Source organism: Arachis hypogaea, chromosome 19 (genome assembly GCF_003086295.3).
Source record: "Arachis hypogaea cultivar Tifrunner chromosome 19, arahy.Tifrunner.gnm2.J5K5, whole genome shotgun sequence".
NCBI classification, from domain to species: Eukaryota; Viridiplantae; Streptophyta; class Magnoliopsida; order Fabales; family Fabaceae; genus Arachis; species Arachis hypogaea.
The window spans coordinates 138,132,384-138,204,472 of NC_092054.1; the positions used below are offsets into that span (position 1 = coordinate 138,132,384).

General features: G+C 35.6%; 3 protein-coding genes, 2 long non-coding RNA genes and 1 pseudogene across 5 annotated transcripts in view; 4 read left to right on the plus strand and 2 right to left on the minus strand.

Annotated features, from left to right (window-relative positions):
- Positions 1-487: 487 nt before the first annotated feature.
- Positions 488-4,935, minus strand: LOC112776629 (uncharacterized). Its single transcript, XM_025820841.2, has 7 exons — positions 4,057-4,935; positions 2,641-2,721; positions 2,404-2,517; positions 1,933-2,211; positions 1,702-1,815; positions 856-928; positions 488-755 (listed from the first exon to the last, which is right to left on the minus strand). Exons 2-7 carry the CDS (start codon positions 2,704-2,706, stop codon positions 718-720), a joined length of 684 nt encoding a protein of 227 aa, XP_025676626.1. The 5' UTR covers positions 2,707-2,721; positions 4,057-4,935; the 3' UTR covers positions 488-717.
- Positions 4,936-24,584: 19,649 nt separating this feature from the next.
- Positions 24,585-32,406, plus strand: LOC112776143 (uncharacterized; annotated as a pseudogene).
- A 1,269-nt stretch (positions 32,407-33,675) lies between these two features.
- On the plus strand, positions 33,676-34,569 carry LOC112777252 (uncharacterized). Its single transcript, XR_011877760.1, has 2 exons — positions 33,676-34,093; positions 34,392-34,569. It is a non-coding gene; the product is annotated as an uncharacterized lncRNA (long non-coding RNA).
- Positions 34,570-36,626: 2,057 nt separating this feature from the next.
- On the plus strand, positions 36,627-38,460 carry LOC112779261 (uncharacterized). Its single transcript, XR_003190629.2, has 2 exons — positions 36,627-36,943; positions 37,601-38,460. It is a non-coding gene; the product is annotated as an uncharacterized lncRNA (long non-coding RNA).
- Positions 38,461-46,131: 7,671 nt separating this feature from the next.
- On the plus strand, positions 46,132-47,882 carry LOC112780123 (zinc finger protein ZAT5-like). The gene has a single exon (XM_025824463.3). The coding sequence runs from the start codon at positions 46,353-46,355 to the stop codon at positions 47,418-47,420; it is 1,068 nt and encodes a 355-aa protein (XP_025680248.1). The 5' UTR covers positions 46,132-46,352; the 3' UTR covers positions 47,421-47,882.
- A 20,411-nt stretch (positions 47,883-68,293) lies between these two features.
- LOC112778451 (monocopper oxidase-like protein SKU5) overlaps positions 68,294-72,089 on the minus strand; it is a 5,357-nt gene continuing 1,561 nt past the window's right edge. The window contains exons 3-7 of the mRNA XM_072228550.1: positions 70,965-71,240; positions 70,757-70,877; positions 70,299-70,665; positions 69,659-70,033; positions 68,294-68,555 (exon numbers count right to left, since the gene is read on the minus strand). Of these exons, the coding sequence (XP_072084651.1) occupies positions 68,294-68,555; positions 69,659-70,033; positions 70,299-70,665; positions 70,757-70,877; positions 70,965-71,240 (1,401 nt within the window). The remainder of the gene's footprint in view (positions 68,556-69,658; positions 70,034-70,298; positions 70,666-70,756; positions 70,878-70,964; positions 71,241-72,089) is intronic.

The window sequence follows — 72,089 nt, forward strand, 5'->3', positions numbered from 1 at the left end:
AACTAGTATGAGTTAAGCTATTAGGACAAAATTGTAATTTTAGAAGAGTTTGAGGTCTTTGATGTAAAATACAAAAGTTGGCTTATTTGAAATGATCTAAAACTCAAATAAGTCCGTAGAGGGTAATTCTAGTCAAATGGAGGTTGAGATTAATAATGTAAATTTTAATAAGTATAAAGATAAAATGATCATTTTAGAGAACAAGGGCTAAGTTGCAAAAGATGATAAATTGTAAGATCTTAAACAAGAGGTGAGCCAAATCATTTTTCACATCTAGATGTGTAACACCAAAACAGTGTGGAAAGAAGAATACGTATACACAATCAGTGCACACAAAATACTTCATATCAGTGTAGAACTGTAGCTAGTTCGCCACATGATCAAACGATGCTCACAAGTTTCTTTAAATCAGTCAGTACCATTCTTAAAATGGTTTGGACTTTTTAGTTGGGTGTGTTTAGGCATTCAAGCGGATGGCAACTAAAAGTACAATGTAACTTTGAATTTCTATTCCAAACAACGTGGATATGTTCATAGTGAAGATGGAAAATGTTACAGAGATAATATAATAATGATACCATTTCTGAGCCTTCACCTAATAACTTACACTTCTAGTCTAATACATTATGTTCAGAAGAGAATTACATTAGTAACATTCATTACATTGCTAAAACATATTTTTTTTACTGCAGCAAGGAAACTATTATTGGAAAAGAATCATCCAACCATGGTCTTCTTTCGCCCTCTTTGTCGCACTACAATAAAATTGTTAAGTGTGAATATAAGTAACATTTCTTGAAAAGAAAGAGGAAAGGGGGGAAAAATCTAAATTTCAAACAAGAGGGAAGTTGATACCTTGAGCAAGTTTATTCAATGTGGATGACCACTGCTTTGATGACTTGCGGTATGCAGCAAGTATTCGATCCATCTGTCAAGGAAGATTATGGTATCGTACTAAGTGAGAAATCAATATTGTTTGTTGCCTCTGTTTGATGAAGCAGAAAGCATTTTTTTTTTTCAATAAAAGAAACCAAGCACAGAGAATATTAGATCAGCATAAAACAAGCTATATATTAGAACAGAATAACAATCTATAGTCCCTCATTGGAAATCTTGACTCAGCTAGCATGAGCATCTTGGGAATGTCTCACCATCTCCGCATGTTTGAACTCGGTTAATTATCATGCTAATCATAAATTAGGCTTTAGTTTTAATTGCCAAGTCAGGGTTACACACTCTTGTGCAAGTAATCGATGAGAGGCAGTCATTCTAGAAGGAGATTAAGCAGTACTTGGACTAATGCATTGACCTAGCTGCCCAGGCATTATTATTTTTTCTTGGTTTCAGTTCATATCTCACATTCGGAGCTACAACCCAACTAGTAATATATATTATCAATATATGTCACAGACTCTTTAGAAGCCAAATACAATTTAAGAATTTAAAAATAAATAAATAAATAAAAACCCCAAGGTTGAAACTAGTGATGACTCATTAGAAATTCTAATAGACATTGTTGTGTGGGCACTCTTATAGTTCTCATAAAGCTATATAATAAGCCTGCAATCACAATTCACAACTGGAAATATTTCTAACAGCACCATTTTGTTTGAAGCACATCAAACACAAACAATGGCACTTCTAATCTGCAGCATATGCGCATACAAGTTAGGATTATTGAAAAAGGGCATAATGAATTACCACATTCCCACATGATGAATGCATTGAAAGAAGAGCTCTTTCCAGAACATACAAATCAACAGCTTTATCTTCTGGTAGAGTTGAAGTGAAGCTCAATCCAAAGTCAATTAGGACCTGCATAAAAACACAGTTGAGTTATGTTTTATCAGTTTTATGATATTTTCCATAATTACATAATTTGAGTCTACAAATAACAATAGTCCTAATGAGATGACAGTTAAAACAACTCACCAATTGATTGGTACCACTCTTCAGCAACATATTTGATGTTGTTAAGTCACCATGAATAAGGCCACCATCATGCAATTTACCAATTGCATCACCAACTTGGGAAGCAATATCATCAAGCCACTCTTCAACAACACCTTTCAACCCAAATTCAAGAAGTACTTCTTTGAGGGAAGGGCCCTCAACATACTCAAAAGTTAAAGTGTTCAAGACAGTATCCACGGCATAGAGTGCAGGAGTGCAAACCCCAAGCTTTCTCGCTTTGGTCATGCACCTAGCCTCCTGTTCAAACAAATTGATTTGATTGGTAAAAGGATAGCATGTCAAAATAATTCAAAAAGCACAGAAAATAGTAATACAACTAAACCTTTTCTCACCATATGGCATCAGTTACATGAATTAAACCAAGTCATTGAATTCCGGGGCATCATAATAAACATAAACAGAAAATAATGAAACTATTGTGATACTCACAGCATTTAAGCGCCTAAGGGTAAGCTTAGTATCCAAAGTTGGATGCCTATACTTCTTTGAGAAGCGTTCCTTGATAACAGACCTCCTCCCCACAAAATTGGACTCAAAAACCCTCTACAAAGAATGATTAAAATCAACAGAACAAAAAGCAAGTCAACTATATCAGACATGGATGGGTTTTTGAAAATTCATATAAAGGAAGTTGACAATATGACATTGACGTATATTAGCACTTACAGCTTCAGCACCTTGCTTTAACAGAACGAGCGGGCTGTGGTTTGCACAAGCTTCAGTCTCCTCCATTATGGTAGAAAATTCCTTCAATTTGACAAAATGGAAAATCGGGTATAGAAATGATAAAGTTACGATATTGATTTGAATGCGATGATATTCAAGTGAAAATAGTTAAGAGACAATGACATAACCAAGCAATTTGAAGAACTAACTGACAGTGTTTGGAAAGTTGAATACGTGAGAAAATTAAATTCTGATGTTAGGAACTAGTATACTAATGGAATCGATTCAATTATATAATTTGGAATGACTATTTAAATGAAATAAAACATTATATTTTAATAGTTACACACACAATTATTTTTTAAACAGCATGATATAATCAAAATCAAATCAATAACCAATGTATAAATCAGTTTTTTTTTCATCATTGTGCGGACTGTATAATTGATACAAAATCATATTACATAAAAAATTTATACAATATTAATAGCATGACAATCCATGATTACAAATTGAATACCACAGCTTCCAAATTGATCCTATCAAATTATTTGACAAACTGCATCAGCATCTCTAGTCTCTACTGCACCACAAACAATTCAATACAAAATTTCATATTCTAAATGATAGCATTTCACATTTAGGGTTTAAGGTTGACAAAAGTCCGAAGGGGGCAAAAATTGATGGTAGAGACCAACTCTCTTATCTTTTATCCCTTAACATACAGCAACAAAAGATTTAGCATTTTTTAAGCAACACAACAACAAGGTTCAGTAACAAATTCAACTCAACTCAGTTATCCAGCAACAAATTCTACTTTCAGCAACAACCATATTTATGATATGTTCAGCATCAAATTCAACTTACAGCTGACAACAAATTCTACTTTTAGAGTTCTAGCAACAAAATCAGCTATGATAACTATGAAAACTTTTAGGCAGCAACAGAAACATAAACTATGATAACTTTCAGGGAGCAACAAAAAAACTCCAATTCTCCAAATATGATTTACAGCAAATTAACATTAGCTAATCCTAATTTCAGCAACAAACTCAACTTTCAACAATAAATTCAAGATGTACTAATAATTTACAGCAATGAAATTGAAAGAGGAATAACAAGGCCAAAGATGAAACTCACCTGGGCAAAGAGATGAAGCAAAACTTAACAAAGTGATTATTCAGCAAAACAGCACCAAATTCAAGGTTCAATAAACTCAGTAATGATTTTCGGCAACCGGCAAACTTAAGCTAAGTGATTATTTTGGCAAGTCAACAACAAATTCAAGGTTCATGATAATCAGTAACAAATTTCAGCAACACATTCAACTTTCAGCAACAAATTACTCACAGCAACAAAATCAAAGTGCAGTGATGCAGCACCAAAATTGAAACAGAAAGACCAGGGGAAACTCACCAAATCGGGTTGCACGAAGGAAGTTGACGGCGATGGAGAAGCAGATGGCAACGAAGATCAGCCCACCGGGATCTGTTGCCTCTACTACCGGTGACGAAGAGCGCAGGGAAGGGAGAGATCGAGACCAGGTGCGAGACAGAGACCTTGAGAAGCAAGAAGACGACGACCACCACCACCCGAGGGACCAGATGCGGTTTCGTCTGCTTCTGCCGCCGGCGAAGCGAGCGCAGGTGCACGGGACCGCGACGACGACCGAGGTGAGGGGACGAGGGGAGAGACCGAGAGCGCGACGAGGTAAGGCCGTGAGAGACTAAGAGTGACGACCGACGAGTTGAGGGGAGCGAGGAGTGAGTAACGAAGGGAAGGTGACGCCGTGAGCCGCCGTGAGCCGCCGTGAGCCGCCGTGAGCCGCCGTGAGTGATGGACTGTCGAGCTCGAGAGAGAAGAGACACAAGGCTGGCTGGGGGTTAGGGGGGTTCCAATTCCATTCAGATTAGGGACATTAGCCATTACGGTTCATGCAAATCAACAGGGGTGGAGGACAGGAGGAGTTAAACGACGCCCCATTTCAGGCATTTATATAATTAAAAAAAAAAAGCATGACCCGGATCGGATTAAATTAATCGGTCAGGTCACCGATTTTAATAAAAACCGGTCATCAGACCAATTTTTACCGAGTTCATTACTTGTCCAATTTAAGGAGGGACTCGATTCAATTAAGTAACCGGATTTTAGATCGAATCGACCAGATCGAACCGAGTTTGATAACTATGGGCGGGAGAAGAGCGGGGACGCTCACTTGGCAGTTGGTGGCTGTGGAACAAACAAGCGGGAAACAGAGAGAGAATGGTTTTAGACTTTAGTTTTTTTATTTTAGATAAGCTAGGGACATTTTTGGTATATTAACTTTTATGTAAGGTATTTTTGGTATCTCATAAATCTAACTTGATCTTGCCTGGAAAATAGATCGGCTTTTACTCCTTGAAATCAACCGAGCTATATGCTACAAGGTTGGACGTCTGTCCCTTCAGGGTCCGAGCTTTTGGTGTTCATTGTAAGGTATAAGAACGTGAGCAATGCAGAGGAGGTGGAGTGTACCTACAAAGGCACTCCGATACTTAAGTCAGTAATGGTGTCAAGTTCGGAATAGAATCAAAAAGATACTTTACCTTCTCTTTTATAGATATTTTCTCGTCCGTTGTATCTTTAGATGATTGTTTTGTCCGTTTCTGATGATTGGTTTGGTAACCGATTTTATCCTTACCGTTTGGGACGTCGGTTATAATAATATTGATTTTGCCGAGTTATAGCTCATAAGGGCCGAATAATAACGGAAAATGACGAGCTATGATGATGGCTGGTTATGAGGCTGAGTTATGATTTGTATTAATGGTGACCATATCACAGCCCCCAAGCTTAGCCTGAGGAGGATTTTAATGAAGCAGGTTGAGCTTTGTTTTTGATGAGTTATAACTCGGCTTGCGTGGGTTAGTGGATGAGCCCCCAGATCAACTTACTTCATTAAAAGATGGTTAAGCGTTTTGAATTTTGGGTACGTGGAGAGTCATGTCCGTTATTTTCTGATGAAAGAGAAACAATGATGGTTGCATTTAAGTTTGCTGATTCCCAATGTTGGGTTCACTGTTTGATGTGGCTTTGGGAGTGGGGGGTTATTATTTGGAACTTTCTGTCCCTTTAATTACTTGAATCCCTTCAGATTTTTCGTTGGTTTTTGTTGGCTGTTTGTTATATGCTTGCTTCTTTGAAGAATGAGTAAGAGAGGTATGAGTCTCCTTTCCTGTTTCTGATCCATTTCTGCATTTTCTTCTCTCTTTCTTCTTCTTTCTGTTATTCTGATACTGTCTGTGACGCTAATGGGTTTTGAGAAAGAGAAAAAGGATAAGGTGGATTGGTCTTATGATTGGGTGGGGGAAGATGTTAAATCACGAGTTTCACTGTTTTCTGATGATGCGGCGGTGAAGGAGGTGGATGTGAATAGAATAGTGAGGGCGGGCTCTGGGGTGAAGGTGGAATTGTTACCATGTAGTGTTAATGATAGGATTTATCACCGAGAGTCGGGGTTTGGGTTCTTCTACATGCACAGTTGTGTGCTTGAAGAGTTGCGGGTTAGGCTTCCGTTTACTGAGTTTGAGTGTCAGATTCTTAAGCAGCTCAACTGTGCTCCTTCACAGCTTCATCCTAATGGGTGGGCTTTCCTGAGATCCTTTGAAGTTTTGATGGAATATCTAGAGGAAGTGCCGTCTGTGGATTTATTCTTTTCTTTATTTCAAGCTAAAGGGGTTTGGAAGGGGGGTGGGTGAACTTCAATAGTACTTCGGGATTTGGGATTTTCAAACTTTACAAGTCTTCTTTTAAAGACTTCAAAGAGATGTATTTTAAGGTCAGGAGTTCAGAGGAGGATTTCCCGTTTTTTATTGATGAAAATCTTGCTGAGAAATTTCCTCTCTTTTGGTGCTCGGAGCCGCAAAATATACTCGGCCCAGAGGTGATATCGCCGAGGAATGAGTGTCTGATAGAGTTTTTGGTGGAGAATGTTGATCGGAAAAATTTGATATTGATGTATGAGTTGCTGAAGTGGGAGGATGATAAAGTTGCTGTTGTAGAGTATTTAGGTGAGTTTCTAGGGTTTACATTAATGTTCGCCCCCCTTTTTTTTTTCTAAGAAATCTAACATGAATTGGTTGTTGTAGGTGGAAAGTATCCGGGCGTTTCTGCTGCATCTCTGAGGATGCGGTTCAAGAATAAGAATCTTGAGAAGGAGGTATCGTCATCAAATGCCGAGAAGGTTGTTGGGACTGGCGAGGTTTTGCAGCCTCGTCAAGGGCGGAGGAAGGTGATTGTGAAGAAGAGAAAGAAATCCGACCTTGTGGAGCTATCAGATGATTCTGATGAAAAAGAGTTAGCTGTCCCTCTGGAAGAGATACAGGCCTTTATGGGAAATCAAAAAAGGCTTCACGAAGTTTCTGAAGAGAGCGAGGCATTTTCGGTGTGGGGAAAAGAGTATCCTTACATGGCTGTTGTGGACGAGTATTGTCAATCGTCTGCGGATGTGACTCTTGCAAAGGAGGTCGGGGATATGGCCATTGGTCAATATATGCAGGTAATAAGTTACTGATTTTACCTTATTTTTCCTTTGGTAGTCTTATGAGTTTATTTTGCTTTCTAGGTTGTTGGGCTGTGCCTTGCAAGTCTTGGGCGAAGTCAGGAGTTGAAATATAAGGGGGTTGCTTCTAAAAAGGGGGAGGTTTCTGTTTTGAAGGAGGAGTTGGTTAAGTGTAAGAGTCTTGCTGCTGAGCTTCAAGCTCGTCTGACTGAGACCGAGAAGATGCTGAAAGAGACTAAGGAGAGTTATTCTAAGGATGTTGAGGATTTGAAGAAAAAGGAAAGCGATTTGGTGAATGTGCAAAGTCGTCTGATTGAAGTGACTGCTCAGTTTAAGGATATGGAGAAGAAAAAGGCGGATGGGATTTTGGATTCGTTTGTTGAAGGTTTTGAAAGGGCAAGGTTGCAGGTCAAGTTTTTGGTTCCGGATGCCGATATTTCTGGCATGGATCCAAGGAAGATAGTTCGAGATGGTCAGCTTATTGAAGATGATGGGGATGCAGAGGATGGGGCTGACAACGTTTAGAAAAATTTCTTTTGAACTTGTTTTGTATATGTTTAATTTGAATGTGTATTGTAAGTTGATAACAGTATGGCTCTTGTTTTTTGAACTTTTGTTAGATTGACTTGTTTGAATGTTTAATTTGGTGCTCTTTATAAAAGTTGTTTGTGATTTTCGGATGTTTTTCCGAGTTTATTGGTTTTTCTGGTTTGAGTATGTTATTTGATTTGTAGCTTAGACGAGTAGTGGTATTTGTCCGAGCTGTATGGATAGATTGATAAGATCAATTTGATAGAGTAGCAAAGATGAGACATTGTTCGTCTCATTTATATTTGAACCTTTTACATACAAAGGTGCAGGTAGGCTAGCTTCGTTAAAACCTCTCCAAGCAAAACCCTTTGGGATAAAATCTTGGTAGTAGAAAAAAGAGTACAAGCATGTCCCTGTCTTTTTAACTATAATATTTCTTTAAGGAAGACACGTTCCATGTGTTAGGCAAGATTTTTCCATCTAGTGACTCTAGTTTGTATGCTCCTTGGCCGAGTGCTTTGGATACTCGGTATGGGCCATCCCAATTGGCTGCGAGCTTTCCATGTGTTGGTGGTTTCCGAGCAGTTTCTGTTTTGCGGAGGACTAAATCTCCTGCGACGAAGGATCTGTTTCTGACCGTCTTGTTGTATTGTCGAGCTATTGCTTGCTGCGCTGCGCGTTGCCTCAATGTGGCAATTTCTCTGACTTCTTCGATGACGTCGAGCTCGGATCTCCGAGCTTCGTCTTGATTGGTGATATAAGTTCGGATAGAGTTCTGGGAGATCTCCAGTGGTATCATGGCCTCTGAGCCATATACCAATCGGAACGGCGTCTCCTTTGTTGATGTTTGTGGGGTGGTGTTGTATCCCCAAAGGACTTCGGGTATTAGCTCGGCCCAGAGTCCTTTGGCGTCATCTAGTTTCTTCTTTAGTGCATGTAAGATGACCTTGTTTGCAGCCTCAGCTAGTCCGTTCGTTTGAGGATGTTCGACAGAGGCGAAATGTTGCTTTATTTTTAGATTCTGCAAAAAAGTTTGGAATTTCTGATCGGCGAACTGGCGACCATTGTCAGTTGTAATATGCTTAGGTATGCCAAAACGGCAAATAATGTTTTTCCAAACAAATGTAATAATTTGTTGTGATGTTATTTTCGCTAAAGGTTGGGCCTCCACCCATTTGGAGAAATAATCAATGCCGACAATAAGAAATTTTACCTGGCCCGGTGCCGTAGGGAATGGCCCGAGTATATCTAGACCCCATTGGTTAAATGGCCAACTAATGTCCGAGTGATGTAACTGTTTGGCAGGTATGTGTATCAGTGGTGCATGTATTTGGCAATTGTTGCATGACCTGATTTTCTGTTGGCTGTCCTGGTGCAAAGTCGGCCAGAAAACCCCAGCTCGAAGGATCTTTGATGCTAAGCTCCGAGCTCCTGTATGGGTGCCGCAGATTCCTTCATGTGCCTTGGCTAAAGCTATGTCGGATTCGGATTTGTTGAGACACTTGAGTAGGGGCCGAGTATAACCTCTTCGATACAGTTCTCCATTGAGGATTGTGAAGGAGGATGCTTGCCGTCGAAACTTTTTATTGTTTTCGACCCCTTCTCGTACAACACCTGTTTCTAGATAGTGTATGAAGTCGTTCCTCCAATCTGTTACCTGTGAAACACTTAACACGTTTATCAGAGTAACAGTGGGTGATGTTATTGTGAACTGTTGTAGTGTAGATAGTTTGGACTGAGTACTGCCGAGCTTAGATAAGAGATCTGCTCTCTGATTTTGTTCACGTGGTATATGTTCTATTTCAAATTTGACAAATTTCTGTGATAATTTCTTTACTAATAGCAAGTATTTAGAGAGTAGAGGATCTTTTACCTGAAAGAGGTCATTTACCTGCTGTACGACTAACAAGGAATCACAATATACCTTGATCGTTGATATTTGAAGATCTAAGCAGAGTCTGAGTCCGGCGAGTAATGCCTCATACTCGGATTGGTTGTTGCTTGCTTTGAAAGCTAAGTGTATTGAGTGTTCCAAGATGAATCCATCTTCGGCTTCGAGACGAATTCCTGCACCACAGCCTCCGTGATTCGAAGAGCCGTCCACGTATAAAATCCATTGTTTTGCATGATCTTCCTCGGATGGTATTGTAAGCTCGGCAATGAAATCCGCCAGGAATTGTGACTTGATAGGTCCTCTGGAGTGGTATCTTATGTCGAACTCGAATAGTTCGACTGCCCATTTTATTAGTCGTCCTGCAATTTCTGGTTTGTGTAGCACTTGTCTTAATGGGTGATCGGTTCTGACATGGATAACGTGGCTCTGGAAGTAAGGTCGGAGACGTCGCGCCGAAAATATAAATGCTAACGCGAGCTTCTCGATCCTTGGATAATTGAGTTCGGCCTGCTGGAGAGTTTTGCTAATAAAGTACACTGGATGCTGAACTTTGTTTCTCTCTGTAACAAGGGCTGAACTTATCGCCCAATCAGTAACTGACAGATATAGAAATAAATCTTCCCCTTGTAGGGGTTTTTGTAGAATCGGCGGTTGTGAGAGTGTTGTTTTTAATTTTGAAAAGGCCTTCTCACAATCGTCGTTCCACTCGAATTTATTTTTCTTTTTAATTGTTTGGAAAAAAGGAACAGAAGTTGAAGCAAGGCAAGGAACAAATCTGGAAAGTGCAGCGAGTCGTCCTGTTAGGCATTGAACTTCCTTGACTGTTTTAAGGCTGGCCATTTCCAGCACTGCTCGGCATTTGTCTGGATTTGCCTCTATTCCCCTGCATGTTAGTAAAAAACCTAAAAACTTACCCCCTTAAACGGCGAAGGCACATTTCTCGGGGTTGAGGCGCATGTTGTACTGGCGGATCTGGCCGAATATTTCTGTAAGGTCGCTGATGTGATTATGTCCAGTTTTCGTTTTGGCGACCATATCATCGACATAAACTTCGATATTTCTGCCGATTTGTTTGGCGAACACTTTATCCATAAGGCGTTGGTAAGTTGCACCTGCGTTCTTTAATCCAAATGGCATAACTTTATAACAATAGTTACCGAAATCAGTGATAAAAGCTGTTTTATCTTGATCGGAGGGGTGCATTAATATTTGATTATACCCTGAATACGCATCCATAAAACTTAAAGTAGCATAGCCTGATGCATTGTCTACTAAAGAGTCTATGGATGGTAGGGGGTAAGAATCCTTTGGGCATGCTTTGTTTAGATCGGTGAAATCGACGCACATGCGCCACTTACCGTTTTGTTTTCTTACCATTACGACATTGGCTAGCCATGTAGTGAATCTGATCTCCTTGATAAATTCGGCGTTGATGAGCTTTTGTGTTTCTTCTAATGATGCTCTCCTCTTTTCCTCGTCGAGTTTTCGTTTCTTCTGTTGTACTGGTCGGACTGCCGAGTTTATTGCTAGTTTATGACTGATAATGTGTGGATCGATTCCGGGCATGTCTGATGGTGTCCATGCGAAAAGGTCGGCATGTTCTTGCAGGAAGGTTGTTATTGCTTGCAACTCAAATGCATTGGTGAGGTACCTACATACGTGAATTTATTAGGGTTATTGTTGAAATACACTTTTTGTAGTTCATCAGAGGGTTTTGGGCGATCGAGGAAATCAGCTCTTGGGTCCAGTTCGGCTAGCGTGTGCTCCTTTTGGTTCAGGCCGACGTTGTTGACTTGTTGCGTGGAGCGATTTTGGAATTTCATGCTGATGTTGTAACATTGCCGTGCCTCTTTATGGTTGCCATGAATTGTTCCAACCTGGTTTTCCTGCAGAGGAAACTTTACACAGAGATAAACTGTAGATACAATGGCGCCGAACTTATTTAAAAAAGGTCGGCCGAGAATAATGTTATATGGACTGAAACAATCGACTACTAAATATTGAATATCATTAGTTTTTGAAAGAGGTTGCTCACCCAGTGTGGTTTGTAACCACACTGATCCGAGTATTGGAACTCGTTCTCCTGAGAAGCCGACCAGGTCTCCTCCTGTTGACTGTAACACGTTGTCGCTGAGCTTCATCTTTTGAAATGTGGAATAAAACAGAACATCGGCACTGCTCCCGGGATCCAAGAGTACTTTTTTCACTAATAGATCCCCTATCTGGAGGGTGATTACCACAGGGTCGTCCAGATTTGTATATTGGAGTTAAAGTCGGCCTGTGTGAAAGTGACTTCTGGTTGTGGGTTAGTGATTGCTTCATCTTGTTTCGGTCCTTCTACCGAGCATATTGCTCTGAACGACCTTTTTCTTGCCGAGTTTGTGTATCCCCCACCTGCATATCCTCCTAAAATACAATTTATTATACCTCGTGGTCTTTCGTATTGGCCTGAAGATGCCTTCTCTTTTCCTCGGTGTTGTTCAGAGAGGTCGTTTGTTGTGGAACTAGGGCCGCATTTTTGGATGTGACCACCGATGTATTTGTCTAGGTGACCTTGTCTTGCTAGTCGTTCTAAGAGATCTTTGGCGACCACACAATCATCGGTATTGTGGCCGTATTTCTGGTGGAAAGCGCAGTACTTTGACTTGTCCACGTTCTTTGCATCCTGGTATGTGCCGGCCTTTCTTGGAGGCTTAATTAGTTTGGAGTTCAAGATCTCCTTGATTATGTCTTCCCTCTTAGTGTTAAACTGCGTATAAGAATCAAATCGAGGTGTTAGTTTAAAACTTTTCTTAACGGTTGAGTTCTTATCTTCTTCACGGAAGTGTGACTTGTCAGACTTCCGAGCTTGTCTGAGCTCCTCGATGTCAATTTGTCCTTTTGCTTTCTCTCGAAATTCTGCTAGGGTCTTTGGTTTTGCTACTGCGATCGTTTCCTGGAACTTCCCGGGTCGGAGGCCGCTTTTAATTGCGTGCAGATGGACCTTGGGGTGGAGATCTGGTATGCTGATTGCGACCTTGGTAAAGCGAGTCATATATTCCTTTAAGCTTTCGTTTGGTCCTTGCTTGATAGTGTTCAGGTAATCGGAATCGTGCAAGTATATTGCAGATCCTGCGAAATGTTCTTCAAATAACTTCGCCAACTGATGAAAGCGCGAAATGGAACCTGCAGGCAAAGCACACAACCAATCAAGTGCAGGACCGTCTAAATAATTCGGAAAACAACGACATAAAACTGTATCTGATGCACCATTGACGATCATTATTGATCGGAATTTCTTTAGGAACTTCCTCGGATCTCCGAGTCCATCATAAGGCGTGAGAGTCAACGGCAGAGTGAACCTCTTCGGCAGTTCGAAGTTTGTTACTTCTTCTGTGAAGGGGCCTACAGGGTCCTCGGACTCTTCTTTCTCGTCTTCGGGCTGCTGCCCTTCGTGTCGAGCAGTTTCTAAAACATGAGTCGGTTGGGACTGATGTTCCTCGTCTTCCGCCTGTTGGCGATGAGTCGTTGTGCTCAATCCGAGCATGATTTAGCTCAGCAATTTGAGCAGCCATTATTTGGTTCTCGTCAGCCATTCGCTAATTAGCTTGTTGTAGCTCAGCTACCATTCGCATAAGTTCGGACAGTGAAGGAGGCGGTACGTCAGCCATGGATGTAGATGGAAATGATGGGACCAAAAGAAAAAATATGATTTCCTCGGCCCCACGGTGGGCGCCAATTGATCTTACCTGGAAAATAGATCGGCTTTTACTCCTTGAAATCAGCCGAGCTATATGCTACAAGGTTGGACGTCTGTCCCTTCAGGGTCCGAGCTTTTGGTGTTCGTTGTAAGGTATAAGAACGTGAGCAATGCAGAGGAGGTGGAGTGTACCTGCAAAGGCACTCCGATGCTTAAGTCAGTAATGGTGTCAAGTTCGGAATAGAATCAAAAAGATACTTTACCTTCTCTTTTATAGATATTTTCTCGTCCGTTATATCTTTAGATGATTGTTTTGTCCGTTTCTGATGATTGGTTTGGTAACTGATTTTATCCTTACCGTTTGGGACGTCGGTTATAATAATATTGATTTTGCCGAGTTATAGCTCATAAGGCCCGAATAATAACGAAAAATGACGAGTTACGATGATGGCTGGTTATGAGGCTGAGTTATGATTTGTATTAATGGTGACCATATCATAACTATTATTTTTTTTATTATAAAAAAAGCAATTACAAATTTAACATTTTAACTAGCATAAATGGATAATAAGTTAATCTATCAAATCTTCGTTTTTTTCTTTTTTTTTTTTAATTAGGAGTGCGTTCAAAGGATAAAGTAGTTATTGATATATTAGTAAATTACTTTTTATAGAGATCATTTATTTTAATTGTTTGATTGTTGAGGGTTGGTTTAACCAATTATTTAAATGATTAGTAATTAATTAAGAATGATTAAATAATGAAAAATCTCCAATCCCAAAAAAAAAGAGATAAAAAATCGCTTTATCCAAACAAATAATAAAAAATCAAAAAAATATTTATTCTAAAAATAAAAACTAAATTATTTAACACTTTTATTTATATTTTAATATTTAACACTAAATACAAGATTAAAATATTTTAAAAATATTATAATTAGTGTTACAGTGGGTAATCGGAGATTATTGGGCTGGACTCGCTGGGTTGGCCCAATCGTCTATGGAGGGAAGCCTTCGGACGGATTCGCGTCTTCAGGGCCTCCGTCCGACTTGTGAATACGAATGAATGGGGGTGGTACCTACAAAGACACTCCGATGCCTAAGTCAGCAAGGGCATAAGCAGGTCTAGAGAGTATTGGGACTTAGAGATACCTGAGGGGTGTATAGTGGTGAGCCAATAACCACCGCTGAAGTAGTTCCACCTTTTAAGGTGGATAACCGTCCATTTATCTTAGGGAAGTTGGGATATGGTTCTTGGAAGTGGGTTGAGAGATCTTAGGGGCAGTTACTCATTTGAGTGAGTGTTTATCTGCCAGCTAATCTTCATCCACGACTTCTTTAGAGCAAGTCGTGGTGAGAACCGACTTCTTTAGGGGAAGGTCGGTGTGGGGTGAGGCTCAATCCTTTGGACTGGGTCTTTTCGTTTGGACCTGGGCCTTAGTGTTGGGCCAGGGTATGAACAGTTCCCCTACTCGAGCCCAATTTCTTTTTAAGACTTGGGTTCGAGTATTCTACTCGGGATCGTAGCCGACTTGTGAGGGAACCGACGTGATTATTCGGAGCCGACGTGACTTTTGTGACTTTTGATTTTCACAGTCGCGTCTAATCAAACGTCGCGTCCGTTAGAGGTTCGTGTAGGGATTAATTACCTTGGTAATGGTGCGCTCATTAATGACCGCTTTCCGTTTTTACCATTATGCCCCTAACGTGTCTATAAATACTTTCCCTCTCTTTCGTTGTTTCGTTTCTGCGATTTTTCAAAATTTCCTTCTCATCTGTTCGTGGGAAATTCTTCATTTGAAGGCTTTCATCTTCCTCTACCTTTTTCTCAGGTAAGGGTTAGTTTTTTCTCCTCTTTTATACAGTACTTCTATTTGCATGCTTTTACTTTTTTGGAGAGAGGAGTTGGTTTGTAGGTTTCTGTTTGATTCCATGCCCCCTTAGGGACCCTGTTCTTGTTCTTTTTCTTTTCCCTTTGTAGGTTTTCGTCAACCTTTAGGAAACAATGTCTTCTGTAGAAATTCTTGCCCAGTGGGTTGACGTCACGGTCCTAGGGGAGGAACCTATGGTCGACACCGATTTTATCACCAACCTCCATACTCATCATAGACTTTGTACCTCTGATGAGGATGAGCCGAAGTATGAATTGGTGGTCTCGAGTCCGAAAGATCGGGTTTGTTTCGGGAGGGCTTCTGAAGTAGCCCCTCATTTCTTTTATATGTATGAGAGTATGATCACCCGCCTGGGCATTTTTCTCCCCTTTTCTGATTTTGAGGTTGCCGTTCTACGCCACTGCCGAGTTGCTCCTACCCAACTTCACCCCAACTCCTGGGGTTTTCTGAAAATCTACCAGTTTATTAGCCATAATTTAGACTTTCCGACGTCCCTGAGGATTTTTTTTTTCTCTTTCACATGACCAAGCTCTTCAGTGGGCAAAATAATAAGCAGCAATGGGTGTCTTTCCGAGCTATACAAGGTCGGAGAATCTTCACTCTTTTTGATGAATCCTTCCATGACTTCAAAAATTATTTTTTCAAAGTTCAAGCTGTAGAGGGTCATCATCCCTTCTTTTTAGACGAGAGTTCTTCCCCTCGCTTTCCTCTGTACTGGCTGGAGGCCTCCCCCTGTGAGAAATATGGTTTGGATGATCTGAATGAGGTGGAGGCTGCCATTGTGGGGTTCCTCCGAGAAGTGTGGGGGAGGGCCCCATATCTGGATACCAAAAAATTTCTCCAATGGTCGCTGACCTTTGTCCAGACACAACTAGGTAGCTTTTATTTATCCACTTTGTTTCCAACTTGTTTTTACTGACTTGTTTTCCTGACTCTTTGGCTACTGATTGTTTTTTACAGAGATGGCGAAGAAGAATTTCAGGGAGTCTTACCAGAGAGTCCAGGAGGCCAAGGCAAGGTCCCGTGCCAGGGTTAGTGGCGCCAGGGTAACTAACGCTCCTCTTCCTTCTCCTCCCCCTCTTGCTCACAATTTGGGGACCCCGAACCGACCTATTGTCATTTCTTCTTCAACCTCCTCTCAGCCGTCCCCTCCTCCCCGATCCTCCCCTGAGCCAGAAAAGAAGAAGCGCAAGACCTTGGAGTCTAGCTCTTCTTTTGAAGGTGAGGCTAAGGTGGATGCACCTCAATTTGTCCGGAAATACATCTATCCCCATACCCGCATAGGTATGAATGATGTTTCTATTCGGAACCACCTCACTATTCTGGCTCAGGAGAGTATCAGGGCGGCGGGAGTATGCACAAAGTTCCTTGATATGTTTGAGAAGACTCCTCTTAGCTCTCTGGGTTCAACCTCGAGGGTTGAAGAGTTGGAGGGGAGGCTTCTCATATATAAGGAGCATGAGAGGGCGCTGAAGGAGGAGGTCGCCAAATTGAAGGAGGAAATGGATGGCCTTCAGGAGAGTGAGCGGAAGTTGCAAGCTCGGTGCAACATGGAGGAGGGCCTGAGGCTGAAGGCGTAGGAGAGTTATGCGAGCTTGTTTGAGGACCTCGTGGTGGTGAAGAAGGATTTGCTGAAAGCTCGGAGTGACTATACCGAGTTGGAGGACTCTATTGCTGACAGGGCCGAGGAAGCATGGAGGATCTTTAAGGAACAGGTCGGAGTCCTTGCTCCCGACCTGGATCTCTCACCTTTGGATCCGGACAAGGTCGTCATTGACAGGGCTATAGTCTCTCCTCCCTCTCCCCAATATGTCACCGAGTCAGATTTGAAGACTCGGAGGCAGAGGGTAATGGAGTCCCCTCCTCGTTCCAAGGATGCTCCGAGTTCCTCGAAGGCTCACAGAACCTCATCTCCGGCTCCTATGGATACTTCTCTCCTGGGACCTGATGGCGCTCCGACTACTCTCCCTGACTCTGGTGGTGATCCGACTACTCCCTTCGGCTCTGGTGGTGATACTCTTTAAGAATATTTGTGGCTATATGGGGCCCGGCCTGTGGGTCCCCTCTTTTTTAAACTCTTTATGTTGTGGTGGTTTGCTGACATTTCTTGGCATTTTAAGGCCGTAAACAAAATATTTGTAGAAATACCCTTTTTTTTTGGATAAGGGTTTAGGTTGACAAAAAATACCCCTTTTTTGGATAAGGGTTTAGGTTACCTTTCTTTGTCTTGTTGTGTGCATGCTTTTCTGATTTTGGTTTTTGAAAAATCCCCTTGATCTTTTTGAAAACCTTTTTCTTGGCTGTTTGTCTTTTTGAGCCTTTTAACTTTAAGGACTCAGGACAGTCTTTTGGCTCTTTGATAGGTTTTTCGATCTCTTTTTAGTATTCCTTATACTCAATTTTTTGATTCATTGAGTTCCTATGACTTAGGTTATTTTTGCGATGCGTTTTCTTTGCTTCTCGGGTTTTCATTTCGACTTATGAGTCGGAGTGTTTCCGAGTTTTTCACGATCAACTTTTATAACCTCTTTATACCGACTTGTACCTCGTCGTTTTATCCTGACGACCATCTAGGTCGGTTCATGGGATTTTCACGCTTTGTCGAGCTTAAGTCGGCGCGTTTCGTAGAAAGAAAAACAAACGAGAAGGAATTTATAAGAGATATTGTAAAAGATCTTTATTTATTTGGGAAGGTACTTTCGCTGCTACTAAGGGTTTTTGATAGTCCGTTCTCCCTTTGTCTCTACTGTGATGCTTCGTTAAAAACCCTTCTTCAAAAAAAACCCTTTGATTTTTGGGGAAAAATCGTGAAGTTGGGAAAAGAGTACATCAGGGAGTAGAGTTCGCATTTAACTATAGTACCTTTTCATGTTACAAGCATGCCACGACCTTGGTAACTCGGTGCCGTTTAGGTCGGTCACCTTATAATACCCTTTTCCTAAGACCTCGCTAACTTTGTATGGTCCTTTCCAATTAGCAGCGAGCTTTCCTTCCCCCGATTTGTTGACTCAAATGTCATTTCTGATCAAGATCAAATCGTTTGGGGTGAAACTCCTTCGAATGACTTTTTTGTTGTACCTGGTAGTCATCCTTTGTTTCAATGCTGCTTCTCTTATCTGGGCTTGTTCTCGGACTTCGGGGAGCAATTCAAGCTCCTCTTTATGCCCCTGTACATTTTTGACCTCATTATGGAGGATCACCCTTGGGCTTTGTTCATTGATTTCTACTGGTATCATGGCTTCTACGCTATAGATAAGTCGGAAGGGTGTTTCTCCTGTGGCGGATTGTGGCATCGTCCGGTAGGCCCATAGCACTTGCGGGAGCTCATCAGCCCAAGCTCCTTTTGCATCTTGTAATCTTTTCTTTAGCCCTGCCAGTATGATTTTGTTAGCTGCCTCCGCTTGTCCATTTGCTTGTGGATGCTCCACCAAGGTGAACTGGTGTTTTATTTTCATACTGGCTACTAGGCTTCTGAAGGTAGAGTCGGTGAACTGGGTTCCATTATCTGTGGTAATGGAATGAGGTATCCCATACCTTGTGATGATATTTTTGTAGAGGAACCTCCGACTTCTCTGGGCAGTGATGGTGGCCAATGGTTCTGCTTCTATCCACTTTGTGAAGTAGTCTATTCCCACAATTAAGTATTTGACTTGTCCTGGAGCCTGGGGAAAAGGTCCTAACAGGTCCATCTCCCATTTTGCAAAGGGCCATGGAGAAGTTATACTGATTAGCTCCTCGGGGGGAGCCACGTGGAAATTTGCGTGCATCTGGCATGGTTGGCATCTTTTCACAAATTCTGTGTCATCCTTCTGCAAAGTTGGCCAATAGAACCCAGCTCGAATTACTTTTCTTGCTAGCGACCTGGCTCCGAGGTGGTTTCCGCAGATCCCATTATGAACCTCTTCTAGTACTTCAGTTGTCCTTGAGGTCGGTACGCACTTTAGCAATGGTGTTGATATTCATCTTTTATAGAGGGCATTTTTTACCAAAGTGTAGTATTGTGCTTCCCTCCGAATTTTCTTGGCCTCTTTTTCCTCTTTGGGGAGGATGTCGAATTTTAGGTATTCGACCAAGGGGTTCATCCATCCGAGGTTTAACCCGGTTACTTCAAGGACTTCCTGCTTGTCCTCTGTTTTCATCACAGAGGGTTCTTGGAGAGTTTCCTGGATCAAGCTTCTATTATTCCCTCCTGGTTTGGTACTGGCTAACTTGGAGAGGGCGTCTGCTCTGCTATTCAGGTCCCGAGTTATGTGTCTGATCTCGGTTTCTGCAAAGCGCCCGAGATGCTCCAGAGTTTTTTCCAAGTATCTTTTCATATTCGGGTCTTTAGCCTAATACTCTCCATTTATTTGGGAGGTCACTACTTGGGAATCGCTAAATATTAGTACCTGGGTTGCACCGACCTCTTCTGCTAGCTTTAATCCTGCAATCAGGGCTTCATATTCTGCCTGATTGTTGGAAGCTGCAAATTCAAATTTGAGGAAAACTTCTATCTGTGTTCCTCCTACATTGGTTAGTATTATGCTTGCACTACTTCCTGTTTTGTTTGAGGATCCATCTACGTATAGTTCCCATGTAGTCGGCTTCTCCTCTTGATCTTCTGCATATTCCGCTATAAAGTCGGTGAGGCATTGGGCTTTTACCGCTGTCCGAGTTTCGTACTTTAAGTCGAACTCGGAGAGCTCTAACGCCCACTAAACCATTCTCCCTGCAACATCCGCCTTTTGGAGGATTTGCTTCATGGGTTGGTTCGTTCGGACTCTTATTGTATGGGCTTGGAAGTAGGGCCTTAACCTCCGCGAGGCTATTACTAAGGAGTACACAAACTTCTCTAGCTTGCGGTACCTTAGCTCGGAACCCTATAGAACTTTGCTGGTGAAATATACTGGATGCTGTCCAACCTCATCCTCTCATATTAGGGCCGATGCGACAGCTTTGTCGGCTATAGACAAATATAGGACAAGCTCTTCCCCCACTAGAGGTCGGGTGAGGATTGGAGGTTGGCTCAAGAACTTTTTGAACTCTTGGAACGCTTCTTCGCATTCTGGAGTCCACTCGAACTAGCATCCTTTTCTCAGCAGAGAGAACAGTGGAAGGGACCTTAATGCTGACTCTGCTAAGAACCTGGAAAGGGCTGCAAGTCGGCCATTTAATTGTTGGACTTCTCTCAAGCAAGTCAGGCTTTTCATTTCTAGGATAGCTTTGCACTTGTCAGGATTTGCCTCGATCCCTCTTTGGGTTAGCATAAATCCTAGGAATTTTCCAGCTTCCACCGCGAAGGTGCATTTTGCGGGATCTAGTCTCATCCCATGCGCCCTTATGGTGTTGAAAACTTGCGTGAGGTCCGTAAAAAGGTCGGCCTCTTCCCGGGTTTTTACCAGAATGTCGTCTACGTAGACCTCCATTAAGTGCCCGAGGTGGGGAGCGAACACCTTGTTCATCAGCCTTTGGTACGTGGCCCCTGCGTTTTTTAATCCAAAAGGCATGACCACGTAGCAATAATTTGCTCTAGGTGTGATGAACAATGTCTTTTCCTGGTCTGGCTTGTACATCGGGATCTGGTTGTATCCCGAGTAGGCATCCATAAACGACAAGTATTAATACCCTGAGCTGGAGTCCACTAGAGTATCAATGCTTGGGAGCGGATATGGGTCCTTGGGACATGCCTTATTCAGGTCGGTGTAGTCGACGCACATCCTCCACTTGCCGTTTTGTTTCTTGACTAGCACCACATTTGCTAGCCATGTTGGATACGTGACTTCTCTGATGAAGCCGGCCTCTAGGAGTGCTTGTACCTGCTCTTCCACCACTTGAGCTCGTTCTGGGCCGAGCTTACGCCTTCGCTGCTGTACAGGTCGAGATCCTGGGTGTACAGAGAGCCAGTGGGACATGAGCTCGGGGTCTATCCCTGGCATGTCGGAAGCTTTCCAGGCGAAGAGGTCGGAATTTTCTTTTAGGAGCTTTGTCAACTTTTGTTTTAAGCTTTCTTCCAGGTTGGCTCCTATGTTGGTATTTTTTCCTTCCTCTTCACCGACCTGTATTTCTTCAGTTTTTCCTCCTGGTTGGGGGCGTAGCTCTTCTTTGGTTCTTGTGCCACCGAGCTCTATGGTGTGGACTTCCTTGCCTTTCCCTCTCAGGTTCAGGCTTTCATTGTAGCATTTTCTTGCCAGCTTCTGATCTCCTCGCACCGTTGCTATCCCCGCAAATGTCGGAAATTTCATGCAAAGGTGAGGGGTAGACACCACCGCTTCGAGTCGATTTAGGGTAGCTCTGCCAATCAAGGCATTATATGCTGACCCCATGTCGAGGACTATGAAATCTATGCTCAGAGTTTTGGACCTTTTCCCCTTTTCGAAGGTCGTGTGGAGGGGTAGAAATCCCAATGGTTTTATCGGCGTGTCGCCTAATCCATATAAGGTGTCGGGGTAGGCTCTTAACTCCTTTTCATCCAGCCCTAACTTGTCGAACGCGGGCTTGAAAAAGATATCTGCCAAACTCCCTTGGTCTACTAGAGTTCTGTGGAGGTGGGCGTTGGCTAGGATCAGGGTTATTACCACTGGATCATCATGTCCAGGGATTATTCCTTGCCCATCCTCCTTTGTGAACGAGATTGTGGGGAGGTCGGGTGATTCACTCCCGACCTGGTAAACCCGCTTGAGGTGTCTCTTGCGAGAGGACTTGGTGAGTCCTCCACCTGCGAATCCTCCCGAGATCATATGTATATGTCTCTCGGGAGTTTGTGGTGGTGGGTCTCTCCTGTCCCCGTCCTCTCGCTTTCTCTTCCCATGATTGTCCGACCTTTCCATGAGATATCTATCAAGCCGATCTTCTCTGGCCAGCTTTTCTATCACATTTTTGAGGTCGTAGCAATCATTTGTTGAATGACCATAGATCTTATGGTACTCACAGTAATCACCACGACTTCCTCCCTTTTTATTTTTAATGGGCCTGGGAGGTGGCAGCCTTTCAGTGTTGCAGATCTCTCTGTATACATCCACCATGGAAACCTTTAGAGGAGTATAAGAGTGATATTTCCTTGGCCTGTCGAGACCGAGTTCTTCTTTCTTCTTGGGCTCTCTTTCCTTCTCTTTTGCAGAGTGGGAATGCCCAGGTCGCCAACTCGGCTCTCGTAGTCTGGCATTTTTCTCCATGTAGATGTACTTTTCTGCTCTTTCCTGTACATCGCTCAGGGAGGTGGGGTGCCTTTTTGATATGGACTGTGAGAAGGGACCTTCTCTAAGTCCATTCACTAACCCCATGATGACAGCTTCGGTGGGTAGGTCCTGAATCTCTAAACATGCTTTATTGAACCTTTCCATATAGTCCCGCAAAGGTTCTCCGACCTCCTGCTTTATTCCCAGGTGGCTCGGCGCATGTTTTACTTTATCCTTTTGGATGGAGAACCTCATCAAGAATTTTCTCGAGAGGTCTTCAAAGCTGGTGACTGACCTCGGCAGGAGGCTGTCGAACCACTTCATCGCCACTTTTGACAAGGTAGTCGGAAAGGCTTTGCAGCAAGTTGCATCAGAAGCATCAGCCAGATACATCCGACTTTTGAAATTGCTTAAGTGATGCTTCAGATCTGTGGTTCCGTCATAGAGGTTCATATCAGGGCTTTTGAAGTTTCTTGGAACTTTTGCCCTCATGATGTCCTCACTAAACGGATCTTCTCCTCCCAGGGGCGACTCTTCTCGATCGCCACGGGAGTTCCGACTTCTCAGAGAAGATTCTAGTCTTAAGAGTTTTTCCTCTAACTCTTTTCGTCGCTCTATCTCTTCCTTGAGATTTCGCTCCGCCTTTCGTTGTCGTTCTAACTCCTGTTCCAACTGTTCCAAACGACCTTGGTGGCCATGGACCAGCCCTATTAGCTCGGTTGCGTGGGGTGGCCCTTCCTTTCCTGACTCTCGTCCATCCGAAGAGTTTACCTTTGGATTTTTAAACCCAGAGGTGCCTTCTCGATGTTGATCGCTTGCCTCCGGGTGAGGAGTTGGGTTCGCGTCGTTGTTTCCAGTGTCCAGGTTTTCCTGCTCGGAATCATACGCCGTATGACCATCTTCCGGTGATTTGTCCGCCATAACTGGTTGATCTCTCGGGTCCCCGGCAACGGCGCCAATGTTACGGTGGGTAACCGAAGTTTATTGGGTTGGACTCGCTGGGTTGGCCCAATCGTCTATGGAGGGAAGCCTTCGGACGGATTCGCGTCTTCAGGGCCTCCGTCCGACTTGTGAATACGAGTGAATGGGGTGGTACCTGCAAAGACACTCCGATGCCTAAGTCAGCAAGGGCGTAAGCAGGTCTAGAGAGTATTGGGACTTAGAGATATCTGAGGGGTGTCAGTGTATTTATAGTGGTGAGCCAATAACCACCACTGAAGTAGTTCCACCTTTTAAGGTGGATAACCGTCCATTTATCTTAGGGAAGTTGGGATATGGCTCTTGGAAGTGGGTTGAGAGATCTTAGGGGCAGTTACTCATTTGAGTGAGTGTTTATCTGCCAGCTAATCTTCGTCCCCGACTTCTTTAGAGCAAGTCGTGGTGAGAACTGACTTTTTTAGAGGAAGGTCGGTGTGGGGTGAGGCTCAATCCTTTGGACTAGGTCTTTTCGTTTGGACCTGGGCCTTAGTGTTAGGTCAGGGTATGAACAATTAGTAAAATAGAAAAAATCAAAATTTTATGTGAAATCGAAAAAGTAAATTAAATATGTAAAACATAAAATTTTAATAAGATTTAAATCGTAAAATCGTCAAATTTAGTATAAATTACTAAATTTTGTAAAATTGATTGACTGATTTAAAATCGTAATATTAAAAAATTTTAAGGAAAAGTATAGAGTACCAACATATTATCTGCCAACTTCTGCCAACTCTTATTTATAATTGTGTTTCATAGAAGTGTGTTCGTGGATGTGTCTAATAATTAATATATTTTAAATACATATATAAAGAGACACATCCAGAAAATATATCTATAAAGACATTTCTATTAAACAGAGCTATAAAAAAATATTTTTATTAGACACATCTACGAACACACTTCCATGAAACACAATTATAAATAAGAGTTGGCAGAAGTTGGCAGATATGCTGTTAGTAACGTAGCGGAACCGAAATTTTAAGAATTAAATCGAGATTCTAGTTATTATCATAATTGGATAATTTTGATCTACACTTTATTTATTTATATAATTTATCGTATAAATGATATCTTTTAATTTAGGTAAATATAATTGATCTAAAATTTTAGGCAGAATAAATTATATTTTATAAATTGAATCTTAACAAATTATATTTTTAAACATTTAAAAAACAATTCATCCAAAAATAAAATTATAAAATTTTACCGAATGATTAGCCGTTAAAAATTTAAAACATACCCAAAAATAAAAAAATCAAAAAGTCCTACTAATAAATGATTTTTGTAAAAATATATAAGAAAAAAAAAAAAGGTTTGGAAATCCCTAGAAAGCATAGAAACCTTTGATGAATGGAGCTGAAAACATTAAACTATCAAAATAATAAGAGTAGCTGATCCACTTGCCAGAGAAATTTAGAGAACCGTAGAAGCTTTTTTTTTCTTTCCCCTTTCACGGTACTCTCTTGTTCTGTTCTTCTCGCACTTTGTCTCTTCCTTTTTTTCGTCTCTTATTTTTGTCCCTAAAACCCATGCTATGTATGCTGATTTTGATTCAAAAAATATATTTTTTTCTTATTTTAAAAGATATCACACCAAAGTTTCTTCTTTTGTTATTGCTGCAAAATTTTCAGGGCTTTTGGGTTTGTGGGTTCTGTTTAATTTCATGGGATTCTTTGCTTTTGTGGCATGCCATGCTCAGTTGCTGTTAATTTTGTGACATTATTTATTTCTTAGTTATACTTTTTAATTTTCTTTCATCCTTATGTATATAATTTGTTGTGAGCATAGAATTAGTTAGCTGTATTACTTGCTAATAGCTTGCTTTTAGTTGTGATTGAACATTTTGTCAATGTGTTCTTGTTGGTTGATTTACCTGTTTGTATCAAACTTTTGGAGATTTTATTCATATTTCTTCATTTTGATAGCACCCTTTATTTGTTTTCAGTGATTTTCCACCTACCATGAAGAAGACAATGCCATGGAGTGATGAGGATGATGACTCCTCGGGTGACGAGTCGCCGGCTTCGCATTCCGATTCTGACAACGATAATGAAGCCAGTGGGAAGAAATCAAAAGGTATTTGATTGAATGAATTGGTGACATGTATGATGAAGTTCTGATCTTATGAAAAGTTCTTGATTGAATGATAGGTGCAGATTGTATCTAGGCTGAATCTACGTGTCACACTGTGACTCCCTTCATTTCAAACTAAAAGGTCGATTTGAATGAATGATAGGTGCAGATTGTACAAATTGCATACTAGAAAAATTAAAACGACTTGTCAATATGAAATGGAGGGAGTAGATTCTGAAGAGTATCCTAGTTTTGTTGAAAGATGAATGTGGCAATGCACATAGATGGTTGTTATGATTATGTACAAAAACTGTGTTTCGAGCTGTGCGACGGTTGTAAATATCCCAACATATATATTATTCACAATGTATCTCATGGTTTTATTCTCTATATTTGCTTCAACTCTATCGTGTGTATCAACTTCCATTCTAGTTGTGAAACCTTGATATGGTTCTTTCAGGTTTTGTTTTGAATATTTCTGAGCACAAAAACAAAAAAATGGAACATTCCTTGATGATCATATCGTTGTTGGCAACTGATAGAGTAGAATTTCTCATGGTATGTTCTAACCAAACATACCCTAAAGTTGAGAGATGGTTGAGAGACAATTTATGGAAGAGAGGTTGCACAATTTGATGATGCTGCATTGTCAGATAGGTTGTTTCTTCTTGTTAATGTGGATAGTGATTAATAATCTAGTGATAATGTTGAGGATAATTGCATACCAAGCAATTACTGATGACTATATAATTATGGTCTTCCAGAGGATGTTACGTTACCTAATGTCGTGATCCATGTCGTGAAATGTTAGATTACCTATTAGAAGAATTGATTGAGATCTATACATGCATAAAAAGGATTGATAAATGTGAGTATACAATCAACTATGACAAATGTGATTCCAGTTATGGTTTCTTTAGCTTCTAGAATAACAGATATTTGGGCAAATTATGACGACCTTCACTCAGGTTTGGCGAAATTCATCGTGATTCTCATCTATTTGTCTAGGTGACATTGACCTTTCTGATCTTACTGTCTTGTTTATAGGGTCTTAGTATCATATTATAAAAAATACGAAAGTATCAAGTGTATTACTACTCAAATCTATGGATAGGATAATCAATAATGTGTGATTTTAGAAAGAAGTTGGATTTCACGAAACCTGGGGAGACGCCGGTATAATTCGCCCTAGATATTTTCAATTGAACTTAAATGAGAAACATTGGGATCTTTAGCACGATTGGTGAGTGTTGTTGGTTCATGAAGTTCCTAGTTTCCATAACCAATATTATTATTATTGCTTCATACTTGGTGCTTTTAAAAAGTTGACATATTGAAATTTGCTCACTATTTCGATTGCAATATGATTTTTCTGTACATGTCTGCAGGAAAATCTGGGAAGCTGAAAAGTGCTGCAATTGATTTTGAAGCTCTGAGGCGGCATGGATATAAAGGTGGACCGTCGGTATTGAGGATACCCCCGCCGAAAGAAGTCGACACAAAGCAGGATTGGTCTTGGTCCACTGGAAAAGACAAGCGTGACAACAAGGAAACTGAAGAATCGTACGAACAGCGACAGAAAACAAGAGAGGCTATATCGATTGGAGAGCAGCTGGCGACTGTTCAGACTCGGAATGATAAGAAGAATCTTTCATTCTTTTAGAAGGAAAAGAGGAAAAGAGAACTTGGTCAGGCAAGTAGAGGGAAAAGTTATGTTGAAGAAGAGAAGAGGTTGTTGAGGGAAAGTGGTATATATTCTGGTTTTGATTCTTGATTTGCTAGGGTAGAATCCACTTCATCATGTAGAAAAAAGTTCACTATCATCTGTGGTTTTTGACAAAATACAGAAGCAAAAAGGAAGACTGGAAAAGGCGTGAGTTGAAGAAGAGGGCAAAGGGAAAGGTCTGCGAGTTTGACGGTGTTGTAGTTGGTTGGTATGCATGTTGAGGTTGGTGAACGAATCTTTCTGTGGGAGAGGAGGCTGAGACCCTGCAACAGCAGCGGCGGGTTTTGCCTTAGGAGTCGTGTTTAACCGAAGCACGACGCTGTGTTTGCTTTTGATTTTACCTACTTAGTGTTTCGGTGGAATAACTGATGCGTTTTCAAACTTTGGTTCGAGTTGTGGATCTCTTGGTAATGTGAAGGCTGATGAGGTTTTCGAAGACACCGTTACTGTTGTTGCTTGAGCTTTGAGAAGTCCTTCATTGTTTAAGGTCTCTAAAGATGGTTAGTTTTGGGTAACTTAATCACTTTATAGAGTTTCAATTTTTCTTTTTTATTTGTAAATAATGTCTGATTTCAACAGATATGATGAGGAGGCAATATTCTTTGATGAATCTATTTTAGAAATGCAAAACGAAAGCAATTGGAGTCCAAGGCATTGGATGTAAGTCTTTATGCTACCTTCTAATTGCTTTATTGATTTATTTTTATTCATTTAGATTAAATTTGAATACTAGCAACAAGTGTGGTTTGAATAATTCTGTAATCCAGTATTCTAAAATCTTAAGCTAAGCAAATGAATTCAATCATATAAAACTAACAATGCAGCAATATTCTTTAATCTAAAAAAGTGCTATTATGCTTGCTCTTTTGTTATTACTTTCTATAATTTAGCATTCTATCTAAACACATGATAATTAGTTTAATTACTTGCTCTTCTTTCAGTTTATACTCACCAAATAAAGGAATGCAAGGAAAATTTTATAAATGAAGCTCATCAGAAATTGAAGGTTAGTTTATTTGCTTTTGTATTAATAAGTATTTTTTAAGGGGATAGGTTATATTGGTTAGTGGTTACTTTTAGGTAGAGAGGGCTGATGTGTTAGTGTAATTTGAACTTATTATTCTTATTATAGTAGATATTATAATTATGCATTTGGCCTTTCTTTTATTAATTAATATGTTTCTTTGCTAATCTATTCGGATTTAATTTTTTCGTTCTATTGATAAGGTTCTTGCTAATTTGCTTTTTTTTTTTTCTATTGATATTTGATATAGTGAAGTTTTGCTTAAGGAGTTTCTTGCAAAGTATGTTAATGATAAGAAATAATATTTTGGCTCTCCAAAAATGATCTCTGTTTGATAGAAAGTACCAAATATGGTGTTTTTTGTTTTAGAATTTATTTGTGGAGTTTAATTCCTTTGCTTTTGCAGTGCAAAGATTTTCATTATTATTATTATTATTATTATTATTATTATTATTATTAAACCTGTCTTTAGGATTTGACTTAGAAAGAAGGAAAAAAAAAGGATAGAACAATACTATGAAAAAGAACTAATAGGATTACCATGTCGGCTTCCCTATCATGAAAAGCTCCTGCCTGCTTAAGTGTTTTCTCCTAACTAATGAAAAAGGATAATCTAACATTAGTACATGGTTTATCCCTTTAGATTTTAATAATATATTTTTGTATTTATATGAGGATGTCTCATCTCTTTTGTTTCTCTTTTTGATAAAATCTTTTTCTATAAAAGAAAATAATAATTATTTACTGTTTTGTTTGTGTACTGTGCAGATTGCAAATCTTTTGGATTGCACTTCATGGTCAGGGGATGGACCAAGGCTAATGGATGCTTTTACTCAAGGTTCTCTGCAAGTAGGACCAGTTGGTGGATTCGAGTTTTAGTCATCTGATATATCTTTGCCATAATGATTTAATTTATGTCATATTAAAATAGAAATTCTCATTGTAATGGCTTTTTATGTAAATGAAGCTTATTGAAGGAGGATGTGAAGCTCCAATCCACACAGTAACTCACCTTTCTTTATATTTATTTTAGACTAACTATGAATTGTGTATTTGTTCACTCCGTGCATACATCTTTGATTGATGATTTCTTTTACTACAGATTCTTTTAGTATTCAGCTACCACATGTTGGAGACAGTAGGTTCTTCTATGGCATCCCCTCATTGAGTTTTCAGAAATATCTCAGGAACTGAAGATAATATACACGTATGAGGTTTCATGATTTCTCAACCACTCCTAATTTGATTTTATTTGATTTGCTGTGCCTTAACTTTGTTATGAACATACCTATTAAGAGAGTCTCATTGATATTATCATTATCTCCCCTTTGGCAAAGGATGATGCGGAGTTGGGGTGAGGTTCAAATAGCAACCGTGCCATTTGTATTAAGATCAGAGTTTACTCTGACCTGCCCATAAAATTTGTTCCTAATATTTTATTGTTGGATAGCTTACTGTATTTGTCTTTTATTAATTATATTGCTGATTTTTTACTGTTTTCATGTCTTATGTCAGTTCTTAGACATTGAGATTATAAGAATTCATTTATTTGTTGTGTACTTATCTAATTTGTAGAATTGTTGTACACAGAAGTGAACCAGTTTTCAATTTTGATTATTTGTGAGCAAAGTTTGTAAAATAAAGAGTGAAGAAGCTGGAAATATTCTTTCGTCACAATCCCATCCCAACTCCTTTGTTCTACCAAAAGTATCCCTTTTTTAATTATTTTCACTTTCTTTTCCATAGTTTGCAATATCATACTAATAATATTTGTTAATTTTTGCAGAAGAAAGTGCTGGGCTTCATTTCCAAGTGTTTGGTACCCACTAGCATCTTTAAATATGTAAGTAGTCAGAGGAACTTCCTCAAATCTTATATAGTTATATGAATTTTTTTAGATAATATTTATATTTGATTGGATGGTTAGGAGAAAATATGTAGGTATTAGTTACAACTTTTCATGTGATTTAATGATGTAAAAGTTCATTTTCTCTGCATTTATTTATTTATATTTTGTTTCAACTTGAGTTGTTCTTTCTTGGAAAAAATAAAAGAATGTGAATGAATTGGGTATGTGATGCAATGGTATTTGTTGTTAACATTCACCGGGTGGTTCGTTGCACAAATAAGGAGGATGATTCAGAGTGAAAAATAGGAGAAGCTAATAATAAGGAGATTGGAGTGACTGATGGATTGGAGTAGGGGCAGGTTGTTACTGTTGATTTAGGCGTCGGAAGAGATCAGAGATGAAAAAAATAAGTGGATACATAGAATGTGTTGATGAGGTTAAGTCCTTTCCAGACTTTTTTTAACCTTAAATACAAACCTAAAAGTAGAATAACAATCTTTTGCATTAGGATCTGAAAAAAAGCATTCCTTTTTTAAATAAAAAACAAAAAGACTACGTTACGTTGAGGAAGATATGGTAACTTTTCAATAAGGAATATTTAAAAGAAAAGGTTGCTATGTCTATCTTTAATTACTTAATACTTTAAATTAGTAACAATATTTTTTTGGTATGTTATATTAATATTAAGTAATATGTCTTGAGGCAGCACTTTAATGGCTTCAAAAGTTAGATGATGTATTTAGTATTAAGTTCTCTTTGAATAGTTTTAAGTTTCGATGACTTTTATAAAACTGTTGCATGTGTTTCATGAGCATCTTGGATATGTAATTAATTGTAGGACTTCTTCAGATTTCATCTAATTATGATAGCAAACTAACAAGAACCAAGAGTAAAACAAAATCAATTTGCCTTCATTGACACTTCATGAATTTGAAAAGTACCAAGAATGCACGTAAAAGATGGCAGATATGTGGGAAAAAAAAAAGGAAATTGATAGCATATTTTGTGTTCAAGTTTTCATATTATGAAGCTATTTAATTGCTTGCTATATATTTGTGTTTAGGGTTAACGTCATGGGTGCTATGTTGAACACATTAACAAAATAATAATATTGTAAAGTATATTTTGAGTCTTTTGATATCTGTAATAAGTTGGTGCCCCCTTTTGGTTTAACCCTCCTGTTCTTAAACATTGAACATCTAATGTTGTGATTGACCTACAATTATAAAATTTGTTCTAAACATTTTGTTGTTGAATAGCTTACCGTATTTGTCTTCTATTAACTATATTGCTGATTTTTTTACTTTTATGTCTTATGTAATTTTTTAAACAGGGAGGATCTGAGATTTTGATTGACTTGCAACTAAAATTTTAGGTCTCTAATTATTTGTAGGAAAAACAGCAGCCAAAGATATAGAAAAGGATTGACAAATGTGTAAAAGAAAAACAAATGTCGGAATTTGCTTCTTTGTGTTTGCTTATAAGACTCTGATTGGAACTATGTTAGCATAATTGTCCAAAATTTAACTGGCAGTTTTCTTCTATGCCTCAACATCAATAAACTTTGTATTTTTTATGCTAGAGTAATATATTTTGTGATAGGGTTTTATATCTTCTATTGAATATGCAGAGCTAAAGAAGCAAAAAGATTTTGAAACAAAGAATGAAAATTGATGAGCAGAAGCTTTGGTACCCTCACCATACTGTTTTTTCTTTTGTTAAAAACATATCTTAATTTCTTATATACATTTTTTTGTTAAGCTTTGGCTGTAAAATTATGGCACACAAGTTTGATTTGTTGGGTTAGTATTATAAAAATCTCATCAATAATTCTTTTTTGCTTTTGGTGCACCCATTTTTTTTAACCTGCGATTATTTCTTAATGTTTGTAGGTATTACTAAAAAGTATCATAGCTCAAAAGTTGAGAAGCAGTAGGGATCAAACAAGCTCATATTCAATTACTATTGTTAAGGAGTTAGGAAAAATCATTGTTTTTAACCTGTGTTGCTCATGTGATAGAATAGATATTCCTCCTATAATGTTTTCCATCAAGAACATTTTGATGGACTAGTAGGGAGGATGAGAGAATATTTTTTTGAAGATTCTAAAGATGCTACCAGTTTATAAAAACTACAGAAGAAAAAAGCAGCACAATTATTTATTCAAAGAACTAAAAGAAAATATTTGTTTCACTAGATATGAGGCATTGACAACTAAAGTAGTCGATGATTTATATGATTTATACTTTAAGGCACTACACTTTATTCTCTTTTTTGTGTGTGTGTAAGGATATTAGCATTTGCTTGAATATTGATTTGTGTTACTTTAATAGATTAGGCAATTATATGTGCTTAAATAGAACAAATGTTGATTATATTGTATCAGTTACTGTATTAAGTAATTACACATTTCAACTGTTGCGTTTATTTTTAAGGTACAGAAATTCACTTTGATATTGGTCTACGTTGTCTTGAATTTTGTTAAAGCTTTCAATTTTATTCTATGCCTAAAATAATTTGTTCTTCCATATAAATTTTATCAGAGTTGTTATAATGCCAGGTGCATGTAATATATATAAGTAGAAATTAATGTAATTTTTTAATATCTATGTGAAACATGCTATTTATTTTCATTTCTAAGTGAAAATAATTGTCTTACCGCATATTCAATTTCAAATGCAAAAGTATAACATTACATCTTTATACGAAATTGAATGTTTAATATTTTAAAAAATATTAATTAATCTCGATGACTTAACTACAATATTTTTTTTTTATATTTACAGACCAATAAATCATAGCAATAAATATCAAATATATATGAATAATAGTTAGTGTACTAAAATGAAATTCTAAATATTTAAACGGTAAAAATTCTCGCGTTAAATATATAAATAATCAATTCTAAGTATAATAAATCGATATGCCTTAAATTATACCACATTAATCAATTATAAATTATACCACATTAATCAATGTAAGAGTATAATATAATTTATCTGATTTATAACTAGAATTAACGACTCATCAATATACATTTTACTTGGTTTAATAAAAGGGAAGTGCTAGGGGAACAATGAAAATTTTGAACAATATGAACAACCACCAATCAAATGAAAATACACTACACTCTAATTTAATGCTACTAATTAAATTTATTCTTTTAACCCTATTAATTCACATTGTTTACACATTGTTCAAAAATCTTGTTGGTTACCTATACTTTTCCTTAATAAAAATACAAACTTTAGCAATAAACTAACTTCTTTTCAAATTTAACGAGGTACTTCAATAATTTATATAACTTTTTAAGTATTAATACTTTTTGCAGAATATCTTACATAGATAATTATAGAGATAAACAAATAAATAATTATAAAAAATAACAAAAGTCCATCACATAATTATTTAAATATTTTAAGCAAAATGGTTACAATACAAACACGGATTTGGATCCTCTAAAATTTGAATTTCACTTTAGAGAGTAAAGTGTGATCTTCTACCCTTGAATAATTTCTCTTTCATATTTATTATTGGTCCCACTTATAAAATTAATGGTGAGAGATCACACTTTATTCTCTAAAGTGAAATTCAAACTTGAGAGGATCCAAATCCATACAAACACTACTACTACGTGCGCGTATGTGCGGAGGCTTTTGCTAGTTGTTATACAGATATAGATATAGATACCGAAATGGACATATATACTCTCGGATTTTGTTTGGGCCGAGTCCAATACTGAGCCCAAGTTGAGCTGAGTACGACAAAGGAAAAGGAAACGCCATGACCGAAAAAAAGAGAAAGGAAAAGAAAAAGGAAAAGTAAGAGAAGGAGTTGGTGTTGGAGAAGAGGAAGAAGAAGACGCATAGGAAAAGAGAGAATGGGTTCAGCAGGGAAAAACACAGCAGAATTCTTCTGGAGGAGGGACGAATGGAGGAAGCACCCAATGCTCACCAATCAATTCCGCCACGCCCTCCCTGGCTTTGGTATCGCCGTTGTTGCCTTCGGCATCTACCTCGTCGGCGAGCAGATCTTCAGTCGCGCCGGCGCTCCTTCTTCCCACTCTCACTCTCACTCCCACTCCACCGCTTCTTCCTCTCACTGATATCTCCAGGTACCCTCCTTTCCCTCCACCATCCATTCCCATACATTTTTAGTGTTTAGGATTTGTATGCTCACAGATCTGCCCTTCAAAATACATTCAATTTTTATTCTGCTATTGCACCTATCGCACAAATCACGCTAGGGACAGAAATATGATTCAATTTCTATTCTTGCGTTTTAGTTTTACTTGGTGATTGTAGGACCCTGGTTCTTTGATTATGCTGGTAACTGCACTGGCCCCTACTTTCTATTACCAAGTATTCCTTCTTGGCTGAAAATTCCCTTAAAAAATTACATTGTTCTTGTAGGTGACGGTGGAAGGAGGCTGGGAAGAAGTAACAACTATGGCACTTGCCCCTTTTTTAATGTCCATTAATAAGCTTTTAAGTTCAACTTAAACTGGCACCCTTGAATTTGTAAATCTCAGACTACCTCACCTATCTTGGTATTTTGTTTATCATTATTATTGTTGCTGCATTTCATACATTGTGCTGCTTGTGCTTTGAGATTTTACTCGTTCTTTCTTCATTTATGTTTGTATTGCTTTAGAATGTTCTCTCCTCCCAAATACCTTTTAGAAAGAGAGAAAACAAGCAACTCTGTTTAATATCAATCACAAGTATTTTGAAGTAACAAGACTACTTGAATTTTAGATTGAGAAATCAGAAATACAACATTATATTTTGGTTTGTGTTGCATAGTCTCCCCTAGTTGTAGTCTTGTCGAAAGCTGTACATACCAATTTATTAGGTAGGCAATTGACACAGAACAACATGAACCCAAGGTATATATAGTTGTAGATTAGCATGACGAGACCAAAGAAAACAGAGATAATAACAATAATCAACGTAGTCCAAGGGATAAAGAAAAGGTAGCCCAAGGGATAAAGAAAAGGTTTTAATGCTGATGATGATAGTTCCTCCTGTTTGTGTGGCTTTCTTTCAAGATAAAAGGTAGGCCTTTACATTACATACTGTAATTGTTTCCTTTCCTTGTATAACTAAGATAAACATGCCTCTGTAAACATAACTTTTATGAGGAGGACTAGCATGATATCCGCACGATGCGCAGGCAACACATAATTAGAATGACGTGAATATAAAGAATTGTTGGTTATTTTATTTAGTGTAAAAAAGAAACGATCATCTTTATTATTTTTAAAGTATTTGTAAAATTTAAAGTAAATTGTAATTTTTTCAATTAAAAAAGGAAGACATAAAGAATATTATACTATTCTAGTATTGTTTGTAGATGCAGTAATAATATGAATAATACCATTGTGATTTCAATTCATTTAGTGTTAGAATTCTTTTTTATACTTAAGTAGTAAAAAGTAATGCAAATTTGATTTCCAATAAGAATTCAATTTTCATGATTCGGTTTAAATCAAGTCACATAAAAAGTGGTCTAATTTTCAATTATATTCTCATGAGCTATAATATTACCAAAATTATCCTCACTAAAGAGTTAGTGATAATAGTTAAAGGACAAAATAATTATTTCAGACACACTCTACATGTTCTATTTCAATTATATTCTTTTGGTTCCTAATCAAAAAATTCTTTCCATAATTAATTTAATTCTCTCAAACATTTTATTAAACTCTAACTTATCAAAAACTTTCAAATACCCTCAAAATTAACTTCATTCTTTCAACATTGTTGTTTAACATACTCTTCTTTGTAGTCACTTGGTAAGTTGGAAACAAAAGAACATAATTCATGGAATATAAAATTATACACAAACTAAACAAAAAACATCCCTAATGTCATATCTTCCAAGTGATGTCTCCATTCTAATTACGCCAATGATGGACGCACTAACTGCTGTGGAGAACTTTTCTATAATCAAGTCATCATCAAGAATAGAGCATCAGCGTGTATTCCTAAAAATACAAAAATTTTTAAATGTAAGAAGAAGAAACAAAAAGAAAGAACAAACTTGCAATATTTACCTAAGGCTCATTGGAAGCATCATGTGGACTTTAATCTGCCTGTTTTTTGGCCTCCAATGTTCTCTAGATAAAAAAAAGCGCATATCTTAAGAAGCCATTAGATTTATAAAGCTCATATCTTAAGAAGCCATTAGATTTATTAACTAAGGATTATCCTCTGCATCTAGCAACTAAACCATGAAACCAACAAAAAAATATTTTTTTATGGAATTTGTAATTTGCTTTAGTCTCTTAATGTTTTCAGAACCCCGTAACTCAGTCATAACACAATGAACATGTAGGGAACATTTTCATCAAACGTGTTGTGCGAGATGAGGTTCGTGACCAATTAAGCCTCAACCTGACAAAGCCGGGTCATTAATCACATATTAGCAATGTTCTGAAAATCGGACCGAACCGACTGATTGAACCGGTCTAACTAAGAACCGGAAGCTTTAACGGTCCGGTCAGTTATGCAAAACCGCTGAAATAAAAACCGATGAAAAATTGCTGAACCGACTGAGAACCGGTCGGTTGGACCGAACCGGAAACCTTCCGGTTTGAAGGAAACGGCGTCGTTTGCAAACTTTGGCCTACTGATTACTGAACTGAACCACTTCACTTCTCACTCCTCTCAGCCTATGTTCTGCTTGCCCGAGTCATTCACTCTCCCTTATCCAACCCTAGCTACTCTTTTCGAGCCACTGCCGCCTCTCCGTCGAGCTACTGCCTCGTCCGTCCGTCGAGCTCGGCCACCGTTCGTCCGTGTAGTCACTGCACCCAAGTCTCCAACTCTCCTGCTCTCTTCTTCCGCGAGCTCGCCCCATCCCCTACTCTTTGCATCTTCTTGCCATCGGCTTCATCTTCTTGCCGTCGTCTGGTCGGTGTCGTCCATCAATGAAGGGTTTGTCGACGTCGTCTTCGAAGGTCAGTGAACGTCTTGCTCGCTTGTTGTTCAGTTGTTCTTCGTTTTTTCCTACTTTTTTATGCTCTGTTTTTGTGATTAGCTCTGATTTTGTGTGTTGCGATTTTATTGATTAATGAATGTTTTGTGATTAGCTCAGGTTCTTTACTGATTATTGGTTTTTTACTGATGTGATTAAACACCGTGGCAGTTAGATTACCTCCAGAAACGGTGCCAAGAATTGTGAATCCGCAATATTATTTTTTATTTAGGATTTAGGATTCAATCAAGAATTGGCTTTGGTATTATTTAAGAGCAGATTGCTGTTTTTGGCACCTGTATCACTAAAAAGTATTTAAAAAACCATAGTGTATGTGAAGCTGAAAGTGAGTGACATATTGTTTTCATGGGTAATTCAACTTGCTGCATTGCATTACTAAGTATCTTTGTTCTAATGAATAAGAAAAAAATATAAATTGATATGAATCGAACAGGTTCTCCTCTTGTGAATAGGTTTTGCACTTGATTATGGAATAGGTAACTATTATTGTTGAAATTATTGCTTAAAATGGATTTGTTACGCTGCTGCTGCTATAAATTAATTTATTTCTAGCTCTTGACCTCTTGTTAGGAAGGTTCAGATGCCACATACTTAATTGTGTGTTGTATGTATTGCAAAGGGTACAATGAAGGTAGGCCGGCTAGCAAAGGAATTAGCAGCCGATGTAAATATTAAACGCAAAGCCAAAGGACTGCTTCCTCGTCCAGTGGGTTATGTAACAATTAAGTGTCAATTTTAGTTGTCATTCCTTTAATAATTATTTGACAAAAGAATTTCTCTTATTGCTCAAAAGAATTCCTTTCCTTATCTAATATCTATACATAGAAAACATAATTTAAACCGTATGGGTAGTAATTTTGTACTTCTTTCTCTGTTGCAGCATTCTTATAACTCCTAAATGATATAAATATAGTGAAACACATTGAGTGAAAGTTTGGATCAATAAATTGCATAACCAAAATAATCTATCTGATTGCTGTGTATAATCTTTATGCTATTTCTTGTGTTTTTTATTTTACAAAAATAAGTTTATTTTTCTTTTTAGGTTTTACACTAGTTCTCACTCTTTAGTACTTGTTTCAAATGAATATAACTAAGTTGAAGTGAATTATTCATGTCACTGTGTAAAGGTTCGAGTTGGAATAGTTGGATACCCTATTGTTGGAAAGTCATCATTGATAAACCGTTTACTAAAGTGAAGAATGTGCCCTGCAACCCCAGACCAGGAGTTACCTAATTGTTCATGAACTTGTATTCTATTAAAGTTGAAACTAATGGCTTCTAATGTTGAGCACCTAACAAGTTTTTGTGAAGATGATTGATGACAAATTTTCATGTTGGCATTTAATATTTAGATATTTTTTTTTACTATTTAACTTTTGAGTTTGTATTTTGATAAGATCATATAATTTTAGTGGATGTAGCGATTTAAATTTGGAGGATATTTTAAGATTTATATTAGATTATAATTATATTTTAGAATGTTTATTTATAATTTATTTATTATTTTATTTTAAAACGATTTTTACGGTTGAATTATGATTGAACCGGTTAGACCAATAAACCAGTAAATCAGTAACTAGAGCGGTTCGATGACCGATCTGGTTATCAGAACCTTGGTTTTTGTTGTAATGAAAAAGATTTGTTTTTAGTAACTTGAAAGTGTGAAACATCAAACATATGAATTAGAGGGAAGTTTTTATGGTTTTAACTTTTAAGAAATATCCGTGGTGTCAAGATTGTATTTTGGGAAGGCAATTCTATCCGCCCCATGTTAAATGGAGCAGATTTGGGTCGACCTAATTGTTTTTTGTTTGGGTATGAGGCAATATGTCCCATTATCCGCCCCGTCCAAAATTTATAACTCGAATGTCATAGTTTTTCATGGTTACTTAGAGATTTTGGATTCGAATTTCACTCTTAACTTTTAAAATAAAATAAAAACGCTCTTAGTCCTTCTCACCCAAACTTAGAAATCCTAATACGCCTCCCTCCTCTTTCTCTTATCAAAGATGTTTTTAAGATAGTGTTGAGGTACTGAGAAGAATGAGACTCAGTATCATGTTTGTTTGTTTCAATTTATGTCTCTCACTTTGCACTAACAGAATACTGAGATTTATTTCAATCTCTGTCTCTTAGTCTCTGTCTTTCAGTCCCAGTCTTTCCGTTTCTGTCTCTCCACCAAACACTACCTAATAGATTAAAGTAGCGAGACACCAAGTATAAGGCTTTACCTATTGAAAGGAAGGAAATTGCAAGGGAAGTTTGCAATAGCTTAAAAGTTTTCTTTAATGTGACTGAGATGTTTTCACGAACTAAATATCCCGCTCCTAATTTATATTTTTCTCGAATATGTGAGGTTAAATTATCATTGATGGAGTCGTTGCAATTTCCAATTGAGATAATAAAGAGGATAACAACATCTATGTTAGAGAAATTTGACAAATATTGGGATGTATGGCTATCAAATACGACTTCAAGAAAGCCTATGATCGTTTAAGATGGAGCTTTTTAAAAGAATGTTTACTGAAATTTGGTTTAGGAAGGAAGTTCACCCAGCTCATTATGGAATGTGTTTCATCTGTCAATTTTGATGTGCTGTGGAATAGAGGGCGGACGAAGATTTTCTCCTCCATAAGAGGAATAAGGCAAGGGGATCCGCCATTCCCTTACCTTTTTGTCATAGCTATAGATAGATTATCTCATCTCATAGAAGAGAAGGTAGAGAAGGATATGTGGAGACCTATGTGGGTTGGTAGAGATGGACCGAAAATATGACATCTCTTATTCGCAGATGACTTACTTATATTTGCAGAAGTGTCAGAGAGCCAAATGAAGGAAGTGAATAATTGCATGAAAACATTCTGCGAGGTGTCGGGATTAAAGATAAGTGAAGCCAAGACCTTAGTTATCTTTTCAAGCAATGTAAAAAGAGAAGAGAGAAACCAGATAATGGGATTGAACAAGTATGAAGAGAAGACTAGCATAAGGAGATATCTAGGTGCTATGTTAACCAACCAGAGGAAAGAAAGGGATAAATTCAAAAACGTTCTGGAAAGAGTACAAAATAAACTAAAAGGATGAAAAATGCAGTTCTTATCCTTGGATGGGAGAGTTACAATTACAAAGTCAGATTTTAATCCAATTGCAAATTTTGAGATGCAACACACCAAGATTCCCAAAGGCATATGTGAGCAGATTGAAAAAAATCTAGAGATGCTTTATCTGGGTGTGAGAATCAAGGTTAGAGAAAGGTACATCATGTGGGGTGGAACATGCTATGCAAGGAGGAATAGGTCTAAGAAAGATGAGCAGCATGAATGAAGCTTTCCTCATGAAAGTTCTTTGGAGACTCATAACAGAGCCAGAATCTCTATGGGCGAAGGGTCTAAAAAGTCAATACATAAATAAGAAGAGACAGGAAATTAAATCACTTATCTCAAAGAATACAGATTCTCCTCTATGGAAAGATCTAGTGTAGTATTTAGAGCACAATGCAATAAGATGATTGGAAATGGAAAAAAAAATACTCTTTTCTGACAGGAAGATTAGGTCCCAAATGAAAATAAGCTGTCTAATTATACGCTAAAACCTATCTCAGATGAGGAAAGGGAGGCAGTAGTGGCTGACTACGTGGGAGAAAGAGGAGAATGGAAATGTGATGAGATGAGAAAATCATTAATAAGATACGGGCAATCGAAGACAGGGAAGATGCGGTTAGCCGGAAACACTCCAACAATACCAGTATTTTTATGGTGGCGTCTACTTACAAGTTCCTGGAAGGGATCAACAAAAAATAAAATAAGCAAAGTTGGAGGAGCATTTGGAAAACATTTATGTGGCTTGTAGCACATGGAAGAATACTGACCGCCAGCAGGAGAGCGAAGATGCTGGGGACTAATCCAAACTGCCACACCTGTCCTGCGCAAAGGTGGTTAGAGTATGGACATCTATCTTCTTTGGAACAAAGTTAGAGGAGTAGTATGCTGGTAGAATTGGAAATGGAGGAATCAGGAATTATTCTCCCCACCATATGAGAATCCCAGGAACACAGTTAGCGCCATCACAGTAGTCCCAAAATTAAAAAGACTTTATACAAGGATGAACCGTATAAGACGACAACAAAGACATCAAATAGAACCCACCTATACAAGGTTAGGTGAAATTAAACACTGATAGATCAGTTAAGAATGAATCTGGAGAAGTTGGTTAAGAACATACAAGGGAGAATAGATTAGTGGTTGGGGATCTGCCACATTTTACAAGCGAAACTATGGGGGATATATCACAGTCTAAAGGTAGCCTGAAACTTGGGGATGAGATAAAAAAAGTAGTGATTCAATGGAGATAATAGAAAAAATCAATAGGGAATTAAATGGTGGAACTCACTATAATTCTCTCCTTATTCAGATTTGCGAGATGAAGAATAGACTATGAAAAATCTCATTCCAACATACACAGAGGGAGAGGAATGAATGCGCTGACTGGCTAGCCAAGCAAAGTTTCAAATTCAACGACGGATCACTTTCCTTGACAACCCACCTGATGACTTAAAGGAGCAGTTAATTAGAGAAGGAAGAAAAAGGTGCCTCCAATGTAATGTCTGATTTTTTTTTTTCGGGCTTAGGCCTTGTACTCTAACAAAAAAAAAAAACACATATTATTTTATGGTAATAAAAATGCTATAGACTATTATAGGTGAAATCAATAAATGATAAATAAAAAAAAATATTAGAACTATTAGAATTTATTATTTTTATTTATTATTTAATTTTTTTAGTTTAATTCTTTTAATTTAGTAATATAACAACATACTTTATTTTATATTTTTAAAATATTAATGATTAATTAATAACCAAAAATAATAAATCTTCATGACTCTCAGTATTTCTCAATAAAAACTATTGTGTATTTATATATGTTAGATTAGGAAGGAGATAAAAATTACGTCAAAAATTTGTATAGATGACTTTTATGTAATTATACAGTTACTTGTTCTATTTCTTAGATAGGAAGAATGCGGATTATTTAATACAATATAATAATAGTGGTCACACTCTTTCAAAACCTTAGATGTTATCTGATCTCCCACTTAATTTCATAATCAACTCGTTTCTCACTTAGCTTACACTGTAATGTCACTCACACTCACAGTGTGTATGAAAGTCCACATCATCATATTATTATTGACAAAAAGAATTCCATTGATGCAATTGCTAGTACGTCATAATAATGTTCATTAATTGGATTGATGACTAACTAAAATTATTTCCTTTGTATAGATCTAATAGATAAGAAAGTAACGTTACTCCAATGACAGCACAACTGGTCACACAATTTTCATCCTATAATTAATTAATTAATTAATTAATCCATATATATTATTAATTATTATTATATTTTTGAGAATTTTCATAATCTACCGTATGAAATGCTCATAGTTTAGAGAATTAAAATTGACAATAAAAATGTTTGCTTATAGAAGTTCTTATAGTGTATGTGTGATAAGCATGTTTACATCAAAAACCTTTATGCATTTTTAAAAGTTTTGAAATAATGAGATCCTAAATCAACACTCACATCTGAGTATTAATCACTGAAAAATTATTCTGTGACATAAATAATACTGAAAGAAGGCATGAGTTAACCCATGCTCTAATTTCTCTTTCTGAAGTTAACTTGAAGATGAAAGGCAATTAAAAGTTGAAGAAGGACATTTAAAATTTTGTAATGTTGGTTGTTTTATTGAATTAATTAACTCCAGTGAAAATTCTACAAATAAAGTACCCAAAAAAAAGTTAAAAAACAAAATAAATAAGAACATATAGATTTGGTTTTAGTCTATGACAATGCATGCTTAATGAGCTGTTGGTATTCTGCAAAGTTTTAATTTAGATAAAAAAAAATATTAAATGTGTCATTTTCTTTAGGTGGTATATATATATATATATATATATATATATATATATATATATATATATATATATATATATATATATATGATTTTTAAGTCAATGTAAATATGTAAAACTAACAATCTGATTAATGTAATAATGATTATAGCTAGATTGTTGTATGTATAAAAATTGTAGAGCTATTTAAATATAGAAATATGATTTTAAATTTTTGTTTTTATGAATTGTGTTTGATAGTTTAATTTGATGTCACATTCACACTTTGAGTGGCTTCCTGCTCCTTGGCATCATTTAGTAAATACTTTAGAAAGTTCTGGAAAGCAAGACATCAAAATGGGGAAATGAAACCTGAAATTTGTGAGTTAGTTGCATTCACCACATACAACTGGTGAGAGACATATATGAATAAATAAGTAAAAATAAAGAGAAGAGAGTGAGAGTGGCAGACGGAACCACAAGAAGTCCATGGAATGCATGTGTTGTTGCTCATGCAGTTGCAGCCATCACATAATGCCAAAAAGCATCACACTCAATAATAATAATAATAATTTAATTTTGATACACTGTGAGTGTAAAATAATTTTATACGTACACTCAATTACATATACGATTAAATGTCTATGTAAGATGATTATCAAAATTAAACTCTAATAATGATAATCATATGTATTTTGGTTTCTTAATTAATAGTTTAGACTTGAATTCTTAAAATTTTCATCTCTTATAGGAGACCTTCATTGAGTCAGGACTCAATCCAAATATATAATTAAAAAAAAAAACAGAAAATAAAAAAGAAAGGGGAAGATTAAGGCAAGTGATCGAAGAAGGAGAAAGCAACGCAGATTCCGTGGTTCCAGGCTTGCATTCCAATCATGTAATAGTTATCAGATACACAAACCGTTGAAACAAAGTAATGCATTTTCTCTATTGTCTATGCCCTATTGCTTCCATCCTTCCTCATTATTCCCTTCCTTCACCTCTTCTTCAATGCCATCATACTAATACATACAAAACTATAATATAATATATAATAAAATCATACACAACAAAAATGATCACCACATATTCAGTATTACAAAAGAAATTGATTATATTATATATAATAAAAAAAATTAATAACTTTATTACAAGTTTAATTATATATTTATATGTTGATATTAGTGTTAATTTAAGTAAGAAAAATTCTTGAGAGTAAGCTATATTTAATATTTTTGGTTATTATTTGATTAACACAAACATTAAATTATTTTTAATAAATAAATTTTATTTATTTATGTGTATAAATTCTAAAAAATATTAGATACAAATTATATTGATTTTATGGTACAAAATTTTAGTAAATATAGGTATAAAATTTCTTAAATATGAGAGTAAATTATTGATAACTAAATACTGGCAAAAGAGTAATGCTATGAATATAAAAAAAACAGTCAGAATTTATAATGTTATTTTTGATTAATTTTTTTGTTATTAAATTATTTATTCTTGAATAAATTCATAAAAAGAATAAAAAGATTTAAAATTTTCAAAAAATAAATCGTTGTCACAATCTTTTAAAACTCAAATTAGAATTTAACAAACTTTTTTAGTGACTAAACTGAAAATATATGCATTATTATACTATACCAGTGGATGAAATGACTAATTTAGTCAATTACCAATTATTACCCTCTATTTGTTAATTTATTTAAGCTGCTTCAAGTAATGAATGTACTTCCCATTGGCCAGCGGCAAACCCTTAAATGGAACTCAGTACCGCGACGGATTAGTCCTTGACCTGTCGGGTTGGGGGATACCGTGGGAAACCAAAAAAAAAAAAAAGTAATGAATGTACTTACTATTTACTGCCACCACCACCTTCCTACTCTAATATTTTGATGGGGTGGATTGTTTCTATAGATAGCTTGCATGTGACTCCAGCCTCTCAAAATGTTGCTTTATTTTTATTTTTTAATATTTTTTTCACTGACTTGGATATGTAACCACACAATAGGGGTTTGCTGTGTTGTAATTTGCACCATTTTATGCAAACCACTAAAAACAAAAGGAGAAAAAGAATGCACCCTAAATTTCATGCTACAAAAATTGAAGCAGCTTTCTTCTAACTTTTCACTAACTTGGTGATCTAAGCCACCGAAAGCTTTGATGTACTTCTATGTTTGTAACTTGCACCATTTGGTCTGTATTTTAAACCACTTGAAGATGGAATCCCACATAAGTGAAATTATATCAATTTTAACCTTTTTTTAGAAAAGTAACAATTATTCACATAGTGAGCTTCTTCAATTTGAATCAAATTATTTATGTACATAATTAGGATAAAATGACATCAAAATTAATTTAAATAAATTCTATATAGTTAAATAATTTTTTATTTGTGTAATTTTAAAAAAAATCAACCATTAAATTAAAAATTTATATATTGTAAATCATTTCTAGAAAGTTTCATGTAAATCCAAAATAGTTTGTTGTGTTTTTTATATTCTTTAAAAATAATTTGTTCATCAAAATATATATAAAAAAAAAGATTCTTCAATTCCATATTTATTAATGTCTCTTTTTAATATAAAATGTGCTGTAGATGTTTTTCAATATATACTATTGTGATGTAATGGTTGAATCAATAAAATATACATCTTATAAAAATGGTAATGTCAGAAAAATGAAAAATAATGAATCCAAATAGCCTAAATTTATTTTATTTAGTATTTATTTATTACCGAATGCATTAAAAAAAAGCCAAAAATTATAAGTTTTGTCAATTTTTGACTAATATTTTTTAATTATCAAATATTTTCGATAATTAATTTGGTCTATTGTAATTTACACATTAACTAGATTAGTCTCTCCAAATTAATTAATATTATTCATCAGCATAGGTCAAACTAATTTGACTCGCACATATAATTTGAGAAACCAAATTAAATATATAATGGCATGTATTTTTTGAAGGAGCAAATAAATAAGTAGTATAATGAAAATAAATAGAAGAGAAGAATGGTTGAGTTAGTTTGATTGATATGGTGGAAGTGCGTTGGCAAAGTGTGAGAAAGAGAGTGTGGGACGGACTATGTGCTGAAGAAACCAGTCCTTCAATTTTCTTGTCTTCCAATCTGTTAACACTAACCATATTTGGTCACTTTCTGTTAATCACGTTTATTTTTGGCTCTATCCTTAGAGTGCTATATTTCCTCCCCTCTCAATTCCTAAATCATTCTATAATTAAACATCTCCCACATAGCATAACTTAGATATTGCACGCCTAATTCACACTCACTTTGACTCATCCCTTAAACACATATCATCAATATATAAATAACCAACCCCTTAAACTCTTGTTTTCCTCTGCTTCCTTACAACTCTCCTAGCCTCTCTTCTCTTCTCTTCTCTTTTCTCTCTTCTCTCTATCTCTCTTTCTTTTAAGGTTTCTCTTCCTTCCCCACGGTGAGGACCATCATGGAAACACCAGAGGAACTCACCTTGGGTTCCAAAGACCATACCAACATCGTCAAAGGCAAGAGAACAAAGAGGGTACGGCCTCAATCCCCCATCCCCTTCTCCATCGCCGCAGCAGAAGAAGAAGGAGGGGAGACTAATATACCATCGCAACGACAAGAAGAAGAAAAAGAAGATATTATTTACAATGCGAATGCGAATGGCAACACAGCAACTACTTCTTCCGTGGGTCCACGAGACAGCACGGAAGAAGAGGAGGACATGGCCAACTGCCTCATCCTGTTAGCACAAGGACAATCCAGGGAATCCCCAAGACGCCCGGCCGCCGTAGCAGAAGAAGAAGGAGGAGGAACAAGCTACAACAAGTACAGCAGTAGGAAGTTTCTAGAAGCTGCCGGAGTCGGCGTTGGGTACGGAGGAGGAAGAACAGGAGGATATTATGTATACGAGTGCAAAACATGTAACAGGACATTTCCGTCTTTTCAAGCACTTGGTGGACACAGGGCAAGCCACAAGAAACCCAAGGCCGCCATTCCTGCAATCTCCATTCACCAAGAAAGAAAACAACCACCGCCATTGTTCTCCTCAGACGAAGAAGAGTTCCAATTCAAGAACACCACCGCCAACAAATCAAGCTTCCTCCAGTTGAACACAAGAGGGAATAATTTGTATAGCAATAACAATAACAAATCCAAGGTTCACGAATGTTCCATTTGCGGAGCTGAATTTACATCTGGACAGGCACTTGGTGGACATATGAGGCGGCACCGAGCTCCGGTGGGGACTAACACTAACACTAACACCACGCTTTCGCTGACCACGACCACCACGGCTGCCGCCATGGAAGCAGATGAGGAGCAACCTAAGAAGAAGACGAAGGTGTTATCTTTGGATTTGGATCTCAACCTTCCGGCACCGGAAGATCAAGATCAAAGGGAATCCAAGTTTGCCTTTGTATCCAAGCAACCACCAACGCAACCGCAACCCCAACCGCAACCGCAGAAGCAGCAACCACAAACAAGTCTTGTCTTCTCTACTACACCAGCTTTGGTGGATTGTCATTACTGAACAGGGAAACTAAAAAGTTTGAAAATTTATTGGCATTTATTCAATTCATTCATCATGTGAAAGAATTAAGAACAACATTTTTTTTTGTTTAGCAATACATTATTGATTTGTTTGTATGTATGTATGATTAACTGATTATACACACATACACATTTGAAAAGATTTTACAATAATTCTTTTGATCCTTTACCAACTTGAATTAAGCACCTGGAATAATCATTATGGTGACTTCATCAGTTGTTTAATTCATTGAAAGTTTAAAAAAAAATCATAATTTTTGTTCTCTGGATAAGTCCTCTATACAACTCATGGATAGCTCATGTTGGCTACTCTCTTTTTTTCTGTTTTTATTTTATTTTCTTTTTCTTTTTTTGGCTATTTTTCAGTGCCACGGAATATGATGTATTAAATATTAATACCCTTATTGTTACTACAAAGAGAGAGATAGAGGCATATAGCTCATAGGTTATTGGTACTGTCCCAAAAGTCCCTGTTTAATTTTCATTGTTATTGTGCACAAGAAACCTTTTCTACTCTCTGTTTGGATAAATAGCTGCATATTCATTAATTCATTTATTATATTTTTATTTCTAGTGTTTAAAAGTTATATATAAATCAATAATAAGTAACTGTAAATATAATTAGAATGTGTATATATTAAATATGATTTAGAAGTGAGTGTCCTCTTGGTCATGGAAATAGAATAAAAATATGGAAAGCCAGTGAGTAAATGCTATTCTCACATGAATCCTAACAGTCCTTTCTCTTCCTTTATAACATTATGTTGCCATTAATCTTTTTTGAAAAAAATAATGTTACTCGGTCTTATTTTATTCAGTTATTTTTGTTGTTTTCTTTTAACTGCTTCTTCTCTTGTGCTAGTTAATTGCCTAATCATTACACCTCAGCATGAAACCACATCCATCACACTTCACAATTCACAAGCCTATAAATTTCTCCACTGGATTCTGATCTCAACCTTGCCTTAAATATACAGCTAATAAATACATGTACCAAAGTTGAATCATTAGATCAAACCCACAAGCTATGAGAAAGTAGTTAATAAGATTTGAGTCATTATTTAATTTTTAAAATTTCTTTATGCTGATGATTTCCCTTTCTTTTCGATAAAGTAAGAAGAGAAAGGCGTTGAAGAAAACTTAATTCCTCATCCACAAGTAGAGATTTACACTCAACCTATTATTAGTAGGGCCATTGTGTTTTAGAAGTTCAATATTCAAAAGGCTTCACATCCATAAAGAGCTTTTTATATTTCGTTAAATGCATCAAAAGTCAGAATTCATGTTGCATGAGATTATGTAAGTGCAATTAAGTTGAGGTATTGAGGATTTAATTTATCTAATTACTAATCAGATATTGAACAAATTAAAAGAAATAAAATGAAAGAAGAGATAGGAGCGAGCATGATGGGGGCAAAGGGTTTTTAACTAGTTGAGTTAATTGGTTTTCAATTTGGAAAAGTATAGGAGTCTACTAGCCAAAAATTGAACAACTCAATTAATAATGATTAATTTTAAATTATTTTTTTAAATTTAAATTTTGATTAATTAACATTAATGGCATTTTTTAACCAAAACTTACCCTAATTTATTTTCACTTCAACTCACCATTCACCACACAAAACCACAAATCCTAATCCTTCTTCCCAATGTCCCACACTGCTGCGGTTTCGTTCTCGTGCCGTTAGCGTCACCGCAGCACCGTCCTTGCGCGCCATCGCCATTCGTCCTTGCATCCTTCTCCACCACCTCATCTGCCGTTTGTGCAGGAAAGACAGCCACCATCGCGCTTCTACTTCACCCTCCTCGCGTCCCATTGCGACTCCTCATCGCTCGCCACTCGCACCCTACGACTCTCCATCCGTCGTGACGCAGCCACCACCAGGTCTCCATTCGCGACGTCGATCAACTACTCCGATCCATATGGCGACTCCTCCACTCGTCGCAACACACCACCGCGAGTCTTCCCACTGTCCACTCAACGCCGTCCAAGACATCGTCGTTGGCCACCCTGCGGTTCTTCTTCTCCTCCTCCTATTTGGTTTTGAATGATTTTTTAACTAGTTTTTTTATGTTTCTTTTTTCTACATTTCGGATGATTCTTTTTATTAGTTTTGGATGATTCTTTTTTCTTTGTTTTGTATGTTTTTTTCTTAGGATTTGGATGATTCTTTTTATTAGTTTTGGATGATTCTTTTTCCTATTTTTGTATGTTTTTTTTTCTCAGAATTTGGATTATTTTTTATCTTATGTTTTGGTGCTTTTTGTTTTTTGGAGTTTCAAAGTTTTTTTTTGAAAAGATGAATTAGTGTTTGCTTAATAAATAGTAACGAATAAATTAGAGTAAGAAGAGATAATTAATAATCATTAATTTTGTATCTTTTAAAAAAATTTAAATAATCACTAATTAATGACAATTAATGTTATTAATTAGTATATAATATAATTCAAAAATATTTGTTGGCTTATTGTTGGCTAGACCCTTTTTGGTTTTCTAGCGGGATTCCATCATTTTAATATGGTTGTGGAATTTAAATTAATTTTTCAATTGACGTGTCAATCATCTCTTATAATAAACCATCCTACTGCAAGTTTTCGCTTTAGAAGAGAGATGTCATCATCGGATAGGTATCCAAGATGTCTTTCTAACCAGGAATCGGTTTTACATTGTATTCAGGATTGTCTAGAAGCTCAGCTTGTATAGCATAGGTTAGATATTTCTTGTCATCCTTTGGATTTGAAGAACTGGTTCTTGTTTCATAGCAGAGAGCATCCGTTCAAGTTCTTTTCGGGATTTTGGTGGATATGGCGTATAAGGAATAATAACATCTTTAATCCTCATGAAACTTGGCCTCCGAAAAAAGTGATTTGTCTGGCATTAACTTCAGAAAAGGAGCTTAGGAATATTTTTTAATTACAACGTATGTCCATTCCTTCTACTCTAAATGGTTTTTGGAATCCCCCATCCATTAGTACTTTCAAGATTAATTGTGATACTAGTTATCTTGGTTCGGGTGATAGTGTTGGTTTTGCTTGTGTTATTAGAGATTGTAATGAGAGTTGGCAAAGGGGATGTTTGGAAATGATTGAGAGTAATAGTATTCTTCAAGGAGAATTGTTTGCTATTTGGAGAGGATATCCTCTTAGCTTGGGATGTGGGTCAACGAGATGTTATTTGTGAGACGGATTGTGTGGAAGCATTTAATCTTATTACTAATCACCAAGATGGTTTTGGGTTTATTGATCTATTGGTGCTCAAAATAAAAGATATCATGCATTGGAATTGGCGTGTTGACTTTCGTTTGATTATAAGAGATGCAAACACAGTGACAGATACTATGACAAAGATGACGATGAAGTTACAACTTTCTCATGTAGAGCTTCTTTCACCTTGAGAAGAGTTTAATAATAGTCTTAAAAAAGATTATTTCTCTATTTAAACAGATCCTTTGTTTTATTTTTCTTTATTTAGTTTATTTCAGTCACAAACAAAAACCATCAAGTTTTCTTTAAAAAAATGGTGAACAATGAAATGAAAAAAAAAAGGGATAATTTTTATGGTTTTTGAGAGTGGGATGAAATTGACCAATTCTATCGGATTATAACTAGAAATGGGCTATTAAATTAGTCTACTTTTAGCTAAATTCGATTGTTAGTCAATCAATTAAAAAGTAAAAAATAAAAATAAAAAATAATAAATTAATTGAACCATTTGATTTTTTAATAATTAATCGGTTTAAATTAATAAAATAAAAAATTTATTTTTTTAAAATATTATATAAATATATTATTTTATTATATTTAATTAGTTAGTTTGGTTTACTTGTTTATTTGTCTAATGACAAATAAATTAATTATTTAATAATTAATTATTATCACCGCAAATTTTATGTAATAAATTTTAAAAATATTATTTCATATACTAAAATTAATCACAAATATATTTATATATAAATATAGGTGTGATTTAATTTATTTTTAATATATATTTATATTTTAATATATATTTTATATTAATAAATAATTTTAATAGTTGATTTCAATATACATGTAACATAATCTAAGATAATGAAACAGATTTTAATATATGTATGTCAATAGTCAAGTTCTCCTTTTGATTCATCAAGTTCATCTGCAGAGAGTGCTCAGTACTTTACCTTAAATGGATATATTCAACTACTACATACATAAATTAAATTCTCCAAGCTAATTAAGGAGCATGAACCCATCTTTTATTAAGAATATTTTCACTCTCGTATTTATTTGGTTGACCAAGCATTTTGGTTTTCAATAGAAAACCCTAGTTGCACTGCTATTGCAGACCTTGCTTGCTCGTGCACACTGCACTTGCAGCTATAAGACATTACTAATATTTTAATTTATTATTTTATAGTAGACAAAAGCTTAATTTTGAAGCACACTTTGCCTTTAGGTTTATTATTATTTAGATTACAATATATATAGATATATAACTAGAAAACGAGTATACCCATAACTACTTGTAGTGGCAAAGGGTAATATATACGTAGAGTATACACAATACAACAGTCTTCAATATACTTTGCCTCTACCCCACTTTACCTCCTTTATCTGTTACTTCCAAGTTTACTACAAACATGATTCTCCATATCCTAACTAAACATTTAGTTAATCATTGCTTACGTAATAGGTTTTTCTTAATTATATTTTCATCCCAAACTACCCAATCTTGAGTTTTTTTTTTCTCTCTCTTCTTTGCTGTGTTTATGGTTCTTAATATGCTAAACAGACAATCAACTTAGTCTTTAAAATAATATTGTTAATATAAATAATGCAAAAAAAAAAAATCTAGCACTATAACCGTTAATTTCAGTTAATATTATACCAAGTTATCAAATAAGTTCATTATAAAACTCACTAAAAAAATTTTTATTGAGTTTGAATTTTAAATATTTTTTCTAATTGAATATCAAATTTTTTGTTTTTGAAATTTGGGATTCTTTTTCAGTTTTTCTTGTGTTTGAATGTTTGTTATAACGTTGATTCCAAAGATTTTTTCTATTAATAATTGTATTGAAATATATTGTTGATGACACGTCTTGTGTAACTTTCTTTTCTAAAATGTGTGAACTATCATAAAATAAATATTTTTTTTAACATGAGAAAAACAAAACAGTTTACATTATTAGATAGTTTAGAACAATGATTAGCGGAAATGATAACTCAACAAATATTTTTTAAGAAGATTTTTCATTATTTTTAACAATGAGAAGAATTTATTTTTCTCCTTCTCTTAATTTCTTCTGGTTCATCAAACCATTAACATCACAGCTTGAACAGTTTAAGGCATGAAATTTTCTTCCTGGTACGGTGAGCGTGAAGAACAACCAAGTTGTGGATCAAATTGAAAAAGTTGTGAATTGAGATCTAATCCAATTTTGTCATTTTCTTTCTTTTTCTACTTTTTCTTTCATTTTTTTTTTCATTTTTACTTCTTCCTTCAAACTCATCTAATAGAGTTTGATGAGAGGCTATTTCTCAAGATTATTCTTTCTTGATAAACATAGCTGTTCCGATCAACGAGTTGGAAGGAAGAAGATCTGAATTCTTATTACTCTGTGATTCATTGATTTCTTAAAATGGCAGACATGGTAAACACATCCTTGAATGATGGTTTTCAATATCAATCAAACCCCTATTTTTTCCATCCTAGAAAAGATCTAGATAGTAGAAATCGTGGAGCTACATTGTCATGCTCTCATTGTAACAAGCAAGGCCACACAGAAGATGTGTGCTATAAGAAGCAGGATACTCCTCTCATTTCTATCAACGGCAGCAACATAACACCACCATTAATCACGTGATCACTAAGGGGCATGATGCTATACCATGATAAATAATCCTAACTCAATTGTCTCCAAAAGAACACTGGAATATCAATATCTAGATTCACTCCAGAGTAAAGATTTGCCTTGTTAGAGTTGATCAAAGACAAGAGTGTGTAGCAACAACCTTATAATACAAACCAAATTTTGACTAATTCGATTCAGACCTCCACTTCAGGTAAAACCATTACATTACCTTTTAATGTGAGAATTATGAGTATTATCACTCCAAAATCTGCACTATGGGTCATTGACTCTGATGCAACAGAGCATGTGACTTTTGACTTAAAAGATTTTGCAAGCTTTCAAAATATTGATCCAATCAATGTGATATTACCAAATGGGACCAAAACTGTTAGCACCATCATTGGCACAATCACATTCTCTAAAAAATTTTTTCTCAAAAATATTTTATACATTCCTTCTTTTGATTTTAAATTGACCTTTGTGTTGAAATTAACCTCAAACTTACATTGTCAACTGTTAATCAATGATAAGTGTTGTGAGACAATTCACATAAAAAAATGATTGACATTGCTGATTGTATAGAAGGGTTATATACAATGAGTAGAGAACCAGAGTTCTCTCACTTTCCCCTTCCTCCAACAAAACAACCTTCATTGGCGGCAACTACAACTACTACTCATGCCACAATACCTTCACACAATGAGCCCAACAATATTTGGCATCTTAGATTAGGACACATATCCATACGTAAATTGATTTTACTGAAGAAGTATTATCCTTTTATAGACTGTATTGCTTCAAAACTTCCTTGTGACTCATGTCATTTTGCAAAACAAAAGAAATTATCTTTTGATCTTAGCACAACTGAATAAAAAATTGTTTTGACTTAGTTCATATGGATATATGGAGTCCTATTTCTGTCCCTTCCAATAAAGGACATAGGTATTTTTTATTGTGGTGGATGGCAAGAGCAGATTTTTACTTGAATTTTTTTTATGAAAACCAAATCTGAAGCATCACAATTGGTTATTAATTTTGTGAATTTTGTCAAAGTACAATTTGAAAAACAAGTTAAGTGTATAAGAACTGACAATGGGTCAGAATTCACTCTAAAATCCTTTTTTGCATCAACTGGAATTTTACACCAAACTTGTTGTGTAGAAACACCAGAGCAAAACGAGATTGTAGAGAGAAAACACCAATACATTTTAAGTGTTGCTAGAGCACTGCTATTTCAATAAAGAATTTCACATTATTTTTGGCAATACACAGTTGCTTACGCCATTCACCTAATTAATAGGCTGCCCAGCACTAAACTGGATAATACTAGTTCTTACAAGTTTTTGTATGGTAACTTACTTGACCTTTCATATTTAAGAGTATTTGGTTATCTTACATATACCTCCACATTAACAAATTCAAGAATGAAATTAGACCCAAGAGATAGAAAAACAGCTTTTCTTGGTTTTAAATTAAGAACAAAGGGCTTTCGACTTATTGATTTAAAATCAAAAGAAATTTTCATATCCAGCAATGTAACTCTATGAAACTCGATTTCCATTTTTACATTCCACTAGCACTGACATTTCTGCAGTACCTACTCGTACTCCATAATGCATTGATCTTTTTTAATATGATACACTATCCACACATCATTCGCAATCACCCACACATACCACACTCACATATTAAAATGAACATTTCTCAAGCTCAATGCACTCACCAATTTTCTCACACACCATTGCACCCATTACCACACCACACACTAACAATGCACCTGCATCACAACACTCTGACATCACACATGACTGCATCACTAGAAAATCTAAAAGAGTCAAGAAATCGCCTGCTTATTTGAAGGACTATCATTGTATGATAACCCACGCAGCTCACTCTAGCAACTTTGCCAACTCTAACTCTTTATATCCTATCTCACAACACTTGTCATATGATAAACTAACCCCAAAATATAAGTCACTTTCTCTAGCCATCACCTCAAATCCAGAACCTAGTACTTATGAAGAAGTGGCTGCACATGAATGTTGGAGAAAAATAATACAAGATGAATTGACAGCTCTAGATCAGAACAGAACTTGGTGTCTCACTGAACTCCCAAAAGGCAAGAAGGTTGTGGGTTACAAATGGGTTTTTCGGGTAAAATTCAATCCCGATGGCACCATAGAGAGGCACAAAGCGAGGCTAGTTGCAAAAGGATTCACTCAAGCGCAAGGAGTAGATTATGGTGATACTTTTAGTCCAGTTGTCAAAATGACTACCCTACGAGTAATGTTAGCATTAGCAGCCGCAAAGAAATGGCATTTGAAATAGCTGGACGTCAATACTGCCTTCCTTCATGAAGATTTGGACAAGGAAGTTTATATGAAGATACTACCCGGTTTGGCTGTGTCACAACCAGGTTTGGTTTGTAAATTACAAAAGTCTCTATATGGGCTTAAGCAAGCAAGTAGGCAATGAAACATTAAGCTCACTCAGATTCTTGTGGATGCTGGTTATAAGCAATTCTTTTATGATTATTCACTCTTCATCAAGAAACAATCTGAAAGCATCACTGCCATTCTAGTATATGCTGATGACTTAGTTTTAACTGGGAATGACATTGGCAAAATCAATTCCATCAAGCAAAATTTGGATGACAAATTCAAAATAAAGGATCTTGGTGATCTCAAATACTTCTTGGAAACGGAAGTAGCACGCTCTAACTCTGGAATTCATATTTATCAGCGGAAGTACACCATGGACCTTCTCAGGGATTTTGGTTATTTAGATTGCAAGCCTCTCTCTACCCCATTTGATTATAGTCAGAAACTCTCAAAGGAATCAGCTACCATTTTAACAGACAATACTATTTACAGACAACTTATCAGCCGACTCCTTTACCTCACAAACACTAGACCCGATATCTCTTATGCTGTGGGACGTTTGAGCCAATTTTTGGACTGTGTAACCACTACTTCTCACCTACAGACTACTTTTGCATACTTCGATATTTAAAAGGCCGATCTGCAACCGGTCTATTCTTCTCCTCTACTTCTAATCTGCATCTCACTGGATTTGTCGACGATGACTGGGCTACCTGTGCCGATACTCGTCGCTTCGTTTCCGGTTATTGCTTCATGCTTGGGAACTCTCGTTAGCTGGGAGAGTAAGAAGCAAACCACAGTTGCCAAGTCCTCTACAAAAGCTGAATATAGATCTCTTGCTGTTGCCACTTGTGAAGCTAGTTGATTATCTTTCTTAATGGATTTCATTGGTTTGCCGCTTCAAAAGTCTATCACTTTATTCTGTGACAACTAGTCAGCCATTCACATTGCTAATGATCCCATCTTTCATGAAAGAACCAAATACATTGAAGTGGACTACCATATTATTCGTGAAAAGCATTTGTCTGGTCTCGTCCATCTTATGCAAGTTCGTTACAAAGATCAACTTGTTGATTTTCTTACCAAAGCTCTGCCACCGGTCTTTTTTCTAATGTTTCCAAGCTAGGATTGTTAGATTTACACAATTCTAGCTTGTGGGAGGGTGTTACCTAAAGAGTACATAAAGAGTACATAAAAAGTACATAATATATAAGGTGTAATAACTCAACAAATATTTTTCAAGGAAATTTTTCATTCTCTTCAACTTCTTTTCTTCTTCTTCCTCTCTCTGCTCTCTTCACCCTTCTATACTTTCTCTTTCTCAATTCTCTAAAATGTTGGAATACTTCTCTACGGAATGGTGACTTGGTACGATAAAAATCGCAGTGGAAAAATAATATCCTAAGACAACAGGACCGTCTCCCTGTCAACTTGATAATCAGATTCTTAAGACTTTTATGGAGGTTCAATACACCCTTTGCCAAGAGAATACGGGCATACTCGACGCGGATAGAGTGCCTTTTTCTGTGGTATCTAAAGATGGACAACAAAATTTACACCGTAAAAAGTGCCATGCTACTGGCCATGTCAGAGAGTATTGTAACATTGATCCCAAAAAAATATAGGCTATTGCAAATGTCAAATCAAACAAAAGCTCCGACAGCCAAAGCATGCTATAGAGGACTCCGACGTGGATAGCTTTGTTGGAAGAAGACTTTGATGTTATCTTTGGTGCTTTGATTTATGTTATGGCAAATAGTTTAATTTGGTACAAGTAGTTTTTGTTATTTGTATGTCTTTCCTAATTTTGATTAGTTTTTGAGGAATAGTACTTTCTAAGAATTTTGGTTTGCATATGGCTTGGAAAATATTTGTTGAATTATTACATTTTATATATTATGTACTCTTTATGTACTCTCACTACAAAATTACAATACTAAACCTATTATTGATAAAAAAAACTTAGGTAACAATACAATTTTTTTTGCCCTGATTGCAATGCTGAGAATACAAAATTACAATACTAAATCTATTATTGATAAAAAACCTAGATAACAATACAATTTTTTTTGCCCTGATTGCAATGCTGAGAATGAATGCGTAAATTGCTTATCAAAGTAATTTTAAATTTTGGTACGGTGCAACGAACTAATTTGGATATGGACATGATTGTACTTAAGTACTTTGAATTTTTCTGTTCCGTTTGGGTCGAGAGTTTATAATTAACAAAAAAATTAAGATTTGGTTTGATAAAATTTTTAATTTTAAAAATAGTTTATAAAAATTAATTTTAAAAGATTTTTTAAAAATTATAGTACTTATGTTTAGTATATTAAACTAAAATAATTTTTAATAAGTACAAGTAATAACAAATATTTTTGATAAAATAATTTTTAAAATTTAAAAATACTATAAAAGATATTAATAAAAGAATTAAATTTAAAAATGAATTAATATATATACAAGATTATATTAGATTTTTTAATTTTGATAAGTATATATAAGTTATCTTTAAAAAGTTTTACCTTAAGTGTTTTTAAAAGCATCTCTATTTTTTAAAAACTGCAAACACAAGTACGTTATCTTTTCGATTTATCAAATGCAAAATAGAAAACTTCTGCTTTTAAAAAAACACAAACACATTTTTAAAAAGTTTTACCAAACCAAACTTAAATAAAAGTTTTATTATTTACTTTTCTAAAGAATATACAAATACTTTTGTAAATATTACTATTGGTATAAGTCGTAAGGAGACAATTACGACGCAAATTTCATTTTGCGAAATATTAATTTGGGCAACGGATTCTTTACTCCTACTTTTGTGTGGGAGTACCATTAACCATAGTAAAAATATTTATGAGTAGAACCCCACTTTTTTGTTTTTGAAAGAACTAAAAATAAGACATTTACCCCTTCGTATTTTTAGTTTTTCAGAATCCCCTTCTTTTTTAACCATTCTTTCGAAGAAGAGAGTCTCTGTTAGGGTTCTCTCCTACACTCAGCATCATCACAATTGGTTCTGTGAAAAATCTTTCCTTTAATGTCCTCATGTTAGTTACTACCGTCGCGCCGCACTACACTTTCAGTTCGGTTCGTGTTCTTGTTCTTCACTGTCGCGTTAATCTGCTAGGTTTCTCAAGTATCGTCGCCGATTCTATCCCTAAAGTCGCCGCACCATGTGTCGTCGCTGCCTACGGGCCCAAAAAAATGGTTAGAGACAGCGTCCTCACCTGGCAATCGGTGCCATCAGTATCAGTGAGGATTTCATTACCTTGTTCTCTATTTGGCTTTCATACCAAAACATACTGTTTTTTTTTGTTGTGTCCTTCACTTAGTAAAACATGCCATAATTTTCTTTCTCTTTCTTAGGTTTTCAGTTTACTAATGATGTGTGTATTTTAAAACTTCTATTATATATGCAGGTACTGTTTATGGGACATATGATGCGATTTTGCTGAGTCCTTGATTATGATTAAATTATTGAATTTAATTGTTGTGATTTCGTTGGTAGAAACTATTTTAATTTCTAATTGAATAAAGTTTCTAATTTTTTCTTATTTGAAGTTTAACCTCTGTTGTGGAAATAGAACAATAGTTGTGAAGAACTAAAATACAATACATGGTGTCTTATATGAGAAAACTCATTGAATTAGGAGTAAATTTTAGAGATTGTATCAATAGGAAGTCAAAGATGTTTCTGAGGATGCTAATTTGCTGAGTAAAATAAAATAAAATAAGAAAGATGAATGAGGGAAGAGATTTGTTGATTTTATCTCAAGATGCCTTTTGTAACTTGTTAGTTTAAATTTCAGAAATTTTTAAATTTTAGGAACGTGATATTGAATGCATATTTATTTTCTCTCTTTTTTCTAATTGGAACTCCTATGTATTATTGTACTTTTGTTGTAATTCTTTATTTTTCATAGCATTTTGGTTCTGGCACAAAACTTTGTCTATGCTATTGTAGCTAATTGTTTGTTTTGCATTTAAAAATTAATAAGATTAATTGCTTGTCAAAACAAGATTTAAGATCAATTTCTTTAGTGATGTACAACTTGCCAAATTGTTTTTGAGTTTGTTTTATATAAGCAATCATGGAGTTAATTTTTCTATATTCTACCATTCAGGCTCCAAAAGTTTCTTTAAGAAACTCAATGGTCACAAATTTGTGGGGGTGTTCAATGCCTTGTGTATTTAGATAAAAATACTAGAGTATGCCAAGAAAGCAAAGCATATGTGGTGGTGATATCAAACCTTAATAAGGACAAGTTTGTTGATTTTTTAAACGAATTTGTGGAGAAGCATACTCAATAGTTCAAAGATTGCTAGTTTTAACAATATTGCATTACAGTGAAACTTGTTGCTTTTGCCATTTAGACAAGTTTTAACAGATTTCAATCTTGGGTCCAAGGTTTTAGTTAGTTTATAGGGGGCATATCCTATGCTTTATTGAGATTTTGAGGCACTTGAGATTTGAGAACCGGTTGGTTTCCTCTGTTATTGACATTTTTATTTACACTTGATAGAAACTAGTTCTTGGAGAATTTTATATATAGCTTGTTATCAACATTAATTAAAAAAACTTACTCTTTAGTTGTCTTATGTTTTTTAGTTTTTATGTATTATTTGGGAATGGAATTTCCAACCATTGAAACATTCAAGAATGCTTTGAAGGATCATGTTATATATGAAGGGAGAAAGATAAGATACATAAAGAATGACCAAAGGAGAGTTAGGTGTGATTGTGAACATGGTGTTGTAAGGATTAAAAAACCCAGAAAGTCAAAGAATAAAAAAGAAAGAAATGTGGAGGATGCAAATGGAAAGGATACAAATGAGGATAATGGGACTAAGGAGAATGTGAATGTGGATAACAATACTGTCCAAACTAATAAAGAAAGTGATGTTGTTCAATCCAACAATGCTACTATTGTAAATGAAAATGGGCTCAACAGTGGGTCTGCAAACAGGTCACCTTGTCTATGGCTTATATGTTGTGCATGGAATACTCAATTGAAGAGTTACCAGATAAAAACTTATATCTCGGAACACACTTGTGCTAGAGAATTCGACAGTAACATAGCAAGTCAGAAATGGGTGGCAAAAAAGCTAGAAAAGAGGCTGCGAACTCAACCTCACATGACTCTTAATAAGGCATATGAGCACATCAAAATTGACTACAATGTCATAATAAATGGAAAGATGGTATATAGGGTTTTGAAAGAAGCTAGAGAGCATTTGATTGGTAATGAGAGGGCACAGTACAATAAGTTGAGGGAATACCTGGCCGAGCTGTTGAGAAGTAACCCAGGAAGCCATACAATTTTGGATGTGACACCAATTCCCGAGTTACCTCCATTATTCAGCAAGTTATACATTTGTTTAGAGGCTTGTAAAAGGAGATTAAAAGCTGGGTGTAGAAAACTAATTGGGCTTGATGTATGTTTCTTGAAGGGTTACTTTGGGGGTCAACTATTGTCGGCTGTGGGTCAAAATGCAAACAATCACTTCTATGTGATTGCATATGCTGTTGTCGATAGTGAAACTAAGTAAAGCTAGAAATGGTTCCTCACTTTCTTGCAAGAAGATCTTGGAGATCAATATATCCGTGGGTGAAATTTTATTTCAGACTAACAAAAGGTAAATGTTATTCTTGTTAGTTAACTGTTATTCTTGTTGTTACTTTAAGTATTAAAATGGCTGATTTATATTTGATAATTACATTACTTTAAGTACAATTGTGGCTGATTGAGAATTATTATTTGAGTTACTTTAAGTTTTCAAATGGCTGCTTTATACTTGATAATTGCTTCACTTTAAGCACAACTGTGGCTGATATTGAATTATTATTTGAATTACTTTAATTTTTCAAAATTGTAAGTACAATTGTTGATGAATGAGAATTATTAATTGAGTTACTTTAAGTTTTTAAATGGCTGCTTTATACTTGATAATTGCTTCACTTTAAGCACAACTGTGGCTGATATTGAATTATTATTTGAATTACTTTAATTTTTCAAATGGCTGATTTATGCATTATTGTAAGTACAATTGTTGGTGAATGAGAATTATTAATTGAGTTACTTTAAGAGGGATTGTGTTTTGATGGCTGATTTAAATTTTGAAGAGAGATCTCAAAAATTTAAACCATTTCTAGGCCTCAGTTTGATTGTTCAATAATATTGGCTTAAAAAGAACTAAGTATATAAACATCAAGATTACAGTTTTACTTACTTTATTAGTAACACATTTATTTAACTTGGTTTCTAGAGATACATACACTTCTGCAATATTTTCTCATATTATAAGATTAACCAATGAAAATTATGAATAAAGTATATTACATATAAATGTTCAAATTGCAGATATTATTGAATGGAAATAGAAGGGTTAATCAAAGAAGCGTGTGCTCAAAATTATCAACAACGTGAATTCTGCATTTGCATATTTACTTGATTTAACATAATTGTTCTGAAATACGATATAATAATATAAAAGGATAAAAAAAATAAAACAACTTATCATCAGGAATTTCTTGAGCAGTTTAGTGATCTAATATGCTGATGTGATCATTTTATTGTTTAATTGCATTGTTTGGCTTAAGGTCTGTTGCCTGCATTAAAGGAAGTTATGCCTCACGCTCATCACCGGAACTGTGTGAGGCATATCTGGAAAAACTTCACAAATCGATACAAGGATAAGCAGATTAAGAATGTTGTATGGAAATGTGCTAAATGTACTACTGACGCTGAATTTCAAGCAAGCATGCAAAAGTTGAAAATGGTTAATGAAGAAGCATGGAGCTACCTTGCAAAATTTGAGCTGGCATGTTGGACTGAGGCTCATTTCAATCACGGGCCAAAGTGTGACAACCTCACCAACAACATGTGCAAGGTTTGGAATGCAAAAATAGTGAATTATCGTTCCAAGCCGATTCTAACGATGTGTGAGGAACTCCGGTGCTATATCATGAGGAGAATGACCAAATACAAGCAAGTCTTAGAGACACATATGGGCACTCAAGTGGCTCCTACTCAACAAAAGAAGCTTGATGACATAACGAAAGGTGTGAGATATTGGCATCTAATTTGGGTTGGTGACGATGAGAGGTGAATCTTTGAAGTGCAACAAGGATCTATAAAGGTTTCTGTAAATCTGTCTCAAAAGAAGTGTACTTGCAATGCCTAACAACTAACAGGTACAATTACTTGACTTTATCATTTAATTTTCATTTATGAAATTGTTATCTGCTATTAATGAATGCCTTCTGCTTGATAGGCCTCCCATGTGTTCATGCACTTGCCGCCATTACTAGAAGAGGGGATAGACCTGAAACATATATACACCCACTGCTGAAGATTGGGGCAGTACTAGCTACATATCAACACTGTATTCAACCAGTTAATTCGGAGGAATATTGGGAGAAGACAATATACATGAATCCGATTTCACCAAAGTTGAAAAGGCCAATAGGCATACTGATGCGTGAGCATCTTATCTATCTTTTCCTTGTGAATTTGTACTTGAATTTCTAAGTTTAATCAAAATTTAAATATCTTTTAGCCACTATGGATGATACTTTGAGTTGTACACAATTTTATTTATTTCAGGTAGCATTTGAATGGCTTTGACAGAGTTTTGTAGTAGAAAAGGGAGAAAGCGAATGATGCTGTCAATCCTGACCTTCTTGCACTCAAACAGAAATAACTTAAGCTACAGAGGTCCAATTGACGTGATTTCAGAGGCATTGAAAAGCTAACTTCTAGAGCTTTTCAACGATATATAATAGTGCATACTTCTTTTCCAGCAACCTCTGCCTCCTCCACGTTGAACTTGGCCCCTGCCAAGTTCAGCGTGGAACTTGAAAGCTCCCAGGAACGCGTACTAACCATTCCACGCTGAACTTGAGAATTTCCAAGTTCAGCGTGGATCCAAAGCTCCAAAGAAAGAATTGCACCTCATCCACGCTGAATTGGAGGATTTCCAAGTTCAGCGTGGACCTGAACGAATCCAATGATCCCTCGTACAAGGCTGTGCAGAAAGTTTAATGAATTTTGATTTAATTTTATTTTATTTATAATTAGGAAAAGATATTATTTTAGTTTTAGAAAATATATTTTACATTAATTAGAATTAGATATAAAAGGAAAAAGAATCAACCCTTCGGGCTCGTCTCTTCTCTTCTACCTCATTCCGCAATTCAGAGTTTTTCAGAATCCTTATTTTCTCTCTAAACTATGAGTAACTAAACCTCCGTTGTTAATGTTAGGAGCTCTGTCTATTGTATGGATTGATACTATTATTTTTTTATTTTAATTCATGTACTGATTTATAATTCAAGAATTATTTTTGTTCTTTATTTTATGAATTTGGGTGGAACGGAAGTATGACCCTTGTTCTAATTGAGTTCTTGTATAACTTGGAAAAGCTCTTTACTTGAACAACAGCTTGAAAACATATTCTCCTAAATTTCTAATTATCTGGACTTAACGGAATACGTGACATATAATCCTCTTATATTTGGGTAATTAGAATTTCTGTGGCATATAAACTAGAATTGAACTTCACCCTCTAATTGGAATTAAGTGACCAAGGAATTGGCGGTTGATGAATTTTAGAGGAGACTAAAAAGGTCTAAGGAATTAGGGTTTAGTCACATATAGTTGCCATGAATTAAATCTTGTATGATTAAAATAGTTAGTAAGAAAAGTCAATCCGAAAAATAGATATCTCTGAAGCCTTAACTATTTCTCCATATATTATTCACAACTCATTTACTGCTTGCTTTCTAATTTACTAAATTTACTGTTTAATGCTTTTGAACTTTCAAACACCATTTACTAAATAAGTAGAAGGCCAACCAATCCAAATAAGAGAATAATATCGAGAGCTAGTTCTAATTCTGGAACCTCATCACATATTGCAGATGAGATCAATGTCTCTCAATTAGCTCCACAAGCACAGGTAAAACCAAACCCAACCAAAATTATCTTTTTAAACTTCCATAAGGACTACATTGAGCTTTTTAATAAGTTATGGAGACTGCATTGGTATTTTTTTTATTAGACTGCAATTTGAACTGATGTTTGGTCTCTTGTAGAATGTGAATATTAATGCTCATCAGATTCTTTCAGAAACAGCAAACTTGGGTGTAATGCCTAATGTGGTAAGTTAAAAAATTAGTGAATATGTTGTGCTTCTAATACAAAGGTTTATAATCTAATGAGTTGTTATTTGTTATATGAAGATAACTATGACACCACCATCATCGCAAGGTCCTGCCAATTTTCAAGCGCCAATTCCACCTAGTGCTAGAGCCAAGCAACCTATCACTAGGCCACATCAACCACCCCCCCATTCAGTCGAGCACTCCACCACCAATTCCACCACCTACAACAACTGGAGGGATCTCAGCTGAAACAATGGTAGCTGCTAGCAAGAGTACTGCATCAAGGATGTTCCAATTTATTCCAAATTCTGGTTTTAAGCATCTGAGGAAAAAGTGACCAGTATTGTATGCTAAAGACATAACATTAGACTTTTTGGTGTCTTAGTCTAAACTGTGTTTTGGATTTTTAATTCTCTACTTTGCTATGATCATATTAGTTTTAGATGAGAGATTGTTGTGTTGAAAACTCTCAGTTTGGTTTTCATGTTGCTATATGCATGAAGACTTTGTGTTTTGACACTTCCTAGTATCTTGTTAGCTTGCAACTATGACATGAATAGTTTTCTTGAAGACATGTATGCTAAGTTCTAAAATATATAATCCACAGTAGTTTACTTAGTATTGGAAATAATGGTGTATTATGTTGTTCCCATTTATTTTTTTCGTGATGTTTGTGATTGCGTATTTAGCCCAACCAACACTGTTCCTTCATCCTTACTAATAGCCTCACTTCAACGCCAAATCATTGCTCATGATTCTAATAGCATTAACCAATTAGTTGCTCTTGATTTTAATAAGCATACATATCGCAAAAACTTGCTTTAACTTACTACCATTCAATCCAAAAAAATATTACAAATGTGCTTGCAATTTCACTAAAATGCCATTCAAATATTGAACTAAAATTTCCCAAATCAGCCTTCACAAGCTATTTCAGTCCCACTGATCAATTTTCCTAGCAAACCTTATCAGCTCCCACCAGTCAATATGCACAACCCTTTTTATTTCATGCCAAGCAACTTGATTTGCATGCATTTTTATCATCAACTGACCACTCTATGCTGCTACCTTTTACTTCTCAAGGTGGTCAACCTGCACAATCAAGTGGTCATATGTATAGTGGATTCCACCCCCAGGATGGTTCTTTTACTTCAGGAGCTCCACATGCATCTGCTCAATCTCAAAATGAGTATAACGGTGCTATGAACAGTGGGAGCTACTTGCCACAAGGATCTACAACATCTATTCCTTCACACGTAGCTCCCCAAGCTCCAACAGGACAGTTATCACAAAACACGAACTTCATCAATTATGGTGGATCCAGTCCCCACATTACTTCCCACATGGTGTCTCACTCACCAATGCCACAAGCAGCACAGTTTAATGGCCAGAGCTTCATGGGACAACAGGGGAGTGCTGCGCATCTTAGCTCACCACTTCCCCATCAATCACTTGCTCCTAGTGCTGCACCATATGCTATTTCAACCAGTTTTCAAGTTCTATGGTATCTCAATCCGCTAAGGACAAATTTAAAACAATCAACAGTTTCGGCAGATACACTAAGTAGGGAACTGGTATATGACGAACTAGGGTTTCATGAGGACTACCTTCAATGAAGAAGAATAAGAAAGGAGGAGTATTAATACGACGCCATTTTTTCAAAAAATTTCAGGGACTATTTTGCCCTCTTTGCACATGTGGATACTTAACTGTCACGTGTGCGATTTAACGTGTCAACTCAACAATTTTCGTTAATGAGTCATGCCGAAAAATAGCCTGGAGACTAATATGTTTGACGGAAGAAAACTATGAAAACTGATTTGTGTATTAATTTTTTTTAGAAACTAAAATATCCATTTTTAAAATCTTTGGAGACTGATTTGGATAATTACTCTATAATAATATATAACTACCTAGTGATGAGTGTAATTATGATTTTTTTTGTAAATGTTATTGTTCGAATATATATTAGTTACAATTACATTAATGAGACCAAATAATAATGTCAACAAGGAAAGGGGTGAGGGGGCACAATATATATATATATATATATATATATAGTTGCAATAACAATAAGAATAACTTATTAATACAACAACCACAAAATAAATTAAGTTGATAGGTCCAAGTGACTAGTGAGAGCATACTCACACACAATTTATTAATTACAGAAAAATGGAAACATCACTATTTAATTATATAAATGGACATACAATAATATATGTAACATTAAGTAGTTGTGTGTGAAATGTTTGCTACTAATATGCCAATCAAGATGCCCTATTCTTGCATGTTTGAGGTTAAGCAAAAACAACATTATCAAGTGTGGCCGAAATATGACACTACAGAAAATCTTGTTTTGTATATATATTGGAACATTAAAATTGCAACAAGATATTGAAGTAGTATTTAAAATATAAGTAACCAATATTTGTCAATCTAGCTATCATTCTTGACCCTATATATTAACGTGCTAAAAAAACAAGGGGAAAAGATGTAGTGAATATATAGCTTTCAGTTCTTGATGTAACAAATTAAGTAGAAAATAGTAGCGTAGTGTAGTATAGTGTTCCATTCCTTCTCAATGGAGACCAATGAAGAAGAAACATATGGCAGTGGTGATGATAGCAAAAAGAGACCTATTAGTACAAGGAAACATATTTATTAGTTTTATCATAATAAGAAATTTCCACGTAATCATTAATTAATGGTGTCACAAATGAAAAGAGTTTTAATTAATATAATACCTTGGTGTATGTGGAGTGTTTGCATTGGATGATGGGGATGGTGTTGGTGCCACTGACGGAACTGGACTTGGTGGCTGAAACTTCCCTGTGCAACAACAATAATCAACATATTCTAAAATATTTTGTACATTTAACAAATTTTCATTTGATTTAAAATATAAATAATAGTAACAGATCTAAAAGTTTTGATTAATTAAGACAATATAGTTATTATCTGTCACAAATCATGTCGTTTTAAATAAAAATGGATTAATGTTTTTAAGAGATAAATAGTCAATTTTTATTATTTATATTTAAAAAAATAAATATTATTTTTTTATTTTTGATTATTTGTTCGAAACACAAAATATATATTTTCAATTAAAAATTTTTTAATCGATCTTTAATTATCTAAATAATTAGTCTAAACAACTCTTATAAATATTAACATGTTGATGTGTCAGAAATTGCTTAAAGTAACAATACAAATTACTTAGGTCAATTATTAAAATAATTATGAGTTTATGACTAATTAAAAATTTTTAAATTATAAAAAAAGATGTCTTTTAGATAAATTATCAAAAACCAAAAAAGATATTTGTTCATGTAAAAGAGCGTGTGATCTTTAGTGTAAATAAACTAAATCTGATGAATATTTATCCTTGATATTTTAATCATTATTAAATTAAAGAATGGATATTTAATGAAAAGCAGATCAGAAGAAATTATGAAAATGAATGAGAATACTAACCACATAGTAGGAGATTTTGTGGTGGTGACTTCTCTTTGGCAGGGTTAGGATCAGGATCATAAACTCTAACATAGAGCTCTTCACCCAAGAACCAGTTGTTCAAGTTCTGTGATCTCAAGTTCCACATTCCAGGATTATCAGGGTATACATACAATGCACTCCACCCTCCTGGGAACACCTGCACCGTTGATCTCGCTACAGGGTCATACAAGTTGTAACTTGACCGTGATTCTGCTCTCCATTCTCCTTCTCCCATTCTAAACACACAAATTTCTTACCAACAATAATTCATGCAAACTCTGAGTTTTCTTTGCCTTGCATAAGTTTTTCTAAAATTTACTCATTTTTAACTTTGCTCTTTATGAAATTTTTGAGAAATTAATTTTTAAATGGGTGTTTAGTTAGTGTAATACACTAAAATGAGTAGCTGAAGTGATATGCAAGAATATGATCGTTTTTTAGTTTTTACAAATTCTAGAATAAAAGATACTAAAGAAATATCAAAATTTATTGATTTTCACTCTGAGTTAATTATTAATGTTTAAAAATATAAAATAAAATATGTTATTGAATTACTAAATTAAAAAAATTAAATTGATAATTAAACAATGATAAAAAATAATAAATTTTGATGACTCTTTAGTATTTTTCTTACAGAATGCCTTATGAAAAAATGCATAGTCTTTCGTAACATGTGAAAAAAAATTGTTACTTTTTGTATATTCTTAAAATTAACCTATATGGTTCAATTTGAAAAAATTTACATTTCTTTTAAAATTATAACCGAATTTTTTGGTTTTTATTTAAGCACTTAACAAAACAAACCATATGACAAAAATTTTAAATATAAGATATAACTATATTAGGTATACATTAAAAAATTAGTTGCCAAATCAGTTATCGATATAAAATATATTATATATATTTATAAAATAATACTACACATTTAAATCTTTTTGTTAATCAAATCAATTAAGTTGGTCTAATATAATAAAATTAAGTTATGATTAGTATTATTCTAAATTGAGAAATACTATTTGTACACTAAAATCAGTCACTAAAATTAGTCACCAATGTATTTGTTTATAAATACATATGTGGTTTAATTTATTTTCAATGTGTATTTGTATTTCAACATGTATTTTATACTGGTAACTGATTTTGGTGACTGATTTTAGTGTACACATAGTATAACCCTTCCAAATTTGATTGTTGAACTTGATTAGACTTGATTTATAAAAAAAACTTGAATGTAGCATTACTCGTATTTATTTACAAATATATAAGATTCATTTTTAGTGTGCATATATTATTTTTTTATTTAGATAAGTGTGATGGCTATGATGTGTGTATGACTTACCCAACAACAAAAAAGCTATATCCATCCAAATGCCAAGAATCAATGGTGTCCAAGGTGTTCTTGATCACTATCTCTGTCCACCCTTTATATATGGCGCTGGCCACGAAAACTCCACTCACAGCATTGGTATTTGAAGTGTTAATGGGAAAAGCGTCCAGAACATACACTCCAGAACCATTGACAAGAAAATCAGCAAGCTTCAATGGTGTATCCGGTGTTAAGTAAGACACATTGTTTACAGCATAGCGAGGCGAAGAAGAATGGTTGATCTTCGCCATTGATGCCTTTAGAATGAAAGTCTCTGCTATTGTCACATTTGTAACGTTGAAGGTTCCTTGTGGATTAGGCCTGGCCGCGCCGGTGCTAAGATTCCACCTTCATATTACAATAATGTTAACATTTTTTAGCTTTGCAGGCGAGTGGCCTAACAACATTGGATCAGATAAGTTATCATATAAGATTAAAATTGATTGGATCTAAGTCAACCTTAGAAGTTGGTGGAAACTCAAGTACAGTCAACTTCGCGTGAAGCTAATAACTGAAAGTCATTAGTTGAAAATTTAGTCAAATCATTTAACGGCATTCAACTATCAACTTTACATAAAATTGACTGCACCCGAGTTTTCATCTTAGAAGCTACCTAATAGATTTTGCTTGATTGATGGAAAATTTTAGATCAAAAGGATCTGGACCCTTAGGAAGAGGTCCATTAGGCTTTATGGTTGAGTTATCATAATGAAGTATGGCGACACCAACGAGCGAGCTAGGATTTGTTGTGTCGCGAAGCAGTTTAGGCGACGCGACCATGTAGTATTCAGCAGAAGAATCTTGGTTTGCAGTGACAAGGACAGAGTAGGATTGGCCAACATGAACATCAAGAGACTTCAATGTTAGTTGATTAACATAAGATCCTTCAGTTTCAACCAAAACCATATCATGGTTCTGAATCCTGAAATTGAAGCTCCAAAATGTCCCTACATTTGATATCCTAAGCAGATATGTTTTACCTGTAACAAATGTTTTCATAATACACGATGACATGATCCTACGTTGAGAATTGAGATTCAACACTTGAATTGATTCAGTTCTTAATAGTACCTTGTGTAACATTCAAGGTCTCATATGATTTTGAAACAGGGTTCAGATATGGTCCTTTTCCGTTTATTAGCATCCAATTAGGAGAAATAACATCAGATATATTCAACTTGGACCTCATATCCTAGTTGAAATTGCATGGAAGAGAGTCAGAACTGGCAAAATTTGAAACAGAGATATAAATAAATAATTAAATCATTTTCATAGTTACCTTGTAGCTACTGTTGTACCAATCACCAATTAAAAGATCAAACTCAGCTTCAGCTTTTGGGAAAGGAACACTTATAAATGGAAGGTTGTTGACTCGAATCGGACCGAACCCTCCGGCAGCTTTGAGGAAATTGATGGAAGGGAAGTAGGAGAATGTTCCGATTTGGTCTTTGATTGCGAAAACATAAGTCCAGTTCCTGCTAGGTTGGATAGGGCAGTTTGTACCAGACACTCCATCTTGCCATGAATTTAACCTTTGCTCTATGCCATTCCTACATCAAAACCAGTTCCAATTCCTAAAACTAAGGCAATACTATCAAAACAATAACTCAGCCATCAGCTACACGGATTAGACGACGACTTTGTCGCTTTGAAAATTTGATATATTTATAACTTAATGTATCTCAAAAATTTTAAGTTGTGGATAAGAACTTATAGAACCTTTTTTTTTTAATACAACTTTACATTGAGAGCAGCAGCATCCTATGAATTAAGGAAGGATGTTAGGAGTTGTTAGCTGAGTTTACAAGGTAGTTAGGATTTGTTTAACTAGCCTTTATATGTTGTTGAAGTATAAATAACTACTCTCACTTCACATTATTGTAATGATTAGCTACTTCTAATAATTCATCATTATTTTCTCTTCTTAGTACTCTCTTGTACTCTTTCTATAGCTCTCTCTATGCTGTGATACTTTACTTCACATACTTTGATACTGGTTTTTGATACCTTTCAAGTATTTTAGAGAAATTCACAAAATTTTTGTTGCTATCTTTTATTGCTTCCTTATTTATACATCAAATTTCGTTTGATACAGACATATCTTCAATCCAATATATAATTAGAAGTTCAGAGTCTTTTAGGTTGTAATTCCTTTTATTCTTTTTTGGCTCTATAAAATTTTTAAAATAAAAGTCAGTAAAGATATAAAAATAGATAAAAGTTAGAAAGAATTCTCAAAGATTAATTTCTTCCACTCGATTCAATTGGTAAGAGGAATGATAGGGAGAAAAATATAAAGATATATGAATGATCCGTCAACAATTCTTGTAACTTATGTATCTTGTGAAAATTTATTTCATATTTTTTTATCTAATATTCTAAATGACAGAGAAAAACTCAATCA

What these genes read in the sequence shown, in the direction of transcription:
- LOC112776629 (XM_025820841.2), bottom strand. Translation starts at nt 2,706, where the DNA reads ATGGAGGAGACTGAAGCTTGTGCAAACCACAGCCCGCTCGTTCTGTTA. An exon ending in AGAGTGGTACCAATCAATTG is followed by an intron (nt 1,816 to 1,932) that starts GTGAGTTGTTTT and finishes GTTTTTATGCAG; the next exon opens with GTCCTAATTGACTTTGGATT. An exon ending in ATTGAATAAACTTGCTCAAG is followed by an intron (nt 756 to 855) that starts GTATCAACTTCC and finishes ATTTTATTGTAG; the next exon opens with TGCGACAAAGAGGGCGAAAG.
- LOC112780123 (XM_025824463.3), top strand. Translation starts at nt 46,353, where the DNA reads ATGGAAACACCAGAGGAACTCACCTTGGGTTCCAAAGACCATACCAAC.